Here is a 60948-nt window from a genome sequence, read left to right as displayed (position 1 = left end):
GCTTATTGCCTGACGGATGTTTCTATTTCAGACTAATTTTGTCATTTATTTTTCAAGGTCACACTGCCATTCCTCGATTCAGAAAAACTGGGTTAATGACATTGTGCCAGATGTGATCATATCAGACTTTGAACACAGATATAGCCACGATGGGAACACAACGTGAGAGGGTTGACGTCTGTGGGCGGGGACCCTTACTGTAATATAATTATCTTTGTGGAAAACCCTACACGTAATGTTGCTTCTGGCTGGACATGCGCGTAGGTGATCGAAATATGGCGGCCCAAGTCTGACGAAAACTATTGAGATCTGCCCATATTTCGACCAAAAATTGCCAAGGTAAGTCTGTATTTACAGTGTTCTGTGTTATCCCATACAATCGGATAATGACAAGGATCACATGTGACAGGTTTTAGTGTTGAATGTGCTCAAACGACAAGGAATTCACGGATAGGTCGTTTTTTGTCAACACTTCACACCAGTCGTAGCATACGATATTTCTGGGTTTGTGAGCCTAAACTACGGTCCGCCGCTATGTAATCGGGCGTCCACTTTCATTACGCATTGAGTGAAATGGTTCAAATACTATAGCTTTATTACTACTTAATATTATTTAGTACGTGTTTACACAGGACGTACGTTCTCAATCACATAAAGGCTACGCGGATGCGGAAAAAAGGCTAACCCTACACATACATATCTATCGGTGTTGGCTAATATTTGTTTACTCGGATGAGTAAGACTTCTTGTCACATTAGTTGGTTTCAAGGTAGCTTACTCATCCACGATGTGAGATTGTAGATTACCACTAAAAAGTTGTGTTCTTAATGCGTATCATTTTAATTACATTTTATTCGACTTTCCCCTCACATTTACACGCTGTGGGTCGGTTTATCCACGTTGTTTCAAGTAACATAGCATGTTACATACATTTTCGAAAACAATTTAAAAACGAGTCCAGTGTTTTGTTTTCTCTATAATCAAGTTAAATCAGTCGGGCAATATTTTTTTCTTTAACCTACATACAAATGTTGTAGTTGTTACTATCTTAGCTGGTGTTTTTGAACATGCTTCTGAAAGTTGTAACAGTGAGATGAATGAAATAGGTGTATCATTAGTGATGTGCAGATACGATTTAAAAGGTAGCCTGTAGCCTACATAAAACAAACTAAGTGTGTAAGTGGCGTGTGTATCCTATATCAGTTTTAGACGATATTTAAGACTAATGATAATTGTGATAGAGGGCTACTTGGTTTCATCATCTAATAGCACTTTCCCATTTCGTATCATTATTTTGACAAAAGTGTTCATATTATAGTTCCTAATCGTCTAACTCCTAGAGGGATGCTGTTAGGAAATGTAAACTTGAGGCCCCCTTAACAACTGCATATATACTCCTCCTTTGCACCCATACTAATACTGTCAAAGCAGAACATCTTGTGCCATGTCTCTTGTGACTATGGAAGATTCCCTCTTGATTCTGCTCGCGCTCAGGGCATATCCACAGGGTTGAGGCAGCTGCGGAGGAATGCATTCCTCCCTGACACTGAGCAGTGTATCCACAGGAGCAGTGCTATAGTGGAGTGGAGGAGGAGGAAAGTCAGTATTTGATTTGAATGAGATGGAACACCGCTTCCCAGATTAATTTGACAATATGGTACTGTGTTGTCTTTAGGCTACATCGATTCCCAGATTGTTAACTCGGTGACATCCTACACATTTGTGTGGTAGTTCTAATATTTATTTCCATGTACAAATATAGACTCTCTTTCTCTCTGTGACGTATAAACTTAATCTTAAAGTTCAGTGAAAGCATGAAGACAGGCTGTAGGCTGTCAATCTTTGGTCTATTTTAAATGGTCTCTCTGGTCAGTATGGTTAGCTGAAAAAGTATGCAGATAGAGGATCAGTCTGTGAATAAATGTATGTTCTTAAAATCATTTGTTCATTTAAAGGTAGGCTCTAATCTTGTGTGTGTGTGTGTGAATGCATGTTCTTTTATTGTTTGACTGTTTGGAAATGAGATATAGCTAGAGGTCGTCTTGGCATTCTGTAACCACAACTGAAGCCCACCTTTGATGCTATCAGGCACCTGGTCTACCCTGAGTTGTTTGTTCACGTCGAGTCTAGTCTGCACAGGTGATGGGCTTCCGTCTGCCGACTCTCTCCTCTATCTGAATGTTTCATTCAGTTCGGTGTAGGAGCAGAATGTCCATGATCCATGCCATAGAGTTTGGTTTAATAAACAGCTAGTCTAATGTATGACATGGGAGTGTGTTTCGTATTAGGCCTGAATGAAACCCATCTGTAGGGCTGCACAACACATTTTTTTTCTTTCTCTGTCTCTCGCTCTCTTTCTTTTCTCTCAATAGCACCTTCTCACTACAAAATCCCAAATTACCATTCCTAAAGCATCATTGTAGCAGACACTAGACCATTTGTGGCTGTGGCGTGCATTTTATTAAGCTGGGATCTAGAGTTAAACTGCCTCAAGGAGACACTGAGGATCGACATTATAGCAAAGGGCAAATATAAAGACAGTTACCCCTTTATAGGTTCTGTGATCCCTGTTCACCCCCCCCCCCCCCCCCCAGGAAAGACGGAACAGAACTAGAAAAAAAACCTTCCCCATAGGCTTACCTGCCTGAGTATCACCTTTATCTTTGGCTGTGAGCTGATTAATTTGGGGCATGTGCAATAGCTCCAACACGGGGGAATTTTGTTCCTGAAAATCTGACATTTTACGCATAGCAACTGGCGCTCAAGGATTCTGCAACACTGACTTGGATGTATGCTTGTAAGGCTGTTCCAGAGCATGGCGTCGACTGAGGCCTCACTGAGGCTGTCCGCCCTGGTGGTCTCCTCACACTCTCCGGCCTCTGGTCTTTACCCTCAGAAGGATGTGGGTGATGTGGTGAGCCTGGACCTCCCACACGACCCGCTTACTCGCTGGCTGTCTCAGCAAACCAACCGTGGTGTGAAGTCCCGGGGACCAGGACTACAGAACCCACAACTCCACACAGCTTGTCAGCTCCTCTGTGTGTAAGTTATGTTAGGCAACACAGAGCACGCAGTGAGGAAAGGGGGACTGAGGGACAGTCAGTCAAGAGGTCTGATGCTGATGCTCCTCTGTCACCCTCACCACCATCACGTCAAACTGCTCTGAGATAGGTCACCACTTCCTCCTTCAGAGCAATGAGCTCATTGTCTTTAGCGTGCCTCAGTGCAACAGATTATTATAAAAGGTAGCAGATAGTGGCGTAGTTCTGCATCTGTGTGTTCTTTCCACACCGTGGCGTAATCAGCGGTGGTGGCTCCTGGTCGTATGAACGCCTGTTCCCTGGACCATGTGTAAAAATACTCCTGCCATGCCACAGTCCTACACCCTGGCCTGCACTGGCTGAATGAGACCGCAGAGCCTCTAACTGCTTCACACCCATAAGCTACAGTGACAAATGGCAGTGTCACTCTAATGCCCTCTTTGGTATGTCACAGGTCACGCACTTGTTTTTTTAAATTCATTCAAAAGCTCTACTGCAATTTTTTTTGTCTCCTTCACAGCTGTACTAAGAAGGAACTGAAAGAGCAGTGTGTGGGAATTAATGAAACAGCATAAAGTGTGATGCCTTCTTTCTCCTCACAAAGTTGTTTTATGGGTGTATGTTCTGGTCAGAACATCAGTGTAGTAACTTGTTTTTTCTAAACACATCTTTGTGCAAACAACTTCATTTTCACAGTAGCAGAAGACTCTGATGGCATGCATGTGCATGCACACATTAAAGCACCCCAGCCCGGATTAGAAACAGTCCCTGCCCTAGACTAGGTGTTCTTTACACAATTTCCCATGGTCACTAGGGTGCCACCCAAATTTTACAGAATTCAAACCATAAAATAAACATAAAATTATAAACATAAACATAGGGTCTACTTTTATCCTTACATTCATAGCACACTAGTGTTAGTCTGACATCAGATAGATTTTAAATAGATTTTTTCACTCTGTCAAGTTACCTGGGGACTGACTATTTGCTTCACCTTTTGCCCAACTTAATAATTCAATCTTCACAATATACTGTTCATCAGATTAGCTCATTATACAAACATACATGTTGATTTCTTAAACCACACACAAAACTGCATAACATAGATAATCTCAGTTACATGCTAACCACAAATGACAAGAAGATACGTAGTATTGTAGAGCATTTTACTTTTCTATCGGAATTCTGACACACAAGCAGGGGCCTCCCTGTAGAGCGCTAGTAGGCTACCTTGAAGCGCTCCCTGGTCACGTCACAGCCCTACTCCAACCGACACTTCGAACTCTTATACAGTAGGCTATTCATCTGCCGCTCACGCACAACTTTCTCTGGCCCTCTCTGAGAGCTCCCTTTCCCCTTTGTGATTGAGGTATGATAACCGCAAAGACTCAGCTTTTCCCATTTCAAAATAAAAGCTCCTGCTCATATATATTTATTATTACTATTATTATTTTTTTACAACATTTCTAAAGGAACACCTAACCTAAACTTCAATTTCCTCTCCAATCTCCTCTCTAAATCACAGTGATCTACAGAAGATTGTTCAGCCCTATCAGAATGTGACAATAAGAACAAGTATGGATACTAACAGAGATTGCTGTGCCCAGAGTAGCCTACATTGAACAACATGTTACAGTGAAATAGACATTTGTATATATCATTGAGGTTTTATATTGTTGTGGTGATGGGGGCTGGAGGGGTCATAAAAGCATTACTGATTGATAAACCCCTGCTTGTTTAGACATGACTTCAAAATAGGTCAATTCACGCAACCTCTGAACCCCCTAATGATAGGGTGGGCGGGAGGGAGTGGTGTGTGATTTGCTGATCTGGTGAAACATTTCCTATTTTGCTGTTAAGCCCGCTACCCCTGCAAGCATCCCGCCCTTTTTGAGGGAGTAGGGGGTTGGGGAGCTAGAGGTAGGAGGCCCACTGTAGTTATGAACGCTGTCTGGAGAGACTGGAAAGGAGCAGGAATTCTTTTCATGTCCAGCAGTCGACTAGGCAGGGGAGGCAGCCCCTGGCGCACGGATCCGTCCTAGGGATCCCTACAAACAGTCACAGGTGGTCAGTCACTGGAGGAAAAAAAAGTTAGTTACAGAGCGGGGGAGGAAATTGGAAAGTAGTCAAAATGAAGGAAGTAAATGAGAGAATTGAAATAAAATAGAATAAAAAATAAAATCAGAAAGTGCTTTTGCTGAGATCTTGTGGTCTTATTTGAACACTGCAGACTCTTTGTTTGGCCAATATTGGTTAGGTCTCTTTCACGTAGACTCTTCCACCCTCTTCCTCTAAAACGGCTCTTTTGCTATCGGTAACATGCCATGCCCTTTATGAGAATGATCACTGGAAGGTTCAGGTCATTGCCAGCCATTTCCATCTGGATCCTTATCGGAAGTGTCTAGTCCAGAATGTAATATAAACTAAAGGCATATGTAATAGCGTTTTAACCATTTAAAATGGTTGGTGGTGGTTTCAAGTAGGTATCCTTTAAACCTAGGCAGACATTTTCCCCATAGTATATAATAGGTTTACTTTTAATTATTAAAATCTGTCTATTAGCATGTGGAATACACATAATCATGTCTTGTATTATTTGGATTTGGATGAAAGCATCTGCCAAATGAATGCCTATAAGTGTTGGTTGTCATTATGATTCGCTGTGGAATAGTGCTATTGAAATTCATGTGTTGCGTTAGAAAAAATATCCAATCATCTGCGAGATTCCACAGGCTGCCTTATTCCGTCAAATTAGCATTTCAATCAAAGGTATCCTATTTGAAGGAACTGCTTTTGAAATTTGTAAATCTCCCTTGTGTTTCCCTGCTTGTCACTTGTATCATTGATGGAGACAGATTTTTTTGCTTTTCTTTGTTCCTCCTATGACAGCTTGAGAAAAGCCCCTACCTCCAGTCATAAGCAACATGAAAAGCAACCAGGCTGTTTAGTGTCTACGGTGCATAGGCCTATAATTTAAATCTGGAGGCGAGCCAGCCAGCTCGATATAAATTGAGTTTCCTCTGGTGATGTGAAAGACTGTATATCATTATGATTCTCAACACTCGCTCCTCGTGCCACAACAGTGTAATGATTGAACAAAACTGGAGGGGAAAATAGGATGAAGTGAAATTCATTTCTGAGAAAATTAATTGAGATCACTTGACACGTGATCTGAATTTTTTTTTTACTGCTGTTATACAGCATAAGTGCATCATGGGGAGAGAAAAAAAACGGGTCACAATGTGCTCTATGACCTCAGCTCTAACTTCCTGGTAGTGGGCAGAAGTGATCTGTCATCCACAGAAAGTGAGCGTCAAGATGAGCACTTGATTGTGACTCACTTCAGTATGGTTAGCAGTGACGTGTCAGCTTCAGGTTGTTATACATCAAGCACATCGATGAAATCCCCCTGCCTATTCCCCTTCCGTCTCACTCTATTCTCATAATTCCTTTTTATCTGTTTCTCACCCCCTACCACTCTCTTGCATTACAATGTACCATTTTTTGTGTGTGTCTGTGTGTGTGTGTATTTGCTCAAACACGTATTGAGATGGAATGTTTTCTCACTCTCTCCCTCCTGTTTCCCTTCTTCCTCTCAGGACTGTTTGGCTTGTAGGAGGTAGAGAAACCAGTAACATATCACCAGGGTTGTGCAGCCAATAAATGGTCAACATGGGCAGGACCCCACTCAAAGGTAAGCCACGTTGCACTAGCAAATGGATTTACTTGATGTGCTGAAGGTATGTGTTTATACCGTAACGTAAGTCCTGAGTAATTGTTGAATGATGGCTGCTCTTTTTTCCAGATCAGAAAGACAGTAAAAAGGAGAGACTGGGAAAGAGTGCTCCTGCGATGAGCCCTCCACCCATTAAAGGTTGGTAGCCCGAGCGCTAGATTTCTGCTAAGTGCAATTGTGGTTTCTGGTTCTGAATACATGGTTTATTTGGCCCTACTGTTTGTGTGGATAATAGATAGGCTACTTGTTCTCCTTGTTTGTTTTTGGTTGTCCTCTCTTACTTCTCACTCGCTCCTGTTACCCCTCCTGTTACCCCTCATGTTACCCCCTCCCGACCCACTCTGCCCTTCTTTCGGCCCTTCAGAGGGGCTCTGGCTCTTCGGGACAGTTCTGGTCAAGGTTTCTCTCTGTTATGAGAGGGCGGCTTTGCCACTGTTGCCACGGTCTACTTTTGTGGGCCTCAGGCATTGCGTTCTGCCTTGTTTCAGAGCTCATAAAGTTTTTTATTATTATATATTATGAAATATTAATAGTTAATGTTAAAAATAGGGATGCACCGATACCACTTTTTTACAAACCGATACGAGTACGAGTATTTTTATTTGTGTACTTGCCGATACCGAGTACCGATACTTCTTAGATTTGGTCTCCATGAAAGTGCAATTAATTTGGAGGCAGATTTTATTTTATCCTCTGCAGATTATGTCAAGCCTATTGTACAAAATTAACAGAAGGCTATCCCAAGCCAAAAATAAACAGAGCTTTCTGGTTTTAACACACAAAAAAAGCCTTCAAACAGACAATATCATCACATTAGACAAAATGCAAATATAACCAGATAAAGGCAATTCAATTTGCTGCATAGTTAACAACACAGTCTGCTTAACAAAAAGTGAACAGAACTATTACTGGATTAGCACAAGAGCACATTTCAGTTACAAAAGGATCAGAAGAATCTCCTGCTCAAGTACACAAACAATCACTTAACCTATGTGGCACAGTCTTTCTCTCTACCTCTCTCTCTCTGTGTGTGCGTGCGCGTTTTTTTCTTTTGCAAGACGTCAGTTAAGATTGGTTACTTCGGTCTTGCGCCACTAGCATCAGTGAACTCTGTGTACTTAGCACTATGGTGTGTCTTCAGGAGTTTAATCAAATTGCTTGTGTTAAACAAAGTACTTTCCTTTCCGCCCCTCGACACCGTAGCAGTGCAGATCTTACACTGTGCCTTACTCCTGTCGTCGTCATTTATCTTAAAATGAGCCCAAATCGCCGTTAAGGCAGCATAACGGAATTGCTAATCGCTAACGAGATGCTAGCAGCTAAATTTAGCGAAACCTGTATACTGAAATACTTTGACACCATGACAAACTTTCCTAACACAGTCAAACATCAAGCAAATGCAACACAAGACGGCAAATAAGCTACTTACTAGTCTGGCAGAGAGTGGTAGGACAGGTAGGACAATAAATCACATTTTGTGTCAGCATAGCCCGGCCAGTTTGATGCAGTGAAATACTGATGAGTGGTATCGGTGCTTGGTATCGGCAATTCAAAACGAGTACGAGTATTTTAACGAAGTATCGGCACCGATACTGGTATCGGTATCGGTGCATCCCTAGTTAAAAAGTATAAAAAAAAGTATGTAGATTTTTGCTATTGAGTTGCAGTTGTAGTTGCAGTTTAGTTCTTTGGTGATCACAGTTAATACAACAGGGGGCGCGTCAATGCAGGTCCCAGACACATGTTTTGATCTTACAGGTAGAAGTCAGGCCATTGACCGTGTTTTTTCACATACTCTTATTTACTTATGTATTTTGTTGAGCTTCATTGTCACCATGGGGAGAACAGGCTCTTGTCGGTGTTCGATTTAGTATTAGCACAGGCAGAGAGGAGGGGTGAGAGAGGAACAGGAACAGGAACAGAAACAGCTCCTCTCGGCTCACGTGAGTTTCTCTCTCGTTTCAGTACCAGAATCATCCTTCACTTGGGAGGAGTACCTCAAAGAAACCAACTCCGTTCCAGCACCCCCAGGCTGCTTCCGACAGGTAGATTACAATCTAGGTGGACGTCAGTCCCACGCCTGTGTTGGTTTTTAATTGTGTGTGTGTGTGTGTGTGTGTTCCCTTTCATTTTGAGCCCGAGATCATGGCTGTGCTGTCTGTTGTATACTTAGCAACTGCTGTATAAAGATCACTATGACTACATGCAGCTCTATTTTCAAACCCAGAAGGGTTGTCCTAATACCACAAGGTTCCAGGCAAACCTAAAAGTCTTATGATACATATTTAGAATTTACCTACTTCTCTCTTTTCACTCACAACATGGCTGAAATAGGTCTCCTTTATCACCAAAACTGGGGTTCTCAGACTTTTGCAAGCCAGGCCCACCCAAACTGTTTTACAGTATTTGGATGCTCCCCCATTGATAGATTGTTCGATCGTTCGATAGACAGATAGATAATAACTATTATTATTATTATTATTGGTTGTAGTACTAGAAGGAATGCACTAGTAGTAATAGTAGTTGGTAAGGTATTAACCTATATCAAACATAACATTGACAATAAATCAAAAAAATAAATAAAAATAAGATACAACAAAATAAAATACAATCCCAATATACAAGTTCTACTGCTTACCCACTAAATAAGGCATCAGTCGGAATGTATCCATAGTGTGTGAGCTTATGCTTCCCATATTGAAAGTGATGATTTGGGATGATCTGTTATGAGTGTATGAATGGGTGTTGTTCTTATGTTGTAAGAATGTAATATGAATTATTTTGCGAGTGAAAGGTCTGTGGCCACATGCCCACTAGTGAGGTCATGCGCCCCTTGCACTCTGCTAGTGAGATGTCTACGACCAAAAGCCCCACTTGCGAGGTCGGCCCCACTGTTTGAGAACCACGGAGCTAATCCATATCCTTAGTAGAGAAAGTAAATACGCTCCCCAGCCAGTTTTGAAATGTCGGTCAACATTTAGATCCACACTGAACGTACCCCCCCCCCCCCCCATACACCTATATGTTCTGTGCCCCTGTAGTCCAGGATACCCCCAAGTAATGACTTCAAGGCGGGCATGAAGCTAGAGGCACGCGACCCACGCAACTCCACCTCCGTTTGCATCGCCACGGTGATGGGCATGACGGGCACGCGGCTCCGCCTCCGCCTGGACGGGAGCGACAACACCAACGACTTCTGGCGCCTGGTGGACTCGTCCGACATCCAGCCCATCGGCACCTGCGAGAAGAACGGCGACATGCTTCAGCCGCCACTCGGTATGGTGGCAATGCAACACTGGGAGACATGGGGGGGGGGGGGGGGGGGGTGGGGGAGGTGTAAATATGGACGTTTTGAGCAACTTCCTTGTTAAATGAATGGATCACGGGAAGTTGTTTCAGTTTCCTTGTCAATGTGTTGGGCTTTCTTTTGTTGAACAGTCACTCCATTTTAGTTTCCTGTTGATGCCGTTTCCTTTGTATGTTCATTATTTAAACAGCTGTTTTAGTACTTTGTGTCCAGATTTGTATGTACTGATATATTTGCTAAACATCAGTAAGCACTGTTTTTTGTGTTTTTATAAAGCAAAATAACTGTGAATATAATGACAGGAATTTGTAACCTGCCTAACGGATGAACTGTCTTTATTTTTTTTAAATTAAGGATTCAGAATGAATGCCTCCTCCTGGCCCATGTTCCTCCTGAGAACCCTAAATGGAGCCGAGATGGCTCCAGCCACAGCCTTCAAAAAGGTAAGCACTTGCAGTTATACCTTATTTATACTTGCCTTGTGTGCCTTTTGGGTCTGAACCTGCCCAGATGTCGATTCAGTTTGTGCCTATACACACTACAGTTTGGATGAACCTTTAAAACCCTGTGCGTCTTTGTATGAATTTAGTGTCTTCTCCAGATAATGTTGCAGTATGTATTCTGTGTAACAAAGTTCTTCTACATTTTTACCTGGCTATCTCTGGGGCTGCAGGAACCTCCAAAGCCTACCCAGAATGGCTTTAAGGCTGGGATGAAGCTGGAGGCCGTGGACAAGAAGAACCCTTATCTTATTTGCCCAGCCACCATTGGGGAGGTGAAGGGGGAGGAGGTCTTCATCATGTTCGATGGGTGGCGCGGTGCTTTCGACTACTGGTGTCGATACGACTCACGAGACATTTTCCCCGTAGGATGGTGCGCACTCACAAAGCACAGCCTGCAACCGCCTGGCAATAGTGGTAAGTGTCCACCAGGGGGAGATAGAGGTCCATATCATTTTTGATGTTTTGTGTCATAAGCATTGCTGTGCTTTTAAAATGCAACTCCAGCACTATTTTTGGGCTACTTGCTCTTCAATCGTGACAGTAATTGCACAGCTACTACAGCCACTGCTGTAATTATCATAACTGTTACTATTGTTATCATTTTGTGATCAGCAAGATCTTTTTGCCTCCTTGACATATAATTTTGGTTTGGACTAGGTACTGTGTACAAAGCCAGAACACTCCTCACATAGTTGTAAAGCATGATGATCATACTTTTCAACCGAAAGAACATACCCTAGAAATGTGTCATGCTGTAAATTCTTTTAAACTTTTTCACACAGCTATTCTGGAGGTATTCGTTTAGTTTTTTGGGCACTTTAAATACTGATACACTGAGCTCATGGTACCAATGAAAACGGGGCTTTCACAAAATATCTCTTCACCCTGATTTTCATTATCCGCTGTCTTCATCGTGGTGTCCATGACACTTTACTACAGTACTCTTAATTTACAACGCAAGGCTCTATGCCACGTGCTATTTAGATAACCCCTTCAAAAGGTTTCTGTCAGGATACATGCTAAGGTGTGACATTCCTTGTGCTGATCCCTGAGGGTGAAACCGTAAGACAGAAGTAGCCATTTCATTCTATTACACACCCAGGCTCTCCCTGGCCTAATGGATCTTCACCAACTCCAAAGACATGAAGCTACCTTTTCCTCATCAGGTTTTCAGGCCCCTGCTGGTTAAGTGCACATAAAATGGAATGGCACAGTATATCACGCTCACATGTGTGTCAAGATGCCTTTGTGCGGAACACCAGAGGCATATACACGTGATGTTTTTATGATTGCCTTGGTGCCTTGAGTGTGGGGGCCATGCTTTAACCAGTTCCTGGGCCTTGACAAGACAATTAATTTGATTCACTCGTATCATATTTATTCCTTTCTATGTTTATTCATGAAATGAAATGTCTGTGTTATCTACAGTCCCCAATATTTAACACTTTTTATCCACTGTTTGACTGGATTTTATCCACTAGCTGTTTAATTTAGCTCGCACACATAGATGGTATCTGTCACTGCTAGATGGCGTGTTTTAGCGTTACATGAAGCTGCTCGCTGTGCTCTGTGGGAGTGAAGCTCTCCGGGTTAAATATGGCCACCACTCCACTGTGTGTATACACAAGTTTGGCTCCACCAAATGGCCACTGCTGTCTGGGGTCTCCGGAGCTGGAGTCAAAGCCATAGGGGACTGGGCCAGAGCTGCGACATGGCCACTGCCGCCACCTCATCATCAAATAGATCACTCTCCATTAAACTGCAATTAGATCCTAATTAGCTGGCATTAGCTCCTGTGCCAAGCCTGGTAGGGGCTCTGAAAGAGGGGAGTTGTCTTCGTACACACACATACACACCACACACCCTGCTTGAAGTGGGTGGGTCTTTTTTCCCCCTTCCAGGAGTGGACCTTGCAGAGGAATCAAAAAATTGCAACTCCTCTCTGTAAAAGAACAAAAAAAAAAAAGGAAAACCCTCAGACCTTTATGGACCTTATGGATTGCCTGTGCTCAGTCTTACGGCTAGACGTCATGCAGGGCTTTTGAGAGCTGTTAACTGAGGGGTGTGTTCCCTGTCATTTTGAGCGAGATGACCTCCAGAATGGGGAAGCAGCCAACAGGGCGAGCAATAGCAGAGAGGAAAGAGATTTACATCCATGCTTGCTTGTGTCAACCATACTCTAAAGTGTATTAACTGCTGTGGCAGCACAGATAAATAAAAGTACGCAGTGGGCTATGTGTTGATGTCTGCTGGTCTGTGCATCTGTGATGTGGCCATAGCTGTTTATATTGATATCCTCTATTACTCCAGTAAATCAAAGCATACTTCTCATGGTGGCAAATAAAAAGGCTGTGTCTTGGGATATAACCTAACAGGATATTGTGAGTAGGTTAAAATTTCATAGGGTAGGTCGCTCTTGTTTCTTCCTGCTGGCAGTCTGTATCTTGTGGGGTCCCTTGGGGAGTTGTCAGAAGGCTTAGGTTACCAGGCTTTCTTCATTTAGCGACGGGTACTCTGCTAAGAAGAGACATAAGAATCACTCAGATATCGTTTGTCTGGCAGTGCTTAACTCAACGTAGCCAATCGTACACGCATATTTCTAAAGCGCCGACTCTTGAGTGGTAAACTCGCCATTACTGGCTTCTTAAGCTCACTTTCCATAATGTACAGAAAACCCCCAGTCTTTCTTACGTCAAGCCCCCCTTTGCGACATTCACGCCTTCCCCTCAAACGAGAATTCACTCGCGCTGTTCAGTCTCCAGTTTGCAAACGGGGGCTCCGTGTAGTGGCAAGTCGAACCGAGGAGTGTAACCTGGCACGTTTTTTTAGCGCACAAGATATCGTGAGGTTGTAGATTAATTAGGACGTAGATCTGAGGGAGTCTCCGAAAGCGCTTTTAAAATTGATGCCACGGTGTTGGTGTTTTTTAAATCGCTTTGTTTTGCCTCTCCGCGGTGAGTTTCCCGGCTTTTGTTCCGTTTCTATTTTTGGCTTAGCATTCCCTTTTACGCATTGTGTAGAACGTAAGAGATTTTGTAATAGCAGTTTCTAAAAATAAGAAACATTCCTTTCCCCCCTCGTAATTATTATAACCATGCATTTACAAGGTGCTTAAATTGAACTTCTCGTGTCGTGAAATTACAGTAGGCTACACACTTACAGTACCACTTGGGCGAGTCCTTATTTATGTATTGTGTCACCAGATAGTGTTGGCCATGGCGGATATTATGCTCTTCTAGTGTTTTAATGCATTGTAAGAAAAGTCGCTATTTCTCCATTTATTTCCGCCTGATACTAATTTTGTATGAATATATATATATATTGTGGTGCATATGGATGTAACAATTCAAATGGGTAATTGATGTTAATACTCCATATGAAGTTCATGGAAATGTATATTCAGTTTCCCATTCAATTTTGATACGGAGTTGGTCGACTGCATATTATGTTCAGTTAAAGGTGCACTCAGTGATTTTAATCCCATACACTTTTTGTCAGATTGAGTGAATTGCCCCTCATGGTCCTGTAGCTGTCCATTCAGTGTTGGCACTCAAAAAAACTCAGGTGTTCATAGAGTCCTGGCTCTGTAAATGGGAAACAAACGTGGATTGGATTAAGCCATAAAAAACTCAGCCAATCAACATGGTGCTTCAGCATTACAGAAGAGAGGGGTGTAATTTCATTAGCAGTTGCGCTCTAATATCAACAATCTTGAGGCCGAATCGTGGACCTCTTTTTTTAAGGTGTAGAGCATTGCTATATGTGTCTTAATTAACCACTTGACTTACATTTCAGGCTATGTAATGTTTTAAATGAGTCTTTAAAAAGTTATTGCTAAATTTAATAGCTTGTACTTTCTTAAGCGCTGTGCCCCAGTTTCCACATGAAAAGACTGAGTCCAGCCTGAACAAGCACACTGAACCAGCAGCCATGTCAAGTCGCAGCATGCACACAAACAAGCTCCACTGTGGTGTAATGACATGTTTATTGCCACCTCTGTCCTGGTTCTTCTCTTGCCTTTTCTCCATCTCTCTTCTCTTTCTCCCACCCTCACACACACACACACACACATGCGCGCGCACACACACACACACACACACACACACACACATGCGCACGCACACAATGCCTCTCAAACCACAGACACACACACACATGCGCACACACACACATGCGCACGCACACAATGCCTCTCAAACCACAGACACACAAGACACTTTACTCCCAGTACAGGGCACTAGGTCATAAGGAAGTGAAGTGACGTCATGATGATCAGTCCCATATGCTCTCTCAACTGGGCTCAAAGAACTATGGAAATAGAATAGGTTGAAATGCTTTACATTTAATCAGAGGTCTCTGTGGCAGTTCTGATGTCTGAAAACAGACCTATACATATATTTGTACATAAAAATGAAGCATAATCAAGCACCATCATCATTCATCATCTTTCTTTTATCATCATTCTCTTGCCTTCACTGTGTGTGTGTGTGTGTGTGTGTGTGTGTGTGTGTGTATATTCAAGCCAAAACTGAGTTTGTCCTCTCTCACTGTATTTTACTGTCTCATTTTCTCTCTTTCCTTCCGTACGTCTGTCACGCTCTCTCTCTCTCTCTCCCTCTCTCCCTCTCTCTCTCTCTGCCAGCTCGTTCGCTGATATTGCGCCCTCTGTCTAACAAAACTCCCCTCTGTTCCGTGCCTGCCCCTGTCCCTGTCCCCCCCGTCGTGCCCATTCCACTGACCTATCTGCCGCTCTCAAGAAGTTCAAAGGGCTGTCATTCCCCCTCAAAAGAGCCCTGAAAGAAACGCTCAGTTAGCCCCGGAAGCCCTCCTCCATTTTAGAGCCCTGCATCCAGCCACGGGGCCTTGTGCAAGATGGGAGATGTTTATCTGCTAATTATTTCAATTGTGCGCACACACACACAGACAGACAGACACACACACACAGACAGACACACACACACAGACAGACACACACACACACAGACACACACACACACACACACACAGTGCTTCCCCGTGGTGTGAGGACACTTGGGACAAAGACGGGAGGTTTTTGACTCGCGGAACCATTTCACAAAGCTGCCTTTTCTCATTAAAAGACCTCGGTGTAATCACTGCATCATGTGAGTGGCAGTTATCTGATACTGTGCCAGTGGAGGGGATTGGTTTGCCTTCAGACAGAGGCCATTTCATTGAAATTAAGGGGGCTTTATTTGGCTATGTGACTGAGTCGATGCTGAAGTTTAAATTGCATTTCTGTTTAATGTTGCTTGAAGGGTAATGAGAGGTTCTTCAACTATCAACTCTCTGTCCTAGAGCTACTTCTTAACCTGCTTACAGATGATTGCCCTTAAACTGAAACTGATGTGATGTATGATGAGAATGCAGTTATTCTCCCAGTGCCCCATAGGAATAGAATAAATGCTGAATTTATCGTTTTATTTGAAAATGATATGTGTGTGTATCATATATCATGAATATATGGTATGATTGCTGTGCACTGTGATCATAACTTGGAAAAAAGCCTATGGAAAAAATTTAAGAATTAAGGAAAAAGATCAAGATCATCATGGTCCAGTCAACGTATAGTTGCATACATTTGAAACCCTATAGGTGTTTTGATGCACATATCTCGTATGTCTGTTGCAGTGACTCCCCTCAAGCAGCCTATCCCCTCCACGTCTCCCTCCAAGCCATCTCGCCGCTCCATGCAGACGTCTCTGTACCGGCTGCCCAACCCGCTGCCGCCATTGCCAGTGCGCAAGGGGGTGCGGGGTCGCCGGCCCAAGAGCGAGACCATCGCCCTGCTGAAGGCGGTGGCCGCTGCCGCTGCGGCCCAGAACGCAGGGGGACCGCAGGATGGGGACGTCAAAGTCATGTCCACCCCCCAGCTAGCCCCCAGACCCCATAAGAAGAGAGGCCCAAAGCCTGGGAGTAAGGTGAGACGCCACGATCTCAGTTCACGTCAGGAGTTGTGGTTCCGTAGATTATCATTTGGATTATGTCCTATCATTCAATTGATTACCATTCAGTAAAAAGTAGTTTGTTGCCAATGAGCTATAAGAAGAAACCTTGGACATCCTTTTGTAGCCCTGAATCTGAGTTGGCTGGGGGGTATTACATTGTAATGAATGAAGTGACATAAAGAAATTGGAATATGTGTGTTGCAGCGGAAGCCCAAGATCCTCCACACCACCCTGTCGACTGCCACCGCTGAGTCCAGGCTCCCTGGTGGTCTGATGTCCCAGGATGGACCAAACCTGGGGTCTGGATCCTCTGTGGTCTCCACAGGTAAAGCCCTGGCTGGCCTTCAGCCTTGCCATAGAAATGTTTGCTAATATACTTGAGATACTTAATACTCACCACTGACATCAAATTTCACAGTGTCTTCCTTCCCCTGATATAATTGAACATGTGTTGGATATGTGTGTATCCACGAGAACACTGACAGACATTCACTGACCAAAACATTCACACACACACACACACACACACACACACACACACACACACACACACACACACACACACACACACAGCACACACTTTCAATATCCTGCGTGTTGGTGACCCATGACCAAGCTGGCCTTCCTCTCCCTGTCACAGTGTGTGTGTACGTCAACAAGCACGGCAACTGCGGCTCGCACCTGGACCGGAAGCAGGTGCAGCGGCTGCCGGACCACTTCGGGCCGGGCCCGGTCAACGTGATCATGAAGCAGGCCGTGCAGGCGTGCGTGGACTGCGCCTACCAGCCCAAAGTGCTGCTGGGATGCCTGCAGGGCCACTCGGACGGAGAGGAGGTGGTCAAAGGTAACATAATCCAAAGCAGGAAGGAAGTGGTGTGTTGAAAGAGCCAGTAGTGTGGCTATGGTGAGCATAAACAGCAGCGTTGTGCTGTGTTGTGAAACCGTTCTGGAGAGGTTCTGCTATCGTATTGTGCCGAGGTAATTTCTCCTCAGAAAAAAAACAGAGAAATAGCCTGCCAAGCATGACCTTATTTCCTTCACCCACTGACTAGAACAGACTGAACCTCAGAGTGTATGACTCAGCTGTGTTGTAGATCGTAGTTTCAGAATTATGTATCTGTTTGGAAGTCCCTGAAGACCAAACAATAGGGTTGACTTTTCAGATCCCAAACATGGCACCTCTGTGTTACTGCAGTTTGCTTGGTGACTAAAATTGTCTTAAAGTCACATGTCTCCGTCCTAATTTCCCTGCTGCACTTTTTAATTGCATTGTATTTCATCGTTAAACTAATGTGTTTGTGTGTGTGTGTGTGTGTGTGTGTGTGTGTGTGTGTGTGTCCCTCAGTCAGGACAGACGGAGGCACCCGTACTGTGAAGCTGCCCATGGCCTCCAGTGCCTCCTATGTGCTGCGCTTCCTGGAGATGGTGTGCCGCCACCTGCAGTGCGACAACCTCTTCAGCAGCCAGCCCTTCAGCCCGTACTTCGCAGCCGCCGCTTACGACAGGAGCAAGTCAGGTACTACAGTCACACGAGCCATCGAGTGCACGAGTGAGTGGACAGGCACAGAGAGAGAGCAGCTGAATCTGGGACCCATCTAGTTCTGGGCTGGAATGGGCTTAGTAGACTTCAGCCAGAGCTGGGCCTTTGTGGTTCAAGTGATATGGGGCTTAGTACAAGTACAAGGGCTGAATCTGGGGATAGATGTCGTAGTACGGGTAGTGTTCTGGTAGTGCAGGAAAGTACTTGTCAGGGTGTCGGGTTCCCAGTGAACCCAGGGGCTGCTGAACTGTTTGCCCCTCATTAGGCTGTAATTGCTATTAATCCCAGATGTAAGTGAGAGCAAATGCTAGAATGCACTGAAGACTGCAGTTTGTGCCTCACACACACCTCTCCCCTTTTGGCAGTCAAAGAGGAGATGTCCGAGGCACCGTCGCTAAACCGAGGCACCAAGCGCATCTCCAGAGATTCACCTCCCTACGCAGCTCCTCTCTCCCCCAAGCTGCTGCGCACAGAAGCCCACCCATCAGAAGGTATCCCTCCCACCACAGCTCCCGTCTGACCATAAATATGACGGGGAGACTGCTTCTCTATGACCACACAGTTATTTGACCAGGACACCTCTTCTGTGAGCACAAACAGCTCTTCCTTGACTACAGATAACAGCTCCTCTTTCAGTTTCTCTATGACCTCAAACTCTTTGATTACACCTCCCCAATGACCACAAACAGCTCCTCCAGGACTACAGATAATCAGTGATCTGACAGCTCCTCTTTCACTTCTACTCCTCTGTGACCACTAACAGCTCATCCATGACTACAGATAACAGCTCCTCTTTCAGTTTCTCTATGACAACAGACAGCCCCTCTATGACCTCATACTCTTTAATTACACCTCCCCAATGACAACAGACAGCTTCTCTATGACTACCGCTCTTCTGTCACTGTTGACAGGTCCTCTATGACATCAGCTCCTCTTGACTATTGACAACTCCTCTATGACCACCTCGGCTCCCCTGTGACCACAGATTTATCCTCTATGACCACAGACAACTTCTCTGTGACCACTGCTCCTTTATGACCAGCACTTCTATGGTTACAGCTGCTATGACGAGAGAGCTTCTCTATAACAGGACAGATCCTCTAGAACAGTATGTCTAGAACAGAGAATCATTCCCATCTATGACCTTATTCAGTTACTCTATGTCTAAAACCCCTCTATGACCATAGACATCTTCTCTGTAACCACAGATATCCCCTCTATGACAACAGTTCTTCTATGATCGCAGTCAAGCTCTATGTGACTGGTGACAGCTGCTTTATGACAACTGTTAAATTGCGTTACCGTGTTCCAAGTCTTTACCTCTCTCTCTCTCTCTTCCTCAGCAGAGACCCTGCCTCACGAGGAGAATGGCCTCCTGAAGGAGCAGCGCTTTATGGACTCTGCCTCCAACTCCATGACGCCACGCCCGCAGACACTGAGGAGCACTTCGGAGTACCACCCCCCTCCCAGCAGCCCCTACTACCCCGGGCCTCCCCTGCGCCGTCACTCCTCCAACCCCCCAGACCTCACATCAGCACGCACCCACAGACGAGTGGAGGGTAGGCGTAAGACCCCCCCCCATCATTTCTCATTACCAACACTCAATATTTGACGTGTTGTCCAAACACTGAGTGATGTATTTATTGAGTATTGTTTTATTGAGCAGCAAACCCTAATTACATTTTTTTTTTTTTTTTTTTTTTAATCAATCAATCACATTCCATTTCATTGAAGTGCAAAGACTTAAGTCATCTTGCATTATGGTGTCATAAGCTCAGTATTCTATCATCTCATAGCATATGACCCTATTGTTTAGGTTGTGTTGAGATATGGAATGGATATGAGCTTTGCTATTTCATGCCAACCCAGACTCTTTGATATCTGCCTGTTTACTTATTTTAATATCCACTGAGATTTAATGCCCTTGTCCTTGGCCGGCAGGGTGTGTTTGAAGTAAGGCTTTTTAATAATCATATTAGTTGTGGATGGGATTAAACAGGCCTTCATTTCCTGGGAGACCCTGAGGGGACTTTCCATGGGGCTCTGTCGCCTCCTGTGCCACCACAGAAGACACATTCTCTACTCAAGCCAGTCTAAGGTTCTGTAAGGTTTAGAACCTCTGTGAAGACACATACTCTACTCAAGCCAGTCTAAGGTTCTGTAAGGTTTAGAACCTCTGTGAAGACACATACTCTACTCTAGCCATTCTAAGGTTCTGTAAGGTTTAGAACCTCTGTGAAGACACATACTCTACTCTAGCCAGTCTAAGGTTCTGTAAAGCTTGGAACTTCTCTGTCAAAACCGAATAAGTGGTTTGAACAGTCACAGTTCTAATTCCAATTCTGGCCAGGACATATTCTTTGGGGTGAATAATGTTTAAATGTATCTATTAGTTTGTCAGCTGATCAGTGTGGCTGCCGTAATTCATTCAGACATTGTCTTCGTTTGGAAGCTCGGTGATAGTTAGCCAGATTTGATGATCATTTTCTAAGTAGTCCTTAGAGGGAGCTCTTTCACCAGACACTAAAGTCACTGGTGACCTCAGATTGCTCCCAGACCAAAGCACACCAGCATATTCAAACAAGCTGGGTATCCCAGCAATGTGTGTGACAAAGGCCTCGCGATACTGTTATCACATAGATTAAAGGGGGAAAACCTCAACCACAGGTTAAGCATCTACTACATGAAAGTGCCGACTGAACAGCCGTCGCTAAACTGACCTTGGATACCGATGATGTGTGGATATATTCAGGCAGGAAGAGTTAAAGGGGATGTGAGGTTGTGGTGTTGGATACCGATGATGTGTGGATATATTCAGGCAGGAGGAGTTAAAGGGGATGTGATGTTGTGGTGTTGGATACCGATGATGCGTGGATATATTCAGGCAGGAGGAGTTAAAGGGGATGTGATGTTGTGGTGTTGGATACCGATGATGTGTGGATATATTCAGGCAGGAGGAGTTAAAGGGGATGTGAGGTTGTGGTGTTGGATACCGATGATGTGTGGATATATTCAGGCAGGAGGAGTTAAAGGGGATGTGATGTTGTGGTGTTGGATACCGATGATGCGTGGATATATTCAGGCAGGAGGAGTTAAAGGGGATGTGATGTTGTGGTGTTGGATACCGATGATGTGTGGATATATTCAGGCAGGAGGAGTTAAAGGGGATGTGATGTTGTGGTGTTGGATACCGATGATGTGTGGATATATTCAGGCAGGAGGAGTTAAAGGGGATGTGAGGTTGTGGTGTTGGATACCGATGAGCTGTGGATATATTCAGGCAGGAAGAGTTAAAGGGGATGTGAGGTTGTGGTGTTGGAAAGCACTGATCTTTAGGGTGAAACATGTTGTGGAGTCATCTGCTCTTGTGATTCTGGCTAGATGTGAGTCAGACTCATTGAGAATCAGCTGACTCCTAATGTCACAGGGCCAGACCTAACGCTTCCTCACAATAGTGGATTTGGACTAAATCTTTTACAGACAAATTACTTTCCACCTAAAATGTTTCAGCCAATGCTGTTACTTTGAGATTTCACGCCATGACTCACTGGACTAGGAGCAACTATTTTAAACTTAGTGTACAGTCTACTTTGTAGCCACTCGCATTTAAACCAAATCCATTCCATGCCTGTATATTAGAGGTATGGATTTGGGCTATTCTTTAAGATTGAACCCTCTGATTGTTGAAAGTTGCTCTGAAGGAGTGACTTGTAAATGGCTCATTTCAACATGTGAGTTTTGGTAACATTTCTAGCCCTAGCACATTCATCTGGTGACCCACTCTTATCGTAAGGACAATGCAGATACATGTATTTTCTTTATTGATGGAGATTGTGATGGTCGTGAAAATTTCCCTTGAATTTCATAAAATGTTCCCTTTTTTTTTTGTCTACTCTGGCATCTCTCTCTCCCTCCCTCCCTCCCTCCCTCTCTCTCTTTCTCTCTCTCCCCTCTCTCCCCCCCCCCCCCCCCCCCTCACTCTCTCCTCTCCAGCAGCCAGCTCCACCACAGGGCCCGAGTCCCAGGCAGGGGACAGGGAGGTCCCTAGGGGTTCCCACAGGAGCCCGTCCACCTGGTCCATAGAGGAGGTGATGCAGTTTGTGTGCGACGCCGACCCCACAGCACTGGCACCACATGCGGAGCTCTTCAGGAAGCACGTGAGTGACCATGACTAGAGCGTGTGTGTGTGTGTGTGTGTGTGTGTGTGTGTGTGTGTGTGTGTGTGTGTGTGTGTGTGTGTGTGTGTCCTTGTCTGTGCGTACTTGTGTGTGTGTCTGCTTTGCCCCCACACACACGTCTTTGCATTTTTCTCCACCTCACCCCATATATCTATCTTTTCTCTCTCTCTCTCTCGCTCTCTGAAAAAAAAAAAAAAAAACACTTTAAAAGATTTGAGGATGATGTTGTTTATACTGTTAATGCCCCCAATATGTGATATATATTGTGTTTGACCTGAGCTAAAGCAGCTCATGTAGCAGGAGTGGAAAGAGCATAGAGGAGTAGAGAGGGAGAGAGAGAGGGGGAGAGGGAGAGAGAGAGAGAGAGCAGATGCCTGCTGTTTGGAGAGACGGTATGAGTCATCTTTGTTTAGACTTCACCTGGCAGACACCCGTTTGTCTCCCGTGAACGGACTGGTGTCTCTGGGGAACATCACGTCTCGTCCTTCACAGGAACACAGAGTTGAACACACACACTGGCTTCACCTTCGCCTTGCAGTTTCCCAGCACACCTCCTGCTCTCTGTTTTTCCTCCCTCCCTCTCTTTCTTTCCCTCTCTCCCTCTCTCTCTCTCTCACACACATACACACACTCTCTTCATTTCTGGCCCACTGTCTCTCACAGGGGCAGATGTACGTACGTTAGAGAGCACAGTGGCCAACAGTGGCTTGGCCAGTCCGCAGAAAGTGCATTTTGTGGCTGATCGCGTGGTGTCGCCACCCTCTAATGCCCCCAACTGAACGTAATCATTTAAATTACCGGCTGCTGACCGACATTAAAAGGAATCAAAAGTTTGGCGATCAGGAAACGGATAAACATGCTAATAAGATGTTGTCAAACTGAGAGATAATACAGGGCAGTAATTCTACACCACTCAACAGAAAAAAAAATACTTTTACTATTTGTGCGGTAACAAACAAACTCAATAGTGTAGCAGGCATATACACAATGAGGATGAAGTGAAAAGTGAAAAACATGTTACAAATGAGCAACGCTGGTGCTCAGAATACAGCTTCCATTGTTTCTGGAAGTTTCTTCTATTCACGCGTGTAACGCGTAATCTGGACCTACACCTGCTTTTAAAAAGGCGTAAAATGTTCACCACAAAACAGACACATGCTGTCGTACAAACAACAGAATATGTAATCAGTTACTCCATGCCTTTCTCTGCCCATGTGCGGTCTGTTTGCACATATCATGCCATGGTTTTAGGTGCACGTTGAGGTGAAATTACGCCTAAAACCGGCGCTAACGTGTTAGTACATCGGCCGCCCAGTCTGTTCTTCTCCTATTTTCCTTGTCCATTCAGTTAAAGCCAATAACCCCCTTTTATTAAACACAACAATCTCAATATTGCGCACAGTCTTAAATCAGGGCACCGTGTTGATGAGTTAACTACATATTCCACTGTGTCCCAAGGGTCCCTTTCTCTTTTATATGACCACTGTCGGCTTTCACATGGGATTCACTCATGTCCATCTAGGCACGAGTCTAGATATCTGGGGCTATCTCTGCCCCTCACTCATAGCTAGCACATTGTGACTCAGCTTCTGCCTCTTCCAGCTGAAGTCTGCGTAAGGCTCTAGAACACACTTCCCCCCCCCCCTGCTGTCACATGTTCTCTGATTGGTCCCTTTTTGTGACATGTGGCACGTCTTGTTTCCAGGAGATCGACGGGAAGGCGCTGATGCTGTTGCGGAGCGACATGGTGATGAAGTACATGGGACTGAAGCTGGGCCCGGCGCTGAAGCTCTGCCACCACATTGAGAGACTCAAGCAGGGGAAGCACTAAGTCCTTTCGCAACGCCAACACACTGGACGAGAGAGGCAATATACAAAGAAACTGCAGAGAAACGCAATAGACTTGAAACCGGGGAGGGGTGCAGGGGTGTGTGTGAGGCGTAGGTGTGTGTGTGGGGGGGGGGGGGGTAGAGGTTGATGAGATGGTAAACTAGCATTGCATGGAGGATCCTACTACATCAGCTGGGGTCCACGTGCACTACCACACAGAGGCAGAGACAGAGGGAGGCTGGCGATGGGACGCATGGCCTTTGGGAGACATGGATCCTCTGTCTGCGCTCACAGGCTGCCCAACCCCACAGAGAGAAGGAGAGAGAGAGAGAGAGAGAGAGCAAAAAGCCACCCGTTTCCATGGTAAACAGAGGCACAAACACAGCCATTAAGAGACACAACACGAGACCTGATAAAGGAACTGCAGGGAGAGACTGGAGGAGGAAAGGAAAAGACAGAGAGAGACTCAGAGAGAGATTGAGGCAGAGTTCATAAGGACAGACATTTGACCAGTTTGAGGAGCTTTGGTGGAGTGAGAAGAGGGGAGGGCTGACAAGACAGAGAGCTGAGCTGAGAAACGTGAACTTCAGAAGTCACCATTTTGATTTTCAACTGCCTCTGATCTGAGGTGAATCTCAGATAGCTGGCCCTGGCTGTCCAGTAGGATTCTAGACCAGAACACCAGTGTGTGTTTGTGTATGCGAATGTGTGTTAATTCTGCATGTGTGCGTGCGCGTATGTGTATTTGCTAAGAGACGAGACCACATTACCTCATCAACTGTCGCGTCGGAGAGCAGACTGTTGGTTCAGAGCCACTCTGTATAGGCTCGGCTCCAAAACCCAAAGGATGAGGAAGCACCTCCCCTTCCCCCAGCCCCATCCCACTCCCCTCCCACCCCCTCCCCTCCCCTCCCCGTGTTTACCGAGCACTGGACACAACATGCACATCGACTCTGTGATGGTTCGTTCGTCTTCTGCTTTCAACTCACTCCACTGTTGTGCAAACATCCAACAGGGATGTGTGTCATCCTCCCTCCCTCCGAAAGGAGGGATGTGGCCCTCCTCTGAGCATTCAGTAATGGCGGTGGATGATAGACGGGGGAAACGGGTTTCTTAAATCAACAATCCCCCTCTACTTTTCCGAAGAGTCATCAAGGAAGACAGGAGGGGGGGGGGATTGCAAAGCTAAATTATTTAGAAACTTTGCATCAGTACAAATTATAAACGTTTCAGTAGGATAAGCAAGACGTTTTTAAACGCTGGCTAGTTTTCTAACTGCTGGAGTTGGGAGAGAACATAAGTGCACTGCTTGTATAATGCCTCTTGAAAAGCCTTTTTCTACACCAAATAATAACAGACTCTCTTTAAACGAGAACGACCAGAAAGGAAAAAACGTTTACTTCCCGGAACCCAGCACAGACAAATAGAGGAGTGATGATATTCAGCAGACTTAAAAAAAATGTTTTTGCATAAAGAAAATCGGATTACTTACATTCCCCTCACTACTGGAAGCAACGAATGGCCCAAAGTACTTGCCCTTTTGGGGGTGTACTGAAACCTGGTTGTCACCAATTTGCCATCACCAATTTTTACTCTCATTACTAATTCATAGCTTATATCTCTGGAAGATGGCTAGTCACAGATGGTTTTTCATGTTGTGAAACAAATTTGTCTTTCAATCCAGCTATACCTTACCTGTTGATTTAGGTCATCTGTGATGCCTATGAGTCAGGTATACATACCGTATATACATACATACATACATATAGATACATAGATATATGTATCTGGGGTTCTGTTTTTCCATTTGTGAAAAAGAGAAAGGCTTGTTAAAAATGTCCGTTGTGGAGACTTGCATGAAATAAGAAGTCAGAGGACCTAAACCGAAACTGAACCTTCCTCAGTGTAAGCTACTGTACAGATATACAGAATGTCCTCACTTCACAGTGATTGGTGGTCATACAATACAAAGACAGTCACAACAGGGTAAGGCAGCAATACTGGACGTCCAGATCCAGACCTCCGTTTTTTATATTTGCTGTTTGGATCCAGGCTCTCTGTCTGCGTTATTATTGTGTACAAGACATTTAAATGGAATACGGTCACGTTTCTGGTTCTGTTCCATCTTAAGTGTACGAATAATGCTTTGTTCAGCCCCTTTGGCTTCCTTTTTTTCTGTGTTTTGTTATTATGGTTAAGATAATCTGTGGTCTACATGAAGTGAAACGTACTATTCGTTGTTACACTGATGATGAATTGCTTTTACGTGATTTCCAGTGTCATACAAAATCCTGAATATAGCCAGACAGTTTCACAACATTGTGAAGGACACCTTCATTACAGGTGAACGTGTCTCTGGTATTGGCTGTTGGTCACTTACTGCAGAATGTCTCCTCTTGAAGAGGACCTGAACCTAAATTTTGTGTTGTGTGAGGACAAATTGCATCTCCAAATTACTGCCCCCTGTTGTGCTGAGCACTTGACTACAGGTCAGTTTGCAGTTTGTTTATGCCCAGAGTTAGTCTGTCGACAAAACTCTGCAGATGGCCTTTTTTTTCTCCTTTATTTATTTCAGAAGAGAGCTGGCGTAGACATATAAAGCGGCCGTATGACTTCAAGGGCTTGTCCAGATAGCGTTGGCACTAGTGGTTAGACCAATCAGAAAGCAACCACACCTCCTGCTCCAGTAGTGACTTCCCACGCATTGATGTTATCGATATTGTCAAACAGATTTCTATAGTGTTTTATGGGTTTCACCATAAATATCAGCAACAGGAATGTACATTTTTGTAGAAAAGAAATATTTTAAGCATAACATTATATATGAAAGGGTAGAAAATGTGAAGTTAAGGGGGATGGGGTGGGGTGGGGTGGGATGGAAGAGCTGTGGGGGGGTATTCTAGACAATGTATTTCATACTGCCTTTTAATACTTTATAACACACTTGTAGCTGAGAACATGGCCCTGCAAATGACTACATCAAAAAATTGCCTTGCTTTACTTCAAGATCTCTCAGGTTGAAGAAGTCTTTGTTTTGATCCGACTTTTGTAATTAAGCATTTCTGGGGTGTTTAATGTGTCCCTTCTCTGTTTTAATAGTCGCTGTCCATCTGTTGAACTTTTGTGATTCTTTTTTTTTTTTTTTGGTGCCATACATTAAACAAAAATGACTGTATACTTGTCTGCTTTTACACTTCAAGAAAAAAGAAAAAAAACATTCATTGTCCACAGCGCATTTTTGTTCCAGTCAGATTATCCAAACATTGATCTGAGGTTAGTAAGTGTTTTTAACTAGCTGGCTAATCTCATTTTTGAAATGGCTGAGGAAAACAGGAGACGGAGCACACATTTTTGTACAATTATTTAATTATGGAATAATTAAAGGGTGACACCCTGACAAACACATTTTAACATAAGAGTTAGAACAAATTAAAAAAGATAGAACAATGATGCCAAACCCTTTAATTTTTTCAGTCATTTTTTGCTTCACTTAATTGATTTACAAAAAGTCATCATTTCTGGTTACCTGTAGAAAATCCTCATTCAGTACTTAAATACCAATACCTACAAAATATGTCTTGTACATTACAACAAGTATCAAGGACAACTCAGCCTGAAACATAAATAAATTCACATAGCATACAAACAGTCTCAATGTTCCTTCCTTACTCAAAGCAAAATAAAAGGAAAATATGGCTCTGACGCAGTGTATGTTTGTCAAAAATAAAGAGGAAAGGTACTTGGCATGGCAAGCCGTTTTAAGCCCACAGTTGCCACCTGACGAAAGACTATGAAGTGGGGCGATTCCTTCTTTAAAACATTTATGTGTAGTGAAAAGGAATGTTTTTGTATCTTGACATTTTTTGTTCAATGTCTGTGCCAAAATATAGTAAGGAATCTGCTGCTAATTTAGTTTGTGTTGTTTCCTAGTCGAGAAACTGATTTGGCATAGTGTGTAGCGTAACTCTCAGATCTAACTGAGCTCTGACACATTTTGTTTCCTTTTTACTGCCCTGTAAAAAGTTACACATCCGAACTAGTAAGCGCACTAAACCAGCATTGTCAAATGCATACATGTAAAAGTTAACATTATATCAGTGGATTCCTTGTGTAAATTCATCTCCGTTCCCATAGTGGATGTGTTTTTTTTATTTAGATAGAAGGACTTGTACCACAGAGTCTCACAATGCTGCGTTTACCAATGAATCCAACAAGAAAAATGAAATTAATTTAGCCTATTCACTCACTCAACATGGTAGTACAGACATGCCATCATCAAGGGCTCTCCGATGACACATCTCATTCAGTTTTCTGCAAAGCAGAGAAATAAATAACATACATAACCCATCACTCATCGGTTTTCAGTCCACAGTGCAAAAGGTGTTTGTTTTTTTCATAGACACTTCAGCATAGTATATTATGTCCATATATTAATTACCGAAAATGCCACTAACTGGCCTTTTTGTCTTCCATACTTCACAGTAAGGCAATTTCAGTCCTAGCCATTCAATACTATGTACATGATGGGCAGTGCACCCCAGGCCAAACGAGAACTTCTTGTTGGCTAAGAGTTGAAATCATGAACCCAAAGCTTACATCAAATCATTTTATTTCACATTGCACAGTAGCTTACCAGCTTAGGAGCATACTGTTAAAGGTGAGATTCCATTATACAAGTTGGTAGGCTACTAAATTGGTGCATTATCCTTCAGTTCCAAACAAGAGACCATTTTGAAATGTACTCAGTTCAGCAACACAAGATTATGTAACTGCTATCAAATAAAGACACCCATTCATTTCAGATATTGAATGACCACTCTTTGGAGGACAACATCTGAAGTTCTTCCCAGTTCGCTGAACCCCCCCCCCCCCCCTGTATTCCTAAAGCCAACATTTACATGTCAGTTCTCATTACAGCGTGGGCTGCCATGGAAACGTCTTTCTGCCTTGGGTTAACACGCTCACATAAACACACTCAGTCTCTCATCAGCCTGTGAGATCATAAGACGCCATGATTACACAGTAGAACCATGAGGAAACAGACTGAGGGATGAAATACCACTTCATAGATGGGAGGAGACACCATCCCCGACATTTTGTCTCCAACCATGAGCGTCTATCTTCTTTGATTCACACAGTGACATACAGACACAGATACATACACACAGACACACTTAGGCTACACACACACCACATCCAACCACATTTTCTCATGTGAGAAATAAAGGACACATTACAATGGAGCTGGGAATAACAAAAAAAAGACCACAATGTCTTGTTAAAGTGTGCAAGAGACAGACCTTTGATGCTGGGTACTGCAAAACTGGATACTGCGCAAGATTTGGTTTTTGTTCTTTTGCGGCCAACTTCCAGATACTGCATTTTGCAAATGTTGTCAGGGCCATCAACATTTCTGTTTTCACATATGGTCTGTTAACTTTTATAGGTGAAAACATTTGTCCCCGTCTTCAGACCAGTTTGTATTCTGTCAAGCCAAATATCTGTCAGTTGCCAAGGAAACATTTGTGTCAGAGCTTGAAATTCATGTGGTGATATCTGTGGTTGTAAAGGTCTGGATGTATGATGAGAAACCTGCTGCTTAATTAACAGTCATACCTCTATTTTTATTCTCTGAAAATGTACTTTGCCAGAAAAGAGCCTTAATGAGAGAGGGTTTGAAAAAACTTTTGCAGAAGAGGGCTCACCCACATCATCAAATCATCATTTGTGTTTTCTGCAGTCTGCCCTTGAAGATGATTTTGTTTCAATTCCTAAAGGCAGTGAAGAAAAGGGATTTTTTTCCCCTCTCCCTTCCTCAGGATGAAATGATGAAAACTGTGCTTTGTTGCCACTGACAGCCGTTTCCGATGTTCATTAAAGTTAATGAAAGTGAGGCCTGTGCCTCTGCCAAGTCATTATTAGCCTGCCATGCTAAACCCGCTCCGCATCAAAGAAGATGCTCCGGTTGACTGAACCACTGATTAATATGGCGATTTCCCACCATGGGTAAAGTTTAAAGGCCACATCCCCCCTCCCCCAACACACACATACACGTCTCCTAAGCACAATAGAAATAAAACCACATAAGGTAAGTTATATGGATATTTAGATTAGAACACACTGTGCGTTGAACAGAAATGTGATATGGATTTTCCCTTGATACAGCAATATCATATGTTGTGTGTCTGGAGGCGTTGGAGGAATTCGCCGCTGGTGGCTCGAGGCAGCTGGCTATGTTTCAGCATGGAGCCACATGAATATTAATGTCAGATTAAACTCTGGGATAAGCCTCATGAATAATTCATGGTTACATGTGACTGAAATGAAAATGCTTGTTAGGCACATGCTTCAGGAAGAGACCTCAAGTGAGTCTTACAGTAGTATATCGTTTGGCTGCTGTCACAACTTTCCCTTTGAGTGTCTTTTCCTTTGATGCATTCTCTATGTTGTTGACTCAGCCCCTCTAATCATGCCACTGATTACGTTATAATGAAAGGGGTCAAGTGCCTGTCTAGTGTTCCAAAGACTGCTTGGACTGGCTTTAATTGTTTGGACAGATTGGAGAGTGTCCCAGAGCCTGGTTCATGTTCAAACCCTTCAAGGCTGTCGTGAATGTCTGTGAAATCCGAATGCTGGGCTGCTCTCCCTCCCTCACCACGTCCCAGGGCCGTACCCTCACTTCCTGGGGAGAAAGGCAGCCAGACGCTGTTTCTTTATTGGGAGAATGTGGATCTCCTGAGAGCTGACCTTCTTAAGTTTGATCGGTCTGTTCTTGGAATTTTTTTTGAGGGGATCATTGGGGTCGCCCCGCTGATCTCCTGGGACTCTGGGTAGGGCAGCATAGCCACCCTGGCACCCAGCATCCCGCTTGATGGAGAAGTTTTTGGTGGAGACACCAGAGAGACCCTTCAGTTTACCACAGAAGATGGCTGGCATAGCATCCTTCACGGACACAATGACCTTGGCTGTCTGTGAAGTGCTGACAATCTCGATGTTCCCGCCTGCACCAAGTGTCGCATCATGGACTGTACCAGCCATTGAGCTACTGCCGCCACTATCCACAACCCACTTGTGATGCCGACTAAACTCCAAGGATGCCAGGCCACTCAGGAGCTTTGAGTCCAGCTTGGGAGAGCACTCCACTGGCCGCAACATCCCTAAAGATATGGCTCCCATGGCCTCACCTGAGAGACGAGTACGATCTCGCTCACCCTCCATGCTCCCATTTGAACTGCAGGACTGGATACAGGACTTTCTAACACCACCAACTGACAGGTCAAGGACACTATCTTGCTGACAAGGGGCCTCCTGTTTTGTCTGTATGGGCGGTGCTCGGATGGATAGGTCAAGAGCCTCTCCTTCTGGGGCAGAAAGACAAGATGTGGAAGGGGATGGTTGCAGGAAAGAGCCAGTCTCGACACTAGGTGAAGGCATGCTGAGGGCAAAATCTTTTGTTGAAGTCTGCGTGCCCTGGCTCAAAGTGCACACTGGCTTTGGGGGATCTGCAGCCATTTTGGAGTCCTCTGCCTGTGGGACAGGGATAGGAATGGGAACAGGGATTGGAAGAGGCACTGGTAGAGGGACAACGATGGGATAGGGGACCAGCAAGGTGGCTGGAGGCACCAGGGGAGCTAAGGGGGAGCTGTAGGGGTGGGGAAGGGGCGGCGGTGGGAAGAATCCAGTCGAGAAAGGGTCTGGTTGGGGGGAGCCAGCAGAATGACATGCGGGCGAAGGGTTAGCCTGGGAAGGGAAAAGGTCCTGCAGGATAGCAGCAAAGTTGGGGTTCTGGAGAAGGGTGAGCAGGCTCTGGTCCAACATGGGAGCTGCTCCTTTCTGATCCAAAGGTGGGGGTGGTCCGAGTGCTGCCGAGGCATTCTGACACAGGATGTTGTTTGGAAAGGAGAGGGTCGGGCAGGAGCCTGCTTGCGACAGAATCTGTGGCGTTAGGTGTTGGAAGAGCTGCTGCTCCAGACCCAGATGCAGGGAAACAGGACCTTGGGCGGTGACCAAGTACGGTGCTGTGCCTGTTTGTTGGGCCGCTGCTCCTGTCAGGATGGGCAACACCACTGGACTCTCCCCCAGGCAGATGGGTTGGAGAACCGTTGCGGCCATTTTGAGAGCAACTCCTCCTGGCGAGTCAGCTGTCTGCGTCACAACAGGCGTACCAGGGACACCTAACATAGGGGAGAGGGACCTCTTGGTCAAGGTTGGGGAACCAACATTCCATGCCTCAATAGGAATGACCGGATTCCCCTCATCTTCTAATTTTCGGATTCCATCTCCTCCCGCTCCTCCAGTGGAGCACATGTCACCTTGCGTGCTTGCCATGTCCACAGGAGTGCTGTCCTTGTAGGGGTCCTCCATGGCCTCTGGTTATCAAGATATTCTTCAGCTGCTGGTGGGTGACAAATGCATGGTATTCCTTTACTTTTCGAGGGGCTGTGTTTATCCAGTCCTGGAAGATGAGGAAAACACAAAATAAATGTTTGACAGAGAATATTAAATGCACTGCATTGCTAAAGAGGTTGATTTTGGCCCTAAACAGTGTATTCGTGTAACAAACAATAAAAGGCATTTTCCAGAGCCTCCTCGCTTGACGCTTGAACCATCTGGCTGCTGCAGGAAGATTAGGATGATGTAATTGCAGGGCCCACAATCAACCCTGAAACACAGCATACATGAGAGACTGAGCCCAGACAGAATGCTTCAGCATATCTGCCATGAAAAAAGGAAGTATGGCTTCAATTCTCTGAGGGGGAGGGGAGGGAATTAAATCAAATTAACTCTTAGGGAGTCTTGGTTATTTGTTTATATGCCAGTGTGTGTGGAATTTATTACATAAAATGCTGGCACTGACTAAACTAAGCCTCCCTTTGGCAGACAGACAGAGGGAGAGAGATATATGGAGAGCGAGAGAGAGAAACAGAGAGAGAGAGAAGGGGAGGGAGAGCATGATGGGGGGAGGCTGAAGGAGGTGCAGAGCCAAACACACGGACGCCACACTATTGTAAACAGTCTCGTTTTTTCCAAAGCAAGAGAGCTTTTTTTCTGGAGCAAATTAAGCACATATTAAGAAGCAGTACGCTCTAAGCTAGGTACTTATCTATCTCTTACACAGAGGTGATCTTGTAATTACACAGTTATACTATACTGGACACAAAGGTCCTGAATAAAAATATACAGAAATACACTTTGTATTTTCTATGTAGAAAGTAACTTAAAAAGGCTAGATATAGTTTCTGAATGCCTTTACTGTGGTCAAGCAACAACTGAAAACATGACCGTGTTAACTAAATAATCCTTGCTTACTGACAAAATATTCTCATGGCAATTCCAAAGTGGTGGTATAAATTTGAGACTGGTGGGAAAAAATCAGTCACATCCCCATGACATTTAGCTTGAGGGCCTTATCTTGAAGGGCCACTGGGCTTATCTGTGTGCTTTCAGTTCCTTTCATAAACAAAGAGGCATATGGGCAGACGAGCACATATAAAGGCTGCCAGACTGACTCAGGATCAGGCCTCTGCCTTCATCCCTGTGTTAAAACCTCTGGCGTGTCTCAGGACCCCTGGACCCAGAGCAGTTGGACTTGGGAGAAGCTATAATAATTAAAGTTTTCTGTCCATAGCATATCTGGTTCCCCCTGATTACAAGTGCATAAAGCATTTTACTGTTCTATACCTTCTCTCTTCTCTTCAAACCATCCTCCTATCTCCCCCAACCCATTCCCCTCCTGCGGCTTAAGCCCCCAGTTGAAGAGGTTAAGCTCAGGGTAATAAGCCATATGCAGTCACTTGCTGGGGGAAGCTTTTCATTTGAGCTCACAGACAGCCTGTGGTGGGCTATATTCTGAGCAAAATTAAAAATATATATCTATACATATTGGATGAATTTATTGATGGTTTTCCGGTCAGCCGGACTGCAAGAAGAAATATGTTATACTGCAATGAAACCTGCCACCAGCACTGGGGAAAATATATTTGTACACAATGACTCACTAAGTTGGCAGTCTAGTGGAAAAAAAATCCCAAATTAGGTCACAGTCTAAGTGCATGCATGTGTTTAATGAGTACCGCAACAAAATCTGTCCCTTCAGATAAAATAATTCCCACATTTCCTACAGAATTGTCTGGAGGGCGAGACACAAACAAATGTCAAATGTATGACAAAAGGGGTCTTTTCTGGGAGTATTCAACAACCACTACATTCAAAAGTTGTGTTGAAAGACGTTGAATGTGTGAAGCTGTGTAGCGTGCGCCGAGAGAGACATTTCACAAACCTGTCTTCAGTTTATCGACAACATGTGACATTGCACTGTCCTTGCCAAGAACCGCAATTCATGTAATCAATGACTTGGCAAAAACCTGAGATATTTGTTTCCAAGTGTTTGGAAAACAAATGCATGTGTCCAAAACGCTACTAATCTCATGAATCTCACTTTGTTGGTCTAACGTCTGTGAGTTCAGCCTGCCAAAAACTCTGACATAAATCCAAAGTGAGGTGAGCAGGGAAGAAAGTCTATAAATTATAATCCAGAGTTGGAAAGGCAACAAGGTGGGTTGCCGGCGCTCAAGATGATTTATCCCTTAAGATATTGCATTCCTGCAGAGACTCATGTAAAAATCTAAACAATGAATGCCTCAGACTTGCTTCCATTTACGTAAAGTCTCTCAAAAAATACTAAGACCAAACCTACAATTAACAGTCTTGCCTACACTTGTTAACTGTAGCCTTCTGTGTCATTATAAGACTGTGAGTGTTATCACAGCCTTTTATAATACAAAAATACAAACAATTAAACCACCACACTTTTCATTTCAGCAGTGTTTGGGGAGGACATTATTATGCCACTAATACATCACCATTTGCAAGTCAGCTTTATATTGAAAGCATAATCGTATATATTAAATTATCAAAAACATCCAAATGCCCAGAATTTTCACCTAAAATGTGGCAAGGGAAAAAACACCCAGGCAGCATCAGTAAATACAACTGTGAAGTGATTTTGCTCAGACCAGACCCAGTTGTCATGCCAACGCTGGTCTAATAAATCCATCATTGGCTTTTTGTGGTGGTGTGGACATTTGGAGTCCTCCCCCTTATTGATTCCAGCTTGTTTTGGGGGGAGCAGCTCTGTTGGTGGCAGTGCTCATCCTCCAAAGTAGCTTCAGCTCTCAATCTGCGACACAGGCCATATCAAGTGAAGAGCAACTAAGGCCAGTTTGTGTGCGTTTTTGTGTACGTTTTAAGCAAAAAAAGGACACATACTGTAAACAAACTATAGAGTCTTGGGCAAATAACAAAGACCAATGACAACAAGCCTAAGAGGGGAGGCCTGGAGAGAGGCGTTCAATGTGGTGCCTAAAATCCGTCATGAGAGAGACTCCCGACTGGCCAAGAGGGGTTTAGATGCCACATCTCCTTGAGAAAATGGCTGCCATGTGGCAGGCTTCTATACCAGGCAGTGCTGTGGTGAAGCTCCCTTTCCCTCAGGGTTTGTTTTCTATTGTACTGTGGCACGGCCGTGACGCAGTCACAGGACTGTGATAGATTAGATCTAGAATTCTTCGGGGAGACGGCCCAAAATCCTCTCGTTTCCACTCACCGAAGCTATGGGATGGCCTATGGAGTACTCTTCTTGAAATAAAAAGCTATTTGCTGGTGTGTCCACACAGACACACACATAGATTCATTTTACACACACACACACACGCACATACCAGGATCTAATACAAGCATGTGTGTATTTATAGCACTAACTCTGTGCTTAAACCTTGGCCTTCTCTCAATTCTGGCAGACACTATGCCTTTATTTATAGTGTCTATAAATGGGAGGTGTCCACTCTATGAATGATAGTGTATGAGATCATCAAAGTGGACATGAAAACACACATAATAACCACTCACACACACGAAAGCGCACGCATGCACGCACGCACGCACACACACACACGCAAACACACACACACACACACACACAAAATAGCCACACAGATTCAGTGTTTAAGCAGCTGGTTGTCAGTGTTAGCCTTTGCTGGCAATGACTGTGAAACAAAATGCCACAGCACTGTGAGACGGAGCACTGACTCCTGGGTAAACTCGCTTTGAGGTAAACGTGCTCACGGGTGTTGAACCCAGGTCAGTGGGTCCTGACTTTGGCCATGTGGAACGGTTTCTTTCAGCTGACTGGGCTTTAGCTGGTCAGACAACACTGCTGCACAGAGAGATTCATGCTTCACTGATCTCTCGCTCTCTCACTCTCCAGCCCTCTTTCCCACCCACCCAACACCCTTGGCTTGGATCATGTGACTGCAGCTCTGTTGTATCCCTGTTACCCAGACTGGGAAAACCACTGGAGGAAGAAGGAGAAAAACAGCGACAAGAGACCGTTAGTAAGCAGGACTTGAGTCATCCTACCGATCCCAGTGTGAAGGGGCACCATCTAGACTCTGATCCGTACTTACAACATTTTGTCATCAAACAGCGCTCTAAACAGAGATAACACAGAGATGATGAAATTAGCTGAAAACAGGCCACTAATTCCTGGAGCATAGGGGGGGGGAAAAAGGAGAAGATAGCAAAGCGCCAGTAGGCAGGAGGCCTATTGGGAGCGCCAGCTGCCTGGCTCTTCTTGCTTCATTAGCGTTTACATTGATTCATGCAGCAGATGCTCCAAAGCGACTTACAAGGCGGGACACACTTTGCGCGCCGGGCGCAAGTTCCTGTGAGCGTCAGGCGCACGTAAAGCACCCCCTGCCCAGAGACAGCAGCAGCAGCTTCCTGGCAGAGATGAGCTCAGTCAGCCCACCTGCTGAACAAGCCAGGAGGCCCACTCTACTCTCCACCAGCCACCCCCACCCCCACCCCCACCACCACCCACACCTCTGGTCCAAACCCTATCAGGACCACCTCTGAGGCCAGACCTGCAGAACATGTGCTGATCTTATCACAGAGAGCCTCATTTGGCTGCCTGGGGCTCCTGTGTTCTCGGCCAGATCTCTGGACTAACATCAGTCCCGGCCATCTCACGTGAGTCGGGGGCTGGAACATTTCAGCAATTATAGCACTATGGCAGAAGACTGGTACTTCATCTTGCACACAGATTACACATGCACACACATGCAAACACACATGGACATTATCTACACAACGTGCATTCAGCTATATTCTTTGCCTCACAACTTTGAGGCAATGGGCAAAGAAAACACACAAACACACACACACACACACACACACACACACACACACACACACACTCACACACTCACACACACACACAAAGGCACACGTGCATACATGTATGCGAGCAGGCTGTGTTAATAATTAGAGTTAAGACCAAAGGAATGTGAGGAAATGGGGGTGAAGGTGCTGAAGTTGCTTGTTAACTGTGGAAGCTGTCCATGAAAAACGCATTATCATTAAAATGACCTCTCCCCAACGACCGTTACCTGACCAGAATATTAACACACCGGTTGACCTCTGACCCTGGTAACCCGGCGATGTCTCCACTTGACCCCAGGAGTTTTCCCAAGATCCTTCTGATTGTCATTTTCCATTTCCAGGGACAACCGGGATGTCAGGACTGGAAGCTATAAATACCCTCTGGTGCAACAGATCTTTAATTAAATATGAGGTAACACAACCACCAGCGCAGAAATTGGAGCGCCTGTTATTGTGCAGCCATGATCATTACAGCCATGCGGCTAATAGCCATCCCTCACTGTTATTCAACACCACTATTATGACAATGGGGTCAAAGACTTTGTGTAATGTATAGAGTCTCAAATGCAAGATGGCTGTCCCAGAAGAAATATAGGAGGCGGTGGTAGAGGTGGTGGTGGTGGGTGCCTGGCGAAGGCCTGTATGCCAGTGCAACCACTGTGACTGCGCAAGGAGAAGCTGGGGGAAGGAACGGGCTGAGCAACACCAAATCAAGACGCTCACACAACCAACACTGCGTGCTGAAAGGACCACATTGGATTCCTGCCCCCATTTCTGTAATAGTTTCCACATTTCACTCTCCCTTTTGAGGGGGTTGCGCTCCAAATAGCGTTAACTCACAGGGAAGAAAAACAACAAACTGCTCACGCTGTATGTTGATACCACATACACAGAAGAGAGGTGCTGACAGAACATTCTAGATGTTCTGCCATCAGTTCCTCCTCTCCTTCGTGTCTCCTTCCCCTCTCATCTCGCAGAATCGATACAGAGGATCTGAGTGGCTTGGCAGCTGGTGGAAGCTGGAAGCTAACTGTATCACAGAGAAAGATACCAGCTCTCCAAATGGGGCATAATGAACAAAGCAAATGGGCTAGAGACTGACTAATGTCTCTAAACAAAGCGAACCAAAGCTTTGTGGCTGAGGGCAGGATGATGCAAACCTACAGGTCATCCGATAGACATCTACTCTTGTTACCTCTCATCACAGATACAAATGAAAGCCTTATTTATGTTTAGGGAATGACTACTCTGAAATGATCCTCTTTCTCTCTCTCTCTCACTCTCTGTGTTTGTTTCATTCTCTTTTGTGTTTCTTTGTCTGGCTTCCACTACATGAATTACTGTCTGCCTCTTTAAATATCCCCTTCTTCATACAACATCCCTCACACAATAGGTATACATACTGGACATATCCCCTCCAGAAGATATTCTCCTTTATCCTGTCCAAGGTATCACCACCTTAGGGTCTGAATGTGTTTGCACATAAGGCATTTTAAGCTTATTTGCCCCACCTTACCAGCACAAAGTAAATGATAAACACCCCACCATGCAAGACGATCAAGCTAATAACCTCATCTCCTGGCCAAACAAAAAACAGAGAAGGGCAGAGCTCTTGAGTCTAATCTGAGATTAGATGAGTTTTGGTTTTAAACATGCAAAAAATCACAACAAACAAGTTGGATGTATCTCTTTCAATTAGTGGCCAATGCATACAGAACCCTAATTCCCTGAAACTATAAAACTCATGTTAGTGTTACTGGAACAAAGGTGATGGTCATCCGACTGGGGGGGTGTGGGGTCATCAAAAGATGCACATGTAGTCTTAGACTAACGTTACATATTTTTCATTTTTATATATCAATTCCATTTGCATCTATAAACTGGTGATTAAGCACTTTGAGAAGCTATTCATTGTAGTGAGATTTTATTTTCAGTCGGTCAAAAGTGGTGGGGACATATGTGACGCCTATGGTCTGTCTGATGGTCAGTTTGCTACGGCACAATTCCCTGTGTTTATCCATTTCTAGGAATGTAATACTTCGATTAAACAAATGTGATGAAAAGACACCAAGGGTGAACTGCAATTACAGCACTGAGACACACGTTATGGACTAGTGGTATGAGACTGACATCAAGTAATGCTATCCAAACAAGACCAGATGTCGATACAGGACATAAACCACACTCTAACCTGACTAGACAACGCTCACAGGATGGATGGTATGGCATTTTCAGAGTGTGTGCGTGCCTGTGTGTGTGTGTGTCAGCAAAAACAGCCCTCCTTTCTGCACTTCCCAACTGCGATGACCAATAAACTGCAAACAGAAGCTAATGCTTTTAAAAGCACATATGTGAGTCAATAAAGTGCAAGACCACTGATCAACTTCAGCTGAACCTTTAGTGTGGACATAAATACTGTTGAGTAAGACGGTAACCCTGACACCACTTAACCCCCCCCCCCCCCCCCCTCCCCCATACACACAAACACACAGACACCGACCTTCTGGTTGTCCCTGTGATGCTGCAGCACAGTAGCCTGCTGTCTTTGCTAACAAAACTGTTAAAGCTGCTTTTTAAGACGCTCTCTGCATCTTACTAAGGGCCACCAATTAAATCTAGAGGAATGTCTGGCTTTGCGCACTGAGCGATCACAATGCTAGCATTGATTTAATATAAAGCATTCCTTTATTAATCGTGCTCTGACGCCCCGGACTCCGGCCTTGTCCAACACTGCCAGGCTTTGAGAACATGTGCGCAACATTTTGTCTGTTTCTGATAAGACGGCACCTCTCTGTCTTTTACTGACAATGTTTTTGATGTGATGTTCATGATGTGGGTCTTTCCGACAAGGGAATGCATAACTATAATTGACTATTGTCATAATGATTGATACATAGATCTCTAGTTTTTCTTTATATAAAATGAGAGAACTGAAAAACAATAGTCTAATATCAATTTGACACCTGTATCCATGATCAGCTCAGCCATGTAAAATGACTGTTACAAACAACTACTGTTTTTGTGCTTTCCTGTCATGTTACAACATTTATGTATGGGTAGGCCTAAATAACTGAGCATAAATTCTGAGACGAATATGAGTACTTTATGTTTTGCTGAATCCTTCTTTTGGGGTGGAACTACAACAATCACCAAACAGTAATGAAGGCCTATTCGCAAAAAAAAAAAAAAAAAAAAGCAAGATGTGTATAATTAGCGATAGGCCTCCTCCTTCAGGCGATGGCTGCAACCAATCAGCAATAAAAGACACACACAAAGAACAGTGTCTGCTTACATTACTACTAGGCCTACAATTGTAGTCTGAAATACAAGTGAGCAAATATTGTCAATGTGTAATTCCTTTCTGCTAACCTCTCAATAACTGCCATCAAATTGAACTTCATGATCCAACTTAAATTAGGACATAGGGCCTATGTTGTGACGAACATTACATCACCAAATGTTGAACACTCATGGAATTGGTTCTAGTTATCGGACATTAAATTAGCCTATCCTAGATACTCCGTTTCTTGGCCGACTGTAGGAGCGCTGGTAGTATCATTAACGATGCGCCTCCGGGTACAAAGTCCTCGTGTTGGACATGTTCACCGAACATCTGTCTTATTACCATTATCTGTAAATCCTCCAAAAGGATATCTTCTTCTCATAGAGAAAAGCTGTTGGGAAACAGTTATGACCGTATCCTAAACATAACAAAACCTGTTTGTTGCCAAAGAAAATTCACATTTGTTTTGTTTTGTGTACACTTACACACCAGTTCATTGTTCTGTCCTCTGAGGTAATTCGCTGCCTCGTCCTAATTTTGACAGGCCTGAGGCAGAGTAGGCTACAACATTGCACACAATTCAATTAGGCTATCGCAAAGTCTTAAACCTGGGCCTTGTACATTTCTGAAAATGTAATATTTTGACTGGCACAGAGAAATAGTGCCAGGTGATGGTAAAACATGTTCTGCCTCTTTAAGACATACTGCCTTTTAAACCCGGTGGATAACGCACCTGCGTGGCTAAATTAACCTGTAAAAGCATTTCGACCACATAATTAATAATCGATGGGTTGTTGAGTGTTAACTTGGGGTTGCTGAATATGAGTCGCCTAACCCACAGTCGGATATTTGTTGTACACACGCTAAAAACGTAGCCTACAGATAGTAGCCTACCCTCAGCAATAATGGACAAGGGGTACGACTAGACGTTTGGATGTAATGCATTCTATTTTATTTCTATTATGTCATCCAACTGCGTAGATATAATGCCTATATTCTTGTATTGTTGGAAAGCTACATCAGAGAACAACATACCCTTTGGTTTGTTTTCTGGTCCAGCCACAAAATAACAGCAAGCTATTGGGGATATCCTTAATCACGCATTATTCCAGGCTTCTCTCCGTCTCCGTTTCATGCATCCGCACAGCACCATAAATTGCTCGTTTTCCCTCAAGACGAGCGACACCGCGACAGTTTCTGACTGTGTCCTGAAGATACACGTTGACGTCTAAGCCAAATCACTGTAAATCAAGCAGTGAACAGAAACTACGGATATGATTGCTGACAAAAGCAAGGCTGATGGACTATACGGCTAAATCGTCATAGTCCCGATGCTGCTGCAAGGAAACTCGCTCTTCCACCCCCCGAAGAAGGATGTAGTCCTGTGACAGTGAAGCTGCGCGCGCAGCCTCCTGGCTCTGCAACCCGTAGTCCTCCCCCGACTATTTAGCGCGCGCGAGAGCGTGGACGCACGCGTCCATGATCCATGATATGCACTTGTCATGATGACCGCATATGAACCCGTTAAGCAGTTTTAGAAATAACAAAGATAATACTAATTATAAACAGGCAAATAAAAAGGCAGATATATTGACACATTGGTTATTATGAATATGCGAATTTCTAAAAAGCACTTTAAATATCCGACATGCAGCTGAGCCCTGTGGTGGCAACCTAGCAGCTAGTGCATCTGACAGCTCCGCCACCCCCTGTGTGACAAATGGCACCAGGAGTACCAAAGCCTTACGTGGTACTTTCCAAACGCCTCTGAGAGGAGACCCAGGTGTTATCAGGGGAACACAACACTGCAGAGCACCTCATCATTCAGCCAATGGACAGTATAAGCAAATAAAACATTTTACACCTGATATATGCATTAGCTATTCTTCTTCTTTTTTTGACATATTGACATAGATTTATAATCATGTTGGAAGAAAAGTCTGAACAGAGAACAGTGCCCTTATGAGCACTGAAAGTCATACTAAAAGTCATAACAATAATTCAAATGTTTTGAATATATATTTAGAAATATTCAACTAATATAGAGAAACAGCTGACAAACCACATCTTCAAAGTCTGCAATAGGCTTTGGTGGATATGAGGCACCTGCAGTGTTGACGTGAAGGACAGAGGGATGATGGAGGGATCAGAGCCGACTGAGGTGTGATGGTGACAGGACTGGGGGAGGGGGGCTTAGGAGGGGGTGGAGGCCCCAGGGGGCTCCCTATCATTGCCAGGCAGCCTGCGGCCTAGCCTCCAGGCTGAGGCTTTGTCATTGTTCTGCTGAGGGGGGATGCTGTTAAATGGGGTTTAATGAGTTGCGTGTGCAACATCTCAGCCTGTTCAAAAAGTGCTGTGTGGCTTTAGGGATCTCTCTCTCTCAACCTCGGTCACTGGTCGCTCTGGGTTTAGTGCCACTGGTCTTCAGCTTATGGTCGCATGGTGTAACTCTGTGTGCTTCAGAATGGACAATTGCCCACCCCGTCTCTGACTCTATTGTGTCTTTTTTTCTGGACGGATGCTTGGCAACAGGATTTTGGACAGGACCTACCATTTGTCATGCAGCCGTGTAATGACCAGCTGAAAGCGATTCAGTCACAGCAGTCTGTTTATTTCCTGTGGTAAATATACTCTCAATTTCAGTAAAATGTTGCTTACATTTTAAAAACATTCAGCTTGAAAATTAACATAATGGGAGGGATTTATTTTTTACTTGTTTATTGTCATAGAAGTCATGGTGCGAAGAACATTGTGGAAAATTGGCAGCTTGACCCAAATGAACTGGACTACACCCATGTTAGTGAGGCAAATTATGGAAGTCATGTCTTGTTGAAAGATAAGCCAGTGTGAGTTGTGGCAGTACAATAGTCATTGTGTTATTGTTTAATATATAAATAAATAACGTCTGATTAAAGAAACATACAAGGGGAAGAGTTGCTAATTTCAAAACAGAGAATTAAAAAAGACGAGTTTTAAAAAAACGAGAAAAAAGTTAAGTTAATGCTTAGAAGGAGATAGATAGATAGAGAGGGGAGAGCGAGAGCTAAACACAGAGGATTGAGGATGACACACTGATGTTACCCAGCACAGCCACAGGATGCTGAGTGAGGAGTCAGGCCTGAGTGAATCTGAATTTAGGTCACCCCGACCCCCCACCCCCAACCCCTAATGCCACCCCTCCTCCCCCTCCATCAAAGATGGATTCAGACATCACGCAAGCCCAAGCAGCCCTCTGTGTTCAGGCTGGGCTTCCTGCAGTCACCCAGTAAATGCCAGTGTCCTGCAGTAATGCTTCGAGACTGGGTTGACATGTTGCATTGACTACAGGCAATGTCTGTGTTGCATGCACTCAGTGTGTTTGTGTGTATGTACTGCATGGGTGTGGTGAAGCCTCTGCAATGACAAATGTCATTGTTCATACCCTTGAAAATTACTCGAAAATTTACCAGATTTTTGGTGTATTTACCATGGGTGTCTCTTAGCGTTTTATGAAGACATGAAAGGTACAGTATACCTTACTAAAGTTGTTAACTTTTCTACGCGTTTTCCAAGAGAAACCTTCCTTCGTAAACTTTAGGAGGTTGAATCCATGCTTCTGGGATCGATTATTGTCACTCGCATAGGTTTGAGCACACATGAGATGAGTATGATTGGCATGACTCAGATTGGAGTGCAGGTGATCATTATTAAGTCTGCTGCTGCACTGGTAAGTGATGACATAGTGTTTAACAAAGTACGTTTTCACAGATTATTGGTTGTCATATGCTTAGACTTTACCTCTCTACATGGCACTTGGCATGATTGTAGACCCACATGGCTGATACAGAATATAAGGTTTGTGTCCCTATGTGGGTGTTCCCCCTGAAGGGGGAGGCTTAAAGAACTTTTATCTTTCAACAAGACATGACTTCCATAATTTGCCTCACTAACATGGGTGTAGTCCAGTTAATTTGGGTCAAGCTGCCAATTTTCCACAATGTTCTTCGCACCATGGCTTCTATAAAAATAAACAAATTATGACTCGTGTCTGGAGTAGTGCCACCAAGTGAATCGCCAAATGCACGACAAGTTTTGTGAAATTTCGTTCATAGCTTGATTGGAGCCATCTTGAAGACTCCAACGAGTACGTGTGAATACACTGTTAAAGCTATAATGTCTGTTGTATCACATTTTCTACATGCTTTTGAGACGTCTACATCATCATGATCAATCCTTTCTTGAAAAGCTTTTTGTATGAAATCTATTGAACCGAAATAAATAAGCAAAAACATTTTGTTTTGTTTTTCTGCCGAAATAAAAAAGTTGTAATTAGGTTTTCCTATTTGAAAAAAATGAAAAAAGAACCAACCGACATGAAATATTCCAAAATGTTCTATTTTTTTTTAAATAAAAAAATGTGATGAATAAATTGCCATAATAACCTAATGTATCAAATATGATACAAAAAATCTATTCAAATAAATTTGTGATTCAATTTCATTTACACAAATTTAAGTTTACAAAAAAAAGAAGTTTACAAATCCCACAGCCTGAACCTGAATATATGTATTTGATTACTCATGGATTTGTATTTGCAAGAGATTAAAAATGAACAGCTAATTCATTTGTTAGCGATGGTTTTTCTTTTTATTTAATGAAGCACAAAATGTAATGCAACACATATCTTGTCAGTACATTGCAGTCAGTGTATACATCCTGACAGTAACTAGGCACTTAACATTTGTCTTACCTGAAAACTGTGTTATGGTACAGGTAAGAGTGGTCCAGACCAACCTTCTGAAAGTATCTCTTAGAGAAGGTATACTTTAACAAAGGATGTTCTGGGAAACATCTTGAAACCTTAAGATACAGCTTAAAGTAAAATGTCGTTAAGGAGGCTCACCCCATAGTTTTTGTCAACATATTGACCCATATGACACTCGAGTAACTACACAAGAGATGTTGTAACAGTCTACATACATAAGCAATAGACTATTGTTACATAAATATGTACTGTAGCACGCTAGCGTGGAGGAAGGCAACATGAGGCAGAGATGTTAGTTTCTATACAATTCTGTGCTGCTTACACCACACAGTCCCAGGAATACTGTTTATAAACATGCGCACAGAGAGGAGAACTCATAACACCAGGGTCCATAGGAGGGCAGGTCTTACTTGGCAATGACACTTACACTGACAGTGGACAGATAACGTTAAACTAACACAGGGGATAAAACAGCATAAACACAGACGAAATGATAACAGTTACAAATGCTAACACCAGACATCTTACTGGACACAGAAGGGATACACCACCTGAACGGTAACAAGTAATTCACTAAACAGTCCAACACCAAGGCATGCTGGTAGGCTGCACAACAGCGTAAACCCTCAGCACGCCCCAGTATTATTACATATTACCTAATCCTTTCGTATCCTAAGTAACAACAAATAATAATGTCAAATATCGATTAATTACATTTGCAAAATAGGCAATTAATTACACAGCAAATAGGGAAACTTGATATAAAGTAGAACTCTAAAGTCTGTTGAAGACATAAGTTTATGATTACATAATGTCTGTTTTGCAAGTGAGAGGCTAATTCATAGACTAGCTTTGTTTTGAATTACTGTCTCTGAGGCTCAAACCGATCAGAACACTGTTTGTGTGTCTTGCTAGGACCTCTCTCTCCACTGATAACGCATTGGCAGTGGGTACAAAGCATGTCTGTACACAATGAAATAAATGCTTGGCTGCATGGTCAGTTGAGGGTTATCACCCTTTGAATTCTGCAGAGAGGAAGATTCCATGGCTTCCGCTTCCTCCACTTGTTGGCACAGTCACAAGGAAACTGTAGGGATGAGTGATGTGATGTTCCAGGAGATTGTTTGTCAGCCATATATTTGTGATTATTAAAATGCATTATTTTCATGGTAGAAAACACATTATGAGGAAAACCTATGTGTAAGTAATTCCTTAAGGCATTTATAATTTGTCATCCCATTCTATTTCTATGTGTTATATAACCAAAACTCTTCTTTCAAAGCGTTTTCATCGTGGCAGATTTCCTGTGTTCAAAAACTAGGGAAGTTCCTCTCAAAACATGCCATGAGCCAAACTCTGCAACAGTCTGTGATAAGATTACACAACAAACAGAGGCTTCACTCAGAAATGAAATGAAATCCTTGGGTTTACTTTGGTTGCCTAAGCCAACTTCCATATGTACAAAAGAGATAAAATGACGTGTTTGCTTAAACAAGGGTTAGCTGCAAAGAATGTTCAGTCTGTTATTTATATTATAGATCTGATTATAGATTACCACTGGAAATTGTATGAATATGCAATGGAAATGGTGAATGGCAGGTTTGACTATATTTCACTACTAAATATTCTTCCCTGTCATTTACCAGACTTTAGGGCTTGAGTGGCTTTAGTGGGACTTTAGTGACTCAAGGCCATTCCAGAATATCCAGATAATGAGCTGATAAGTGGTTAATGATAAACATCATCAATAACTTTTGCAAATAGCTCTTCCTCTGACACTACCTCTCCCTGAAAAGGCAGAAAAGATTTGCTTTGGTTAAACAATAACCCTATATGCTACAGAAAAAAAAAATGTAAACTGATTTAGACCTATCCATTTGTATAAATATATTTCTGAGATTCACTATAGTGGTGTAAATGTAAGGGGAGTTAGGACATGCTGCTGTGAGCATAGCATCAGTGCTGTGTGCACCATGTCAACTGAGTTCAACTCTATTTCCCGCATTATGGCATGCTTCATACTGTCATCTGGCTTGCGGTATTTGTAGTCTGATCAGTCTTTGAAGGCCATAAAGGATGTCTGATACAATATGGCATAGCCAGAGCTGTGTTTATGAGGCGTCTGAGGGGGAGACGGACGCTGTATTGCAGTACAGTCACAGCAAGAGCAGGCAGACACCCCACTGTGCATGTGATTGATCTTCCTCCCCAAGCTTCCCGTGAGGGGGAGGATGGTGGAGGAAGGGAAAGGGAAAGATGGGAGGAAAGACAGTGGGGGAAGCTTCAGTGCACTTTTGTTTGGTGGTGCAGAGGTGAGTGGGTCTGATGCAGAATTGCACCACACAAATATAAGGGGTGGTGGATATCAGGACAAAAAACAAGCTATGTTTTTGCCCTTTCAAGAACATAAAGGGGAAAAACAAAAAAGCTCAGTCGATGTGAATATTTAATTATTCATGCATAGCTTATTACCATTTCTTTACAGAGAGGACACAGAGACTGTGAAGAAAATCCCCACAATCCTTTTTTTCCATTATTCAAGGAGAAGAGTGAGACACATCTTTAACAAGGCAAAATCAATCGTGTGCACTTAAATTGAATTTCAATACACAGATGCATATTTTACTCACATCTCTGGAGCTAGCACATTTACATTAGTACATTTATCAGATGTTGTTTTCCTATAGTCCTGTGACTTACAAAAGAGGCCAGGCAAAAAATGAATCTGTGCAAGCTCGGTAAGACATAAACCGCATGGCCTTATGGTTATCCGCACCTTGCTCCTCTACCAGTTCAGCTACACTGTCTCACCACAAAATCTCAACTATGCTTGTGAGATTCCAAATGTCATAAGACATTAGCAGCTCAGGATATCACTGTGGTTTGAAAGCCTGGGTGGTATATGGAACGGTATTATATGTTGTTGTAACCTTTCCCAAGAACCATAATGCATCAAAGGACTTGTATATAGCCTAGGCTATGGGTACACATTACTTAACATTCTTTGCATATCAATAATGAATGGTTTTCATCTGTTTCTTTAACTGCACTTATCTGTGTCAAAAAAATGTCAGCATTTGTACCTTATTATTTAAAGCCTGTTATTAAGTAAAATAATGTTGTGGTCCAGTGGTTCACCGGTGTCTGTGGCTGTCCACACCACTGATACAGCACTTAACAACACTAGGCTACAGGGCAAAATACTGCAGTCTATTGTTGCCAATTGGTCTAAGGTTAAAAATATGTTTTTGCCCTTTTCCAGGCCCTAACATAACACCATGTAAATCTGTCGATTAACAGTAAAAAGATTCTTACTCTTTACCTGTAGGCCTACAGAAAATAATGGAAGAGGGAAACAAAATGTACCGACTGTTTAAAAGCCCAATGGCGCCACCTCCTGGATTAGTTTTCACACCATATTGCCAGGGAATAAAAGATAAATCAAATACACTTTCACAAATTAGGCTACAGTTCAGCAGGTCTACCAACATTAAAAAACAAGAAGGTCTAGTTCTTATCTTATGACATAGGCCTAGGTATAATAACCAGAAAATAAAGAACGTGTAAGAGAGCCTAATAACAACATAAAGTTACAAAACAACATAAAGTTACAAAAATTGAATATTTAGAATATATCATTAAAACAGCTGACATAACGTTTGGTGGTAACCGTAAACTGGTATCAAGACGAGTGTAATTCCCAGCATAGACTTGGACTACAAAATAAGCAAGCTTACATTTGCATCAAACCAATCAGCGTTACAAACCTGTCTTCATTAACTGGTTCCACGTGGGTGGGAGTCACAATCCTCCCCTTCTGCGCGCTATTTAGGAAGTTTTACGGTGCTTCAGATAGCGTAAGCTAGCTAGCTAATGGCGTTAGATAGAAGATAACTGGCACCGACTACAGTATAGACATGTTTCAATAAACGTTTCACTTTATTTTAATCTAGCTTCGTTGATTAAAATAATCACAACAGTTGTTCAAAATGAAGGTAGAGTGTGAGAACACACAGGACAAAACAAATGTAACTTGTCATAGAGGAAGGGTCGGCTGTGCTGAAAATGCAGAGGGAATGGAGCCAGGAATGTCAGAAGTTATTGTTCAGCTTGAAGATGAACAATATCTTTCGAGCCCAGAAACCTGCTCTTCTCCAGAAACCGACATGTTTTTATTCGCTCCTATTTCAGACACTGAAGAAAGCGCTGACTATGATTCGGATTCTTCAGGTGTTCCTACTGGTAAACAACATTGTATGCTTCGAAGTAACGTTGAAGGTAACAAGTTAAAAGAATGTGAGTAGCCTATTATTAACTGACATTTTAGTTATAGCCTTTCTACAACTCCATATACATAGAATTATATATATCATGTGTATATTATGTTAACAATTAATTAAGTTAGCTAGCTGATGATTTTGTGTGATAAATCTCAACCAACTGATGCTGCCATGGCAATTCTACTGTTGCTAGGTCTACATAATGCTATCCATCTAGTTAGAATTGATACACACATGCCTAACTCATTACATGGCTTTGCTTAATACTCTACTCTGATTGGTTGGTCAAGGCAATCAGAGTTGAATTCTCTCTCAGTTGAACTGAATAACTGAGCTGCAACAGTAGGCTATTCGAATGTAGGCTACTGTGCTGTGTAGCCTAATGGTGAAATCGTATAGCTTTCTTACCTAGCCTACCTATATCAATAAATAAGTACATCAATAATAAACAAACAAGTTATACATTATTACACACAATAGATAGATATACCTGTAATACATCTGTGAACCGGCTGGTTAACACCACAAAGCTGGAGTCATCGTGTTATCTCGGACATAATTAGTAACGTAGGTCGATAGACTATCCTTGTAGTGTTGGTACTTGCTGAGTAATTCGTGCCACCTTTTTTGTTACCGAAGACACGAAGACCGAAGATAATGAGCATTCATCTCTGCCTGCTGAAAATGCCTTGGCTCAGAAGATCAATTATGTGATTCCTAAGAGTAGGCCTTCATCTTCCTACCTTTGTGCTTCTCAGTCATTATAACAACCTGTCGTCATGCAATATATAGGCTACTCAGCAGTAAACTAAGTCTTCATTTCACAGTTTAGATGATGAAGCAGTGTACTGTTCGATACTATCATATGACCGACAGTATTTCATCTCAACTGTCACAGATGCTGTGGAAAATGGTGTGCTTCCCAGGACTGATAGAAAACCAAGGCGTAAGAAAACAAATAGTCCATTACCAAAGGAAAGTAGTTCATCATCGTCAAAAGACCAGGTATTTCCACCTCAGACTTCATTCTTGTGTAATATATCCAGTTAATATTTGACATTAAATCCTATTCTTATACTGTCAGATAACTATGTAAATGTGGTGGAATAACGTAGATTGAACAGTAAAAAATCTGATCCGATATGATCTGATCTCTTGGTCTGACTTCCAGTCAAAGCGCCATGGGAGGAAGAAGTCACCTCTAAAGATGCAACCATATAAATCAGACAAGTCATTGCAAGACTGCAGAATGTCTGGGGAGACAGCAGGCTGGATACCTGCTCCCTACACTAAGACAGAGACTGCCATCAGCCCACAAACAGCCATGGAGCCTCCTGGCTTCCCCTCTGTACAGGCCAAGGTTAGTGCTGTGGCACCTGGTTGTCTGCCTCTGCCTCTAACAGGTGGTGATTGTTCAGTGAGATTGTGATGTAGTTACACTTACAGATGGTTTGTTGGGAGAACAATCCATCAAAATTATAAAGACCATTTCAGCCACTACAGACAATGATGTATTGTATCAGTAAATATAGTGAATGCTGAAGCACAGTGTTTCTGTCCTTTTGATTTCCCTGTAAACTCTTTTTATACAGATTGAGGAGCCATTCTTTGACAAGAAAGACAATGTTTTGCTGGAAGTGTTGAAATATTGCCAGGTATAATGTGTTTTAAACAGTTAACATTTCAGTGAAGATGTACAAGCAAGTTCTTTCTAAATGTGGCTTGTGTGTAAATAAAAAGGTTAGCACCCAGACCTAGGTACACAGTACACAGACCGGACATATTAAAACCATCTAACATTTCCTTTATACAGTTATGATGGCACGTAGTTTGGACAAATCCTCTTCAATTACTAATTTGTGCTGTGCATTATTGTACTGTTAGATGTTGTTAATCGCAGTTATGTGTATAAGAGTAGTTTAGTCAAATATCATAATAATGAAGGGCCCATTGATGATTACTTCTGTCTTTCTGATAGACACTGTGCACAGCTGTACAGAGGCTTGAGCAAAAAGTTGACAGTCTCCAAGCAGAGTGCTCCAAGTTATATCTCCACGTCAACAAGGAAAACTCGAAGGAGGTATACAGCTATTTCCTGCTTTATCCTTACATATGTTCCCAGGTTGATTGTTCCACATTATACTGTTTTGTATAAAGAGAAACAATCACACATTTAGTCAGTCACATTTTTTTTAGATAGAATACAGTACACCCAGTTGCCAAATATAAAGTTAAGATTACTGAAGTGTCATTAGCTTGGCAAATTCAGGTAGTGCTTTGCATTCCTGACTGGGCAGAGTGCTTGCAGAAATGAGACTTGATCTAGTTCATCCTCTTGGATAAATTGTTGTCAAAGTTTAAATAGCTTATTCCATTATGGTATTATCTTTGCATTAGGGATACTTTGATGAAGCTGTTATAGTAAGATGAATTAAAGGTGCAAGATGTAGGTTTTGTAAGACAACATCCCCATGGCCCACAGCATTTTCATACATTTTCTTGACCTGCCCAAATCATGTGAAAAATGCACCTGAATGAATCAAGGAAAGTACATAGAATCAACAGGGACATGTCATTGCGGTTGTCAATATATATATATTTCACTGTTAATACTAATTTAGTCATAATTAGCTCAGTTAGTGCAAAAGACAACTGCAGGAATAAGAAACCTTTGTAGTCGCTCAGGTGTGATTTCTACATAAGTTGAGTGGAGCCGTTGACGAGCCCTGCTGTGAATGCTGATTAAATCCAATTAGTGCTCAGTGGCAGTGCCATCGGCTAGTGGCCCATAATGTTTGTCAACATTGATGGGTTTTGGTAAACAGTATAGTCAGAATTTCAGTCATTTCTGTCCATGTGGTCTATGTCCATTCAGTCCAGTGATGCACCTGTAATTGGGCGGTTGGTACTGCAAAATCTATCCATGTCTTAATTACACTGAGTAGTATTTCACCTGAATTGTTGCTGATGTGTTTTTGTTCCCTAAAACCTGTTTTGGGAGAGAATGTTTTGCACAAAATATAGGAATGTAACCTACACAGAACTGAAGAGACGTGAAGTTAGAGTTCCAGTTGTTTCCTGCAGTGTGTCAAGATATGTACAAATTCCCGGTAGCAAGCCTTCTTCAGGTATGTTTGTAATCTTTGTATTGTACACCAGGAATGGCACTCATCAACTCAGAGACTAGAGTTTGAGCTTGCTGATCCCAACTCCCATGCTCCCACTCTGAGTCGAAGACAATCAGACAAGGTATGGATATCTCAAGTTCTGTGGCACAACTGATATTACTTTACTGCGTGCACAACTGTAGTGTCTTCTCCCAGCTGTTTTTAAGCAGATGAATTGTCATATGGTACACACAGGTACCAGTTCACACCATTTATGCCTTTGTTCCTCAGCGACACACTTTGCCATTTTGGGACAGAGACCAGCCACCTTGGCGACAGGGACAGCTAAACGTTAGTGCTAGAACCGAAAACAACTGTCAGTGCCTACTTCCAAGCAATGAAGAAACTGATACAAACAGACTTGACTCATCCCAACCTGATGCCAACTTGGAAGAAGCCGACAAAACTAGCATGAGCAAAATTGCAGGAAGAGGTAGAGGAAGAGGAGGAGGAGGAGGAAGAAGAGGAAGGGGCCAGAGTAAAGGAAGGAGTCAAACTACCAACAAGCAGAAGGATCCACATCTTAGCAAAGTGCCCCCTGTAAGGGCAAATCAACCCAAACGCAGAGCAGCCTCCGCTGTCCCTAATGACCAGGGGCCATGTGCCAGCAAAGTGGCCAAGATCCTCTCAAAGCTGCAGGAGAGGCGATTGGCAGCAGGGGGCCCAGTGGATGAGGGCTGTGAGGCCACTACAAACACCAGTGCCTCTGAGAAGGGAGAACAACAAGGTTAGTAGAAATAATGGGCCCTTTTTATTTTTGTCATCACATGACTTGAAATGGGACCAGAACTCGTAACAGTTAACTTAAGCCACTGAACACTAGAGACTAGAGCTATTGCTTCAAGTTTACAAGATCATTTACTGTATAATCTCAGACAGGTCTGTAGGACATATCTGTTATGTTGCTAGTTAATAAGGCTTGTATGAATATAATAGTTAAACTTCATATTGAACATGCATCTAGTTAAAATGATAATGGATTAAGTGAATAAAGGAGCTTCAGGAGCTTCCTTTGATAACTGCGTCGTTGTGCGCATTGTGACTTAGAACTCGTATGATCGCTGATTGTAAATGTTCTCATTGGTTTGCAGTGATGATTGGCAGTGCCTTCAGGAAGGTGTGTATCCCCTACTCCGTGTACATGGAGGCCTTCAAGCTGGATGAGCCGCAGAGGGCCGTGGTGCCAGTGTTGCATGCAGTCTTTCCACTAAGTGTCCTTACCTGTAGTGCTGTGGTTGGAAACCCTCAAAGGGGCATCCAGGAGCTCAACCCAAACAAACTAGAGGCCATCCGAGGTGTAGTATTGATTTTTCTATATTTAGACAATTTTTATCAATTTCGCCATTATTTAAAAAAAATAATAAATTTAAAGTCAACAATATGCTTAGCCTTAGCATTTAGCAATAACTTTTCGTTTAGTGTTGAATTTCTGCACTTATGTGATGTGGTTCAATGACTGTCCTCCAAGACACGATTAAGGGATCACAAAATTTATATTTGCATACAGAATGGCTGGCGGAGATGTACCCTAGACATGAGCTGGAGGTGAAGGGAAAAGCTTGGGCAGAATGTTTGGGCATCCTGAACAGTATCACCAAAACGTTGAAAACGGATACGACACCAGCCAAGAAATCCTCACCCAAGGTGCCTTGAAATTTAGCAGATGGATACAAATTATTTGGTTGGATGTTTTGTTATACTTTGATCTCAGGGGCTACGAGACTGTTTGTGTTATATTTTTGATATCCTATGCTGCTAAAATTACTTTTTTATATACTACACACAGAACTGAACATTTTAAGCGTTAAGCGATAAGATAGCAAATATAATGGCGTTACACCCCAGTGTTGTAGCCGAGAGGGTTTTTGAGCTCGACTTTTCTAAATGACAAAGAATTTATGTTTATCTTTTTGTATTACCCTTAATACAGAGGACTATCAAGCTATTTTGTGTGTCTCACATTATTTCAATCCAGTTTTAGAGGCTGATGATCAGCGGAACTATTTAACTTTATCCAACTTACCCTTAAAGAAGCATTATGGAGTTGTCTAAAACTACTGAGCTACCTTCCTAAACAAAATATGCAAGACTGGCCAACAACACAACTAACACCCAAGCTGGTACTGATAAAAGCTTGCTAACATGCTAACTGGTGTCTTTTGTTGATATTGTTGGTGATGTCGTGCTTTTTGTACATTTTCGTGGGTTGTTCCCAACTGAACCCCAAAACTATACAGCGCACAGCGTGGACGGCTAGTGGGAACAGCAGGTGAGTTTATCTGTCCTTCACAAGACCATATTCCATCAAAATTAATTTGAAGATGATAGTAAAAATTGTTGCTCATAAAAAACATACCACAAAAGTGGCAAATTGTTTAAAAAAAAAAAAAACAATACCAAAACCTTGTCAATATTTTATTCAGTTCTTTATATAATCTGATTTACAGCATTATTGGTAAATAATGCATACAAATGTAAATAAATACTACATATAAACAAGTATCAAATAACCATGTTCTACCTCAATCAAATACATTTCGTGATTTTCAGTATAATTTCTTTAAGGCATTAGCTGTTATTAATGGAAGTATTTAGCACAAGACCTAGGTTGCGACCTAGTTTCAGAATTTCTCTAAATTGCTTCATACAGTCAAAAATACAAGCATGTCACCAGACTTGTGACTTGTTCTCCAGTAAAAAAAAAATTAAAAAAAACGAATAATACTGTGCCCTATGATTGATTGCCTGAGATTTATATGGTATTCATTACAATTTTATATCATAAATTAAGAAAGTGTTGAAGCAATGTGAAACCTTTCAAGGAACTCCAAGGACCAATACATTGGTCAGATTCCCTTCTTGCGCCCCCCCTTGCCCATCTTGAGCTCATGTCTGAACTTGCGGATGGTGCTGTTGATGGCTCCCACGCACACCTTCCAGTCCTGGCCATCCTCCTCCAGCAGTAACCAGGGGAAACGCTCCTGCAAGTGTTCTGACAATGCCCAACACAAATGCAAAATGGAGAGATTAGCCAAGAACCCAACTAATTTAATTTATTTAGCACGTGGTGTTGATTGCATAAAACACTGCCAATCCTATTGTACAGCCAGACATAGTTGCCAGGGAACAAGCACACTCATTTGACCCCTCACCTCTGAGGGCGGACAATTTGTTGTGGTCCAGGGGTCGGATGCCACTCTCAGGGTTGCCATGGACGTTGCTCACCACAAGCACGTCCTCAGGGAACATGTATTTGATGAGAACGCGTGCTGCCAACTCAGGCCTGGCACGCTGCAGGGCTGTGTACATGGCATACTGCGGTACCTTCACCTGCCGCTGGTGGTTCCCCAGATACTCTGGAAAAACAAACCCATTTCGTCACCGGCAGAACCAGAGAATCGCTGTATCTGCATTTGACATACATGGACATAGTATGTGCTTAAGAACAGATCGGAAATTACCGTAAACAATATCTGAGCAGGATGTCGGACTACTTTCTTCTTCTTCTTTTTGTGTCCGTTTCTTAATGCTCGCATCTTCTTCCTCCTCACTGTCGGACAGCTCCACATCAATCTCTGCTGTGTACTCCTCTATTGGCCGCCCCATCTCGGCTGTGTAGTTCTCTATGGGTTCCTCAATCCCAGCTGAATCCTTCTCTGTGGGCTGCTCCATCTCAGGGTCTGACTCCGAGTCTGGTTCATGGACAGGTTCTGTGTACGAATTCTGGATGGTAGGAGGCTCCATAGTTTCACCCTCCCTTTGTATTTTCAGCTGTTGATGAATCAGGAAATATACATCAGCCACCAACTTGTAGGGCTGCGTTTTCATGTTGCCAGTTCTTGTTATCCTCGTTATGCCACCTACCCGTTGCTTTTTGGCCATCAGCCGTAGGTACCTTGCAGTGGAGTTCATAACAGACATGCATTTTCTCCAGTCTTTGCCTCTCTCCTTGAGGTCAAACTCTGGGTACCTTTTAGCCAGCCATTCTGAGGACAAAATCACTTTAGTCATCAAGTTATCAAGCCATTAGCTAAAACCGTGCCGATTTTTCAGATAATGGCTGCAGTGTATTTCGAAATTCATGGTGGGCTTTCAACGGCTATACTAATTCCTGCCATCCCCTACCTCTGATGGCACTGAGTTTGTTTGAATCCAGTTTTTTCAGGCCTCTGGTGGCATCGCCCAGGGTGTTGCTACAGCTCATCTCCTCTTTGGAGAAGACACAGCGCATGAGGAACCGAACAGCCTTACCAGGCTTGGACATCTTTTCGGCCTTCTGAAGGGCGCTCTGGCTGATGCACACGTTCCTCTTCCTGTTGCCCAGCCATCCTGCAGTGCACATAACCACATTTGAGAAAATAGTATTCATTCTTCACATGCTGTGTTCTGTTGAACAGACCTCTTATAAAAATAGATTGATAAAGGCCATGCTACTTTACTGATTCTCTTATTAGGTATGATCATTTAAAAAAAACTGAAATAAACCATGAACATTCAAATGGTTGAGGTTGGCTACCTACTGAAAATCAGAAACTAAACCTGCAAATTGGAATAGCCATGTCCTAAAGTCAAAGGTAGAGTCAACAATGTTAATTCAGAAATTGTCTAGTGAGCTTGTCATATAGGCAGAGGATAAACACTAAATGACCTCATAAGACCCAACCAATGAGGTGACAATGGCCGTGATCTGCTTGCCAATCGTGCTGAAGCTGAGGCAGCGCTGTTACACATATACAGTGACAGACTATGGGGAACCCTGAAGGGGAGTGGGGGTATGTTTTTGCAGCTGTCGAGTTACAAAATAGCTTCAGTATTGCTGATTTCTGGACCAGTGTCAATGGCAGGACCTGTTTTAGAGGTGGCACCATATGCTGCATAAGAGCCGCTCTGCATCTGATTGTCCTTAGCCATGTTGAGGGGAACCAGGTGCTTTGAGAAGTGTGCTGCCACGACACTCTTGGCCAGGTGATCGGCGTGGCCCTGGGGGGCCAGGCTGGGAGGGCTGGGAACCCTTGGAGCTGGAGAGAGAGGTGGGGGCTTCTTCACCTCCACTGAGGGAGGGGGCGGAGGAGAGCACACGCGCACCAACTGTGGCATGGACAGGACTTGGTCTGGCACCGAGGACGTGTCCACACTGACAGCAGAAGGGTCTGTGTTCTTGGACAGAGATGGTGTTTTTGATGTAGCCTGACAAACCATGAAAAACTATTAGTGATAAACTAATGGCCACTTGTAAAAAAGCAGCATTATCACTGAACCAAACCTGGGGAGTTTGGGCCTCATGCAAACCAACATCAACTTTATCAGAGAATCAATAATAGTGTTATGAAGTATAATAATAAGTATAAATCCTACTACTAAGAGAGTGCACATGTGCCAATTAATCATTATGTCTGAAAGACCATGGAGAGATTGGTATGGCAGAATTTACCTTTTGGAACAGTTCTGGAGTCAGCTGGATTGGCTGAACATTTGTCACCTTGGCTTGTAGCTGTTCAAATTTCTCATCCAGTTTCTGGATGGCTCCATACATAACCTAAGATCATAAACAAATTAAAATATACAAGTCTACTTACATACAAATATAACTATTTGTACCTTGATATGGTAACTTAAAATGAACATTGTGTCATACCTGACAATATGCAAGGATTTCACCTAGAGTTCTTAGTTGACCAGTAGCAAAGGAGTCTTTAGAAACTGTGCTTTCCTCCTGATAAATACAAAACCAGTCACTTTTAGTTTCATGAGTCCGAAACCTGTTACCACTCCGCTCCACAATACCTTTGCCACATTAGTAGGCTGTGTGTGTGTGTGTGTGTGTGTGTGTGTGTGTGTGTGTGTGTGTCTTTTAAAGTGTTCTTGGGAACGGAAACATATTGAAATCCTCCACTTGCCTCATAAAGTTGCTGGCTGTCATATTCCTGTGTGTCATCGTCAAGAGATGACTCCCCCTCTTCTTCCATCCACTATGCAACATGCCAATGTGAAAAAACCATTGATTACGTCAAAACATTGCCACATTTCAAGATTCACGTTGTCTTGTGTTCATTGAATGCCACTCTTGCTACTTCTAAAATGATGAATAAAATTTGAATTCACATGCACTGCACTGAAGCATGCATTAAGTCCTACCATACTGCTGGTTAAAGACACAGAGCCCTGCCCTCTTCTGTTTTGGACGTTGCCATTACTCCATCTCTTATGAGTCTGTATGAGAGAAGAGGTGGGCTGTCTGCCACTGTCTCTCTGTTGGTCTTCTTTTATACGCATAGCAAATGGATAAAAGAAGCGAAAATTATGTCTAGAGAAAACAAAGTACTTTCTCTATATAATTCTGTGTATTCCGTCAGCTCCGTATTGTCCTCATCATTTGCAGAGCAGGCCTGCTAACTCTTTTACTTTGGAATAATGCTTTGGAATACACATAATTATATATAGAATATATATAGAAGACTGACCAAAATAAACAACTGTCATATTCAAGTGTGAGCTTACTGTGAATATTCAAAGGTGCTGTAGAGGTATTTCCTGTCAGATCTGAGGTGGCATCCTCACAACTGAGATGTTCTTCAATCATTACCTGATCATAGTCTTCCTCAACCTTTATATGCACACAGCCTAAAGAGAAACAAGCGTGGATGAATGAATGAACACTGTTCACACACTCAATAATGTGATGGAGTTAAAGTTCAAGTTGATAGTTTCACCAAGGCTTGAGGCACACACTAGACTAAGATAAAACAATGTGGATGGCACATGACACATACGCAAAGGCTGAATGTATACGTATAGTCTAGAAAAATGATGTCTCCTTGTATTGTTGTATTGATGTTGTATTAATGAAATATTAACGACTTCGTGGTTGAAATTATACCGAAACAGTGACGCGAGCTAGACCAGGAGCGGCATAGATGAGATGACTAGTTTTAAGCGCGTCGAACAGTGCACAACCAACAGCAATGGAAGGAACGCCACCGCTCTCTTTCTGAATGGAAAGTGGTATTAGTGCGCCTAGCAGGACAAAGACTGACAGATGGCGAGTATTTCACTACACAATGTGACGTCCAGACGATTCGCCCTACTAACGTTACAATCATGATGAGGCACTGTTAATAGCGTTCCAAGTACTGCATCTTCTAGAGAATATTTATTGGTCAAGAAATACCCTTGGAACGTTCTAGACCGCCGTCTCTTTTTGTGGGTGCCCATTCGTCATTGTGTTACATTCGTAGTGGTGTTATGGTGCGATCATCAAAACGGGATATATGTTAAATGAATATAGATACGTCTTTTGTGACGTTTTAAGGGGTAGACAGTAGTAACGCGATCTCTGGGAACCTTTCATGCTATGCAGAAAACGTGGAACGTCGTTGGATTGTTGGTGTCTACCCTAATGCCTGATTTAACAACGCAAACGGGTATCTTGCATATCCGTAACATGGAGGCAAGCACAACGCCATAGGGTAGGGTATAATCTCCTGTTGAAAATGTAGAAATGATCGAAAACAGTTGCATGTTTAGTTACTCACTGTTTGCCGACATGGCTGCCAGAGAATTCCGTGGTTTCGTTCAAACCTTTCCCCCAGTTAGTTGTGAGGAGACGCCTCTGTCAACACACCCGTTCCACAGGAACTGTTTGCTAACGTCGATTTTGCATGCTACAGTGTGTAGACCTGCAGACTAACCACAGCAGTCTCCATAGAACGGCCAACGATTGGTAGGTTACATTAGTCACCACTCGTTAACATGGAATGTAGACGTTCCTTTTCAGTAAACATAATGAATGTAATGAAATGGATGGGTGAATGAACACAATTCGTCATGGATTTTCATAGTATGTCACATTAATCTACTTTATGAGATCCGAAGTAATCAATAGTATAGGATTTATTGTTGATACATATAGACCAGTGACAGTAGAGGGTTGGCTACATAAATAAGGATAGCCTGTATAATGCTTAACTTTTTATTTAGACATAGTATCAGTTGGGTACCTTTTAAACTGAAATTACTATCTAAACTAGTGCTTCCCAAACTATGAACCTGCGGGGCCCCACATCCGGGATGGCCATGACAATGATTGTGATGTGTTGTATCCGGTTGGATCCGATTCATTCTCCATGGTAGTTCTTCAAAGTATGAATGTAAT

The 60948-nt window shown here is 43.2% G+C and overlaps 4 protein-coding genes across 10 annotated transcripts; 2 read left to right on the top strand and 2 right to left on the bottom strand.

The window, feature by feature from the left end:
• The first annotated feature begins 231 nt into the window (after positions 1-231).
• Positions 232-27276, top strand: LOC105894012 (Scm polycomb group protein like 2). Of its 5 annotated transcripts, none has more exons than XM_031575198.2 (15): positions 232-339; positions 6641-6735; positions 6847-6915; positions 8743-8822; positions 9819-10053; positions 10439-10527; positions 10758-11001; positions 16237-16526; positions 16758-16878; positions 17194-17397; positions 17899-18069; positions 18459-18584; positions 19440-19658; positions 22087-22250; positions 23977-27276. In XM_031575198.2, the coding sequence occupies exons 2-15, from the start codon at positions 6705-6707 to the stop codon at positions 24100-24102; spliced, it is 2169 nt and encodes a 722-aa protein (XP_031431058.1). In that variant the 5' UTR covers positions 232-339; positions 6641-6704; the 3' UTR covers positions 24103-27276. The 5 variants fall into 5 exon arrangements, with proteins under 5 accessions (XP_031431058.1, XP_031431060.1, XP_031431059.1 ...); XM_031575200.2 differs by having other exon boundaries at positions 19437-19652; positions 22090-22250; XM_031575199.2 differs by having other exon boundaries at positions 19437-19652.
• A 173-nt stretch (positions 27277-27449) lies between these two features.
• On the bottom strand, positions 27450-42023 carry zmp:0000001174 (retinoic acid-induced protein 2). The gene is made up of 2 exons (XM_012820619.3): positions 41641-42023; positions 27450-32556 (listed from the first exon to the last, which is right to left on the bottom strand). The coding sequence occupies exon 2, from the start codon at positions 32463-32465 to the stop codon at positions 30777-30779; it is 1689 nt and encodes a 562-aa protein (XP_012676073.2). The 5' UTR covers positions 32466-32556; positions 41641-42023; the 3' UTR covers positions 27450-30776.
• Positions 42024-49158: 7135 nt separating this feature from the next.
• Positions 49159-54739, top strand: si:zfos-905g2.1. 2 transcript variants are annotated; one of them, XM_031575195.2, is made up of 10 exons: positions 49159-49627; positions 50269-50352; positions 50528-50634; positions 50801-50989; positions 51222-51284; positions 51608-51709; positions 52789-52878; positions 53028-53523; positions 53888-54091; positions 54304-54739. In XM_031575195.2, the coding sequence occupies exons 1-10, from the start codon at positions 49339-49341 to the stop codon at positions 54447-54449; spliced, it is 1770 nt and encodes a 589-aa protein (XP_031431055.1). In that variant the 5' UTR covers positions 49159-49338; the 3' UTR covers positions 54450-54739. The 2 variants fall into 2 exon arrangements, with proteins under 2 accessions (XP_031431055.1, XP_012676081.2); XM_012820627.3 differs by having other exon boundaries at positions 49159-49645.
• Positions 54740-55205: 466 nt separating this feature from the next.
• Positions 55206-60764, bottom strand: zgc:113423 (uncharacterized protein LOC569178 homolog). Of its 2 annotated transcripts, XM_031575193.2 has the most exons (12): positions 60329-60764; positions 59295-59417; positions 58932-59056; positions 58694-58765; positions 58432-58509; positions 58228-58332; positions 57644-57983; positions 56922-57125; positions 56661-56782; positions 56258-56567; positions 55949-56152; positions 55208-55788 (listed from the first exon to the last, which is right to left on the bottom strand). In XM_031575193.2, exons 1-12 carry the CDS (start codon positions 60339-60341, stop codon positions 55643-55645), a joined length of 1842 nt encoding a protein of 613 aa, XP_031431053.1. In that variant the 5' UTR covers positions 60342-60764; the 3' UTR covers positions 55208-55642. The 2 variants fall into 2 exon arrangements, with proteins under 2 accessions (XP_012675935.2, XP_031431053.1); XM_012820481.3 differs by lacking the exons at positions 58932-59056; positions 60329-60764 and having other exon boundaries at positions 55206-55788; positions 59295-59382.
• Positions 60765-60948: the final 184 nt, after the last annotated feature.

This window comes from Clupea harengus, chromosome 10 (assembly GCF_900700415.2).
Source record: "Clupea harengus chromosome 10, Ch_v2.0.2, whole genome shotgun sequence".
Lineage (NCBI taxonomy): Eukaryota > Metazoa > Chordata > Actinopteri > Clupeiformes > Clupeidae > Clupea > Clupea harengus.
This window is presented reverse-complemented; position numbering and strand designations above follow the sequence as displayed.

Excerpts from the sequence above, each read along its gene's own strand:
- LOC105894012 (XM_031575196.2), top strand. The coding sequence starts at position 6,705 with ATGGTCAACATGGGCAGGACCCCACTCAAAG. Across the intron at positions 6,916-8,742 it reads GAGCCCTCCACCCATTAAAG|TACCAGAATCATCCTTCACT; the intron begins GTTGGTAGCCCG and ends CTCTCGTTTCAG. Across the intron at positions 16,879-17,193 it reads ATCCTCTGTGGTCTCCACAG|TGTGTGTGTACGTCAACAAG; the intron begins GTAAAGCCCTGG and ends TCCCTGTCACAG.
- zmp:0000001174 (XM_012820619.3), bottom strand. The coding sequence starts at position 32,465 with ATGGAGGACCCCTACAAGGACAGCACTCCTGTGGACATGGCAAGCACG.
- si:zfos-905g2.1 (XM_012820627.3), top strand. The coding sequence starts at position 49,339 with ATGAAGGTAGAGTGTGAGAACACACAGGACAAAACAAATGTAACTTGT. Across the intron at positions 50,635-50,800 it reads CATCATCGTCAAAAGACCAG|TCAAAGCGCCATGGGAGGAA; the intron begins GTATTTCCACCT and ends TCTGACTTCCAG. Across the intron at positions 52,879-53,027 it reads GTCGAAGACAATCAGACAAG|CGACACACTTTGCCATTTTG; the intron begins GTATGGATATCT and ends TTTGTTCCTCAG.
- zgc:113423 (XM_031575193.2), bottom strand. Across the intron at positions 58,766-58,931 it reads TGTCTTTAACCAGCAGTATG|TGGATGGAAGAAGAGGGGGA; the intron begins GTAGGACTTAAT and ends CATGTTGCATAG. Across the intron at positions 58,510-58,693 it reads ACAGCCAGCAACTTTATGAG|GAGGAAAGCACAGTTTCTAA; the intron begins GCAAGTGGAGGA and ends TGTATTTATCAG.